Genomic DNA, 72,089 nt, shown 5'->3' on the forward strand with positions numbered 1-72,089 from the left:
GAGGGCCCAACACAGAGGCCGCTGGATGGGCTGTGGTGCAGATGAGTCCTCCCAGGGCTTTGTAGAAAGACCAGGCCTTGACTTTCCCATCCGTGTGCCTTGTCCATGGTGTGATGGTAATGCATTCAGGACTTCCTGAGCACCTGATTGGCTGCCTCCTGGTGACAGTCCCAGCTGAGAGCCAGGCCACCCTGGTGTGCCCCTGGCAGTGCCACACAGGCAGCCAGGCTTGGGGTCCCTCACCGGGCACCCCCAGGAGCCAACAGCACCTACACCGGGCAGAGAGCCCCTGATGCCACCTTGGTTCATGTCAGGCTGGAGCTCCTGTTGAGACAGGCTCTGCCAAAGGACACACTCTGAAATGATCAGACCCCAGCATGTACCAGTGGGCACAGTACAAGTCTGCATAGGGATCCCAGGAAACAGGCCTGGGATTGGGGAAACATCCCCACAAAAACGTTCTGGTTTCCAGTACCAAACCAAACCAGTAAGAGAATGTAAAATTCCTCATTAAATACAAAGTCCTCCCGTTTTAGCAAACGTCACGATGAAACAAGGTCATTTTTAGGTTACGGGGAGTGAAAATCTTTTTCATTGGAATTGTGATGTATTGCCCATTTTGGTGTAAGGCAATGGAAGTACATTTCTGTTGGATGCTGTTCTCCTGGACAGTTGAACCTGTTTGCAAGACAGAGAGAAGGATGATACCACTAGGGCTCCCTGGGCCATGTTCTGCTGCTGTAGCTGTCCCGCCTATGACACGTAAGGGAGAATATACTGAAGCTACTTCTATGGGCTGAGAAGGATGGTGCTGAAGCAAGTGGGCAGGCCACCCTCAGCACCCTGGGATGGCTACCTTTTGGGGCACCAGACACTTAGTAAAAAAAAAAAAAAAAAAGAAAGAAAGAGGATTGACATTTAGGCTGCTTATCTACAAAAGGGGAGGAAGCAAATCATGAGATTATCCTTCTGCATGTTGGTAAGCACCTGTCTTACTGCCAGACCTGCCAGCTAATTATTCCTGAGGGAGGAAAGGGGATGGCAGAAGGCCTGAGCAAGACTGACCTTGGAGTGGGAAAAGGAAATACTTGTTTGGTGGAACTTACGCAACAGTTTACCTGAGAATTCACCGCATACGGGTGCGTAGGGCACCTATTTGTCTTGAAGAGAACTTGCCAGAATTCATTCATAAATTCTATCACCTGGTACAGTGTTTAATTGTTGGATAAATGTTGATAATTGCGAACACTGAGTTATGGTGCTATAGTCTTGGCTGGTCTATTTAAAGCCCTTGAATTCTTATTTGCATGTTATTTGCATAAGCTTACATACTAACTTCAGAAGGCTGTAACTCTATGCACAATTAAATTAGATTAAATTAATGAGTGCAACGCCCTACAATTGTGTGCAAATCTGATATCTGAAAATTAATGCATGTGGCAAACATAAGAGAGAAATCATGAATATATAAACTGCATGGAACTGTTAACATATCCCCCCTTTTGACAGGACAAACCCCTATATGGGTCACCAGGTCCAGGAGATTATTTCTAAATTTCCTACCTTCCTTAGAGATGTTTATCTTTCAAAACACTTAGTGCTCATCTGGTCCAGTCTCACCCTGACCCAGATTGAGCAATGAGAGATGGAAGGCCCACAAAGGAAATGGTTTTGTCCAAGATAACATAACTGCTAGAGGCTGACCCAGGACTCAAATGTCCCCTGGCCAGGCCAGCTCCTCACAGGTGGTACCCGGGCCTCGAGAACTATAGGAGGCTCACGTACTCTAGGACTGGACACGTAAATGTCACAAGTGAAGCCAGCAAACAAGCTTGTCCCCTTCCCTTTTCATATACACCTTCCTAATCTCCTTGCAGACTGGGCTCCCTGCTGCAATTGTGAGATTTCTCTGGGTACCCAGGATGGGCATTCTGGAAAAGCATGTGCCACTGGCCCTGCAGATTTCTCTCCCATGACAGAGACATGGCCCAGGAGAGTGCCAGACCTGGGTCCTCTGAAGCACAGCACGGCAAACACCCCTGCCAGCATTTCGTGGAAGTTCTTCCAGCCTGATTCCCAGGCTGCAGGTTATTTCCATGCTACGACACTTCTTTCTACACAATGTAATGGATATATAGCTCTCTTTTACCTCAATAATAATATTAGTCCTGACAATGGAAGAAGTTTTTGGGTCTCCGGAAATAACAACAACAAAAAGCCAAAGCGCTAACTTTCTTGGAGCATTCACATTTCATTACTCGTCCTGTGTCACCCTACAAGCATGAGTGTGCGCGCGCGCGCGCTCACACACACACACACACACACACACACAATGCATGTACACACATACACACATGAATGCACTGAGACAGACGCACACAAACACACACACACCTGGGCAACCCTACAAGTCAAGTCAGGAATTCTCCTCGAGACACAGTAATCAAACTCTTTCCCATCATTTGTTTGTTTGTATTGAATCAGGAGACCGATCCTGATTTGCATGTTGTTTTCATAAATTTGCATAGTGCATAAGGGGCCCTATCTCTTGAGCATCCCACACTGTCACAGAAGTGTGGCCAGCTTTCCTGTGTTCTAAAGGAACACAAAGGAATGCTTTATTTCCGCAAGTAGTTTTTACAGTGAAGCTTTTAAATGCTACAGAACATAGAAGGATTTTGTTTTAAGTACAGTACCATTGTGAGGAATTTTTGTCAACCCATCCCATTCTGATTGTGGTCACTGAGCAGCCTGGAAGCATGAGAGCAAGGGAACAAGGCAGGTTCAGAATGTCCTGCTCTAGGAGGGATATTTTTAAATAATCCATGTGGGACAATGACTAGAAATTCTCTCAGGATTTCTGTCCTGCTTACCTGGTAGTTTGCACACCAGACCTCCCAGGGTGACGCTATCCCCTTGCTGCGGACCCTAGCCCACCTGGCTTGGCTCTTAGCTCACTCCGTTAGTGAGGTTTGGACAATGGTGTGAGCTGCATATGTGCCTGTTCAGGCTTTGGTTTTGGAATAATGACTACACTGTGTATGTCTGACCACCTGATCTTAATCATTCAAAAGATTGAAGACAAAGGTTATCAGCCCTGTACTTGAATATGGTATTGAGACTCTTGTTGAAAATAAAATCCTATGTGCACAGCCCTCGCCGTCTCCTACATAATGGCCTCGCCTGTGTGCAGTCCCTCCCTCCCCGTCTCCAACCTAATAAGCCATCCATTTACCTTTGCCATGTTCCTTTTGCCCTTTGACAATGAACCATTCACTGAAGTAAAAGGCGAGAGGAAGGGGTGGGGGGGTGGGACCCAATACCTCACTAGTTTTCCAGTCACTGTGCAAGGAATGGTCAACACAGGAATGGAGCAAATAAAAGTTTACCCAAGGAGAGGGAGAAAGAACCGAGGAGAACACAAAGAGAGTGACCATCCTCTGGGCCATTGCTCTGGGAGCTGGTATGGCCTGAGGGTCATAAATCATGGATTTATTTGCAGTGGAGAGGTGGGTAGCAGACTCCCAGCCTGGGACTCGGCCAGAGACGAGGAGCAGGGAGGGTACAGGAGGGCAGCCCTGGACTCCTGATTTGGCCACAGCTGCCTCTGTGGTCCTGCCCAATTTGCTTAGCCTTTCAACATGACTTTCCGAAACTCTAAAATTGGGATAATAATACTCCTTTAACATCATTTCTTTATTAAACAGCATAATAGGATGGAATGATATCATGTATTATTTTTGAGAGAAACTTAGGTTGACCATTGGTGGGGCTGTGTTCTTCACCCTTTGCTTTGCCTCTCACAAATTGACTGGAAAAGGATATTGAACTCTTTGGTTACTCTTTGTTGTTGTTATTGTTGTTTTAAAGTCAGTCCCTGAACATTTCCAGATATTGTACCGCATATTCTGCCTGCCCTATGTAAACTGCAGTATACAAAGTCACCAAGTGCTCCATTCATTCCATGCACCCTCCAGGCCCCCCCCCCCCAGGGGCCCACTGCTAAGGTTTCAACCAGATTCAGGGCTGAGGCCTTTGTGAGTGAGCTGAAGAATGGATCATCAATTTTCAAGTCATAGCCATAAATGCTTCATGTTTGTGAATACGAGCATATCTGGGCAGAGCAATACATCCCCCAGATACCATATTGGAATATGGTAGCATTGGAAGGACATGATGCAGCCACTCCTGCCAAGTCTTGGACCATTCTTCCACAGTACCGGCTCCAGTGGACACTTCTCTGTTCTCAGTCTGTTTGGACTGTTCAACTACTTTGACCACTTTCTTCTCTCAGCTTTTGTCACATTACTGTCTCTGGGTTTACATCAGTGTTTTCCTTAGTTTGTTCCCACTTCCTCTCTGTTTCACATGTTGATACTCTTCAGAACTCAGTCGTACCCAACTCCCTCCCTTGTTTTTTCTCCTGTTCTTGCTTGCTCTTTGTGTCTGTACTCTGAGCCTTAGATGCTCTCATCATTTCCAGGGTTGATTTCCATGGATATGATAATCAGTACCAAATTTATAACTGCATCACCTCCCTCTCAGAGACCATGTTCACATATCCAACAGCCTATTTGATATTCTTCACCTGAATGTATCAGAAACCTCTCAAATGGAAACTTTTTTAACATTTTCAAAATGGAAATCTGCCTTTCTGGTCCCCCAACGACTTTCCACCTCTCCGCATACTCACTCAGCCTTTGGAGACAAAACTGTGGGGTCATTCTTGATTCTCTGCTTCACTGAACTCTCACCATCTAACCTACCAACAAATTCTATAGAATCAACCTGGAAAATGGGTCCCAAATCTGTCCATCTCCTCCAGCACCATCATTCCAGGCCAGACCACCTGGGTCTCTTACATGATCCACTTCAACACCTCCCAAACTGGTCTCTCTACTTCCGCTTTTGTCCCCTCCCTTGCCAACTCAATTTATTCTCCACATAGCAGGGAAGGAAATTATAATGTAAATCAGATCAACGTGTGAAGCACAAATTGGATCAGGCCATTTGTCCACTCAGACTCCTTGGTGGCTTTCTATTTCACCTGGAACAAAATCTCATTTCTTCACTACACACTGTTGGGCCCTGTCCATCTATCCCATGTTGGTTGAGCCAGGCTCTCCTTCGGCTCAGTGATTTTTGGCCATCCTGACCTTCTCTCAGTGCCCCAAAGACACCCAACTCTTGCCTGATTCAGGTGTTCTGAATGCAGTTTTCCCCACATGCTGTAGCACTGTCTCTTTTATATCTCACTTTATTTTTTTAAATGTTGATTTATTTTTGAGAGTGACAAAGAGATAGAGTGTGAGCTGGGAAGGGGCAAAGAAAGAGGGAGACACAGAATCCAGTGCAGGCTCCAGGCTCCTAGCACAGAGCCCAACACTGGGCTTGAACTCAGGAACTGTGAGATCATGATGTGAGCGTAAGTCAGATGCTTAACCTGCTGAGCCACCCAGGCATCCCTGTGCTTCACTTTAAATGCCATATGCCTAACACAGCTTCTCTAACAAACCTATCTAAAGACTGTTTTCCTCACAATGCTTCCATTACTTTCTACCTTAGCTCTTTCTTTGTTCCTTTATTAAACTTGTCCTCATAGTTAATTTATTGTTTTCTATTGCAAAAGTTTCTGATGAAACTTCAGTTTTATCTGAGTCCTTCAGTAAACTGTCAGCCCCATGAAGGCAAGCCTGGATCACATCTAACTTGTTCCCACTGGTTTCTCACTATTGAGCCCAATGGGAATGAATAAATGAAGAATTAAAATCTCAAAAATACTGTCAAGAGTTGAGATCCTTTTCCTTAAATTATAGTTGCAGTTTGAGTGCAAGACACTGGACACACCTGAGACACGTATTTCTGTGGCAGTCTCTAAATGGTTGTCTTGGGTGGCTTCAAGTCTTTCCTCAGCCACAATTCTAAGGGTGAGCATTTGGCACCATGGAAGATGACTAAAGTTGGAATGTTTGCCTAACTCTATAGGAATTGGCTGGTGTGGTTGTGGAGGTTTAAAAAGCCTGGCAATCTGCTAATTGCAGGCTGGAGACCCAGGAAAGCTGGTGGTGTCATTCAGTCAAAGTGTGAAGCCCTGAAAACCAGGATTGCTGTGACTGATGGCAGGAGAAGATGAATGTCCCAGGTCAAGGAGAGAAAGCAGATTGACCTTTTTGTTCTACTCAGGCTCTTTAGTGGATTGAGTAATGCTCACCCACATTGATGAGAGTGATCTTTACTCAGTCTACAGATTCAAATGCTAGTCTCTTCTAGAAACATCCTCGTAGGCACACCCCAAAATAATGTTTTACTAGCTGTCGCAGCACCCCTAGCCCAGTTAAATTGGCACATAAAATAAATCATTGCAACTTGCTTCCCTTACTCCCCACCCAATCTAAAATTAAAAATTAAAAAATACTCTACCATAAGGTTTTGGAAATGACAGAAATGCACACATACGCCAAGGTTAAAATATCTTCTTCCTAGATTATCTGTTCTCCTCGATCTTTGTGTATTTGGCCCTCGGCATGAAATATAAGGAGCTATGTTATTAGGTTCTGGTTATATGTCCTGTTAATGAGCATACTGTGTTGGTTACATTTATATTAGCACTCCACCGTTGACCTCATAATTCTGAAATAAACAACAATGGAATTGCATCTGTTATGCATCAGTACACTTTAAATGTGTATTAACACCAAAAGACTACATTTGCTTATTCAGAAGTTATTCAGGGGCCTTCAGCATTGAAAGGCACACGTTTGGATATTATGTTTCTGAACCTAAATGCACAGATGCTGTTTCCCTCTAGGAAAAGGTGAATGGCACTCACATGGATCTGAGCAGCTTCACCTTTCAAAAGAAATCACTTCTCCCCCTTTCTCGGGTGATTACTATTTTCACTGGCCTCTAGACTATTGTCAACTCTTGGTTCTTAGTCAACATTAACTAGCTTATAGATTAACCATCAGGGAGTAATTATGGTTAGCAGATGAATGAAGAAAATACTGTGACATAAATTAAGAAAAATATCTGCATTTTAGAGGGAAACCACATATACCAAAGACGCAGGGCCAGTGCTACACGACCACTTGTAAACACTCCCATCTGCTGAAAACCCCTCTTTTTCATCCATCCACACAGAGAAGGAAGGAGCTCAAGATCCATCCAGCAGCTGGGGAGTTGTGGCCAGTTGTACATGCACATTCCCTTTCTTTTAAGTTTGGAGCCAAAGAGTTCTTAACTCTCCTTGCTACTGACATTTGATATTCTTTTAATCTGAGAGTAGGGAGAAAGATAAGGATGCACTCACCAGTGCAACACTTGAATTTTTTGTTTTATTTTGTTTTGTTCAAAAACCCAGGACTAGGAGCTTTTACTTCAGTGCTGGGACAGTGAGGGGCCAAGATGCAGGAAATGAATGGGGAGGAAAAGCCACTGAGGAGCTGACATTAAGAGGGAGCGTAATTTACCTTCAGAGCTGTGTGGCTTGACTGTGATGCATTGGGGCTGGGGTGTGAGACACGGAGCAGTGACACGTGGCGTGGTCGGCTGGCGGAGAAGCACTGAGTGATTGTGGTAGTGACGAGCAGAGGCTGCTAGCAAAAACCGGATCAGGCTGGTGCTGCACTCTATCACCTAAACCATCTGCTGGATGGCTTAGAAAGCAGAGGACCATTTGCTAAGTGACAACTGATGTCATTTTATTCTAATGTTCAACAAAAGAAGAACTCTGCCAGGAAGGAGACAATAATAACAGACTATTTTGCCACTTTTCATCAAGCAATTTGTATGATGTTTTGAATCCCTTAAGTATGATTCTTGTGTTATGCTTATACTTTGATAGCATCTGTAGAACAGGAAATGTGTCCCTAAATATTAGATGTCATTTTAAGGAAATTACTATTCCTCAAATCCATTGTAGGCACAGTTTTACCTGGATTTATTTGGCTGCTATTGGGGTTACTTGTGTAACTCCTTCCACCTCTCGTGCTCTGAGCCATTCAGGCACCATGCCTGAAGCATCTGCCAGCCGATGACACGTGGGTGCATCTCATCATGGTGCCGGTGACTTGGACTTGACCTTAGATCTGGGCCACCTGGAACTCTAAGCAGGTGGTCTTCTCATTTCAAAAACTATAGCCAAGTCTTAGAAATTCCACAGGCCCCATACATGCCTTATCTTTGTCTTTGGAAAGTACGTCTTTGCTCTGCCAAAAAAAGATGAGGATTGCTTCAGGAGTGGTTGGATTTTCCTCAGAGTTCCAGTCAATATCATCCCTGATCACACACATACGCGCGCGCGCGCACACACACACACACACACACACGACTCACCAATAATTCATTACGCAGGAAGCTTCAACTTGATCCCCTTCACATTTTACCCTTTTCTCTGTCATGGAGACATCTGCACATGGTTTATAATTCTGGATTTATAAGTGACCTTCAGATAAGCTCTTAGGTTTAACCAGATGTGTAAGCATGCCTTCTTTTTGCTCTACCCCTGTCCCCTTTTCTTCTTAGAACCTTAGGTTTCTGTTTCCAGGCTATTATGCTACTTGTCACTTTTGCTCTTGGTGGTCATCAACTACAGTCAGAGATAGAACACCTACTACCATTTATTGAGGCCCTATTGGTTGCCACAGACTGTGCAGGTGCTTATATGAAATTGTCGTTCTCTTTATTTGCACATCATGACCCGCATAGAAATTAGTGATACATTTAGACCATATTGATATAAATGGAAGAGGAGGAGATCTGAACCTGGAGGCCATGGGCTTACAGCTCCAGCTGTTCTAGGCTGGAATCCTGATGGCTGAGGGGACAATATCTCCAACCACCTTTATCCCTTTTTATAGTATGAAAGCAAGTCATGACTCTGATAGAATATTTCCCATATCTTTCACAATAATACTTGGAGTTAAATATTACGATCTGTTCATTGCTTCACACTTTGACCTATTTAATAAATGGTAAAGCCAGGACTTGAATCTGGTCTGGTTTGATCCCAGGCTATTTTTGTCCTATCACAAATCAACCTGCTTTTATAGCTGCTGATGCTGACTTGATCAGCCTTGGAGATGTAGGTGGTGGTCTAGCTAAAATGCAGGAGGACCTGGGTTCTGAGGGACAGGTTGGCACATGAGTCAGGCATCAAAGAGAGATATCCGCCTGTGCTTTCATGTTTGGATCTGCAAAGATCAGTCCCAAAGAAGTCCTTCAGTCCTGTGAAGAAGTGCGTAGATTAAGACAGGTTAACCATCTAAAGGTGTCACCTATACAAAGGAGCTAGGCAGTAAGAAACGCTCCAGGTGACAGGTCACCACAGAAAGGCAATGAAGACCAGAATCAAATGAAAGTCAAAGCACCAGTGAAAGCTGGGGATTGATGCAATTCCCTGAGCCAGGGATTCTTCATCCTTACGGCATTAGAATCATTTGGATAATTTGTTCAAACATAGATTGCCCTACACACAGAATTTCAGATCCAGTAGATCTAAGGCATGCCTGATAATTTTTATTTCTAACAAGTTCCCTGGAAATGCTGACCCCATTGGCCAGAGGCCATTTTCCTTAGCAAAAAGTAAATGTGGCTGTTTTAAATGGAGGGCTATAGTCTTGTCTGGGGTAGAGAGGGAACAAACAAAAGGACAGATGTCTCACATTCTTTGTCTCAGGCCACTTACACTGCCCTCACAATGTGCTTGGGTTAGGTCAGAAGTCATTAGAGCAACTTTGTCTAACAGCACCTGCTGTCTCCTGTCAACCAGCATCCCAGGCACTTAGACCATCTCCTAGCTCAGGGTGACTGAAAAAACATGTATCGGTAAACACTTGTAGCCACTGGTGTGTTTAACTTTTGATGTTTTTGCCAATAATCCAGTGTTCTTCTAGTTCCATAGTTTTTTAACCCAAAGCTTAGAAATACAATATTAATTGCCCCCCAAAAGTAACAGACCTCATCTCCATTTTCCTTCAGCTGACTGAAAAGAGAATATCAAATATTAAATCCTCTTAGTTTAGTTGTGGAATTACTCAAGCAGTGACATCCTTACAATACTGTAGAACCCTGAGTGTGCTAAGGGTACCTCTCTTTTAGCCCCAGTTTCTTTCCTTCCTGTATCCTGAGCACAGCTTTCACAATTAATAGGGCATGGATTGGTGGCCCGTAAGCTATTTCAATCCCCATCTGGCTTCATTCCCTGTTGGAGAGCTTGTCAAGGCAATCCGTCTCTAAATTTGAGTAAGCCTCTCTTCACTTACACTCCTTCAAGAGGGGGAATCGAATTTCTTCCAGAGCGGGTTTATTGGTTGTTTACAAGGATGCAGGCAAGGCACAAGCAATTGCACCTTTATCCCTGAACTTTAAAGAAGCCACAGATTTCAAAAGAAAATAAATCTTTTAATCCTTCTACAACTACTCTCCCTTTTACTAAGTAGCTGGCATTTAAAAGAAACTGTTATTGAACATGCCTTCTGAGCCCTTTTGTAAGTGTTAACAAGAACTTCTCCTAAGAGACAAGGGCTCCTGTCTTTCCAGAAGATAGGTCCCATTGTGAGTATTTAAGGAAAAGTCATATTTAGTCAAAATAGGCAATTATTTTTATTTCACCAGAAGCAAGCTCAAAATAATACCAAAATGCATTTATAAGCCAATAGTCAGTTTCAGGCTTTGAGTCCTCCTTTTGGGATGCATATATGAGGGAAGGTGGTCCAGAGAGCATCCTGAAGGGTTGCTCTGGCAGCACCTGCCAGTGCACACTAAAGCAGGTAATGAAGCTTAAAGAATGCCAACACCTACCTTTGCCATAGCCACGGAGTTGGTATCAAGCGAAAAGCTGTATCATTAACAAAAGCGACCAAAAAATAAAAACTTCGGAGGAACCCAAAAAGAAATATATGGAACCTACATTAAGAAAAAAATAACACTTTACTGAGAAACATAAATGAAGTTTTCACACAAGGATAAGTATATAAAATTTCTTTTTTTTTTTTTAATGTTTGCTTATTTTTGAGAGACAGAGCACAAGTGGGGAAGGGGCAGAGAGAGAGGGAGACACAGAATCCGAAGCAGGCTCCAGGCTCTGAGCAGTCAGCACACAGCCTGATGCAGGGCTCGAACTCACAAACCATGAGATCATGACCTGAGCTAAAGTCAGCTACTTAACCGACTGAGCCACCCGGGTGCCCCAATGTACAATATTTTCAAGTGGAAAGACTAAATAGAGTAAAATTACCAATTCTTTCCTGTTTAATATTGTGATTTATCATGAGAAATGAATATATGGTTTTCCTCCAGTTCCTGGCACAGACCTCCTAAAACCCTTTGAATTTCCTAACTGATCAGAGCAATGAAAGTATGTTTTGTTATTCACAAGAAGCCTTTTTCAGCCACTCCTGAGTTGATACTAGGGGTAACTGGAAAAGCCACTAAGTTTGGGGGCTGGATGCCAGGTGATTAGATGGTTGGAACTTGCAGTCCTTCCCCTCAGCCTCTAGGGCAAGGAAAGTGACTCAATCCCCAACGGCCAATGATTTAATCAACCATGACTATGTAATGATGCCTCCATAAAGACCCAAAAGATGGGATGTGGAGAGCTTTTGGGTTGGTGAACATGTGGTATTGGAAGGATGGCGCATCTTTAGAAGTTATGGAAGTTCTACCCCTTCTCCCACATACTTTCCTTATGTATCTCTCCTTTCTGGCTGTTCATGAATTGCATAAAAATACTGCTTTTATAATAAAGCAGCAATCTGTGTTGCTGATTTTCCTGAGTTCTGTGAATCCCTTTAGCAAATTAGTGGATCTGAGCAGGGAGTCATGGGAACTGTTGATGGATAGCCAGTCAGAAGCACAGGTGACAGTCTGGACTAGTGATTGGCATCTGAATTGGAAAAGGGGTCAGTCTTTGGGACTCAGCCCTCAAGCTATGGGATCTGACATGATCTCCAGCTACAAAGTGTCAGAATTGAGTTAAATTGTAGATCATCCACCTGGTGTCACAGAATTGCTTGGTGTGGAGGGAAAATGACCCATACGTTGGATGACCAGAATACAGAACTATTGAGAATAGAGGAGGAATGCACAGAATTGTTTTTCCAAAACAAATATATACAACTAATAAAATTCTAGTAAAGAATTTGATGAGAGGGGCGCCTGGGTGGCTTAGTCAGTTAAGCGTCCGACTTTCGCTTAGGTCATGATCTCGTGGTTCATGGGTTCGAGCCCCGCGTAGGGCTCAATGCTGACAGACAGCTCAGAGCCTGGAGCCTATTTCAGAGTCTGTATCTCCCTCTCTCTCTGACCCTCCCCTGCTCACTCTGTGTCTCTCTCTCTCTCTCCTAGAAATAAAAATATTAAAAAAAAAAAAAAAGAATTTGATAAGATTGGTGGATGTATTAGCCCTCTCCAGAGAGAATCAGTAGTATAAATACAGAAACACACACACACAAACACACACACACACACATGCACACACACTCATAAAGGAGATTTATTACAGGAATTGGCTCATGTGATTATGGAGGCCAAGAAGTCCCATGATTGGCCTTCTGCAAGCTGGAAAACCAAGGAAATTGGAGGTATAATTTAGACTGAATCTGAAGGCCTGAGAACCAACAGAGCTGATGGTATAAGACCTAGTCCAAGTCTGAAGGCTCAAGAACCAGCAGCACCAATATCCAAGGGCAGAAAAAGACGGAAGTCCCAGTTTATGCAAAAGGAGCGAATTTGCCCTCCTTCCACCTCTTTGTTCTACTTGGGCCCTCACACATCGGTAAGAGTGAGCTTCTTTATCAGTCTGCCAATTCTCCTAGTGTCTTCTAGAAACACCCTCATAGACACGCTCAGAAATCATGTTTTACCAGTTTTCTGGGCATCCCTTAGCCCAGTCACTTGACACATAAAGTTAACCATTACAGGGGGGGTTATGGGAGAAAGATACTTGATAAAGCTATACAAAAAAAGTAGCTGTGAAAATTTGAAAGTGAGAATTCTGTCTTATCCAGTCCCAAACTGTTAATGAAGTCACAAGAATCAGAATCCCAGGGTGGATGCAAGAAACAGCCTACAGAAAATGGAACTGTTTAGACAACCCCAAAACTGAGGCCAATTTTTCAACAAATGGGTTTCTAAGAATGGACTATTAAAAAAAAATTCAAGTTCTGTCCTACTATCTCATCAGCCACCAGAATTTCACTTATACCATTAAAAAGAAAATATAAGTGAGTATTTAACTGATAAAGGAGAGATTTTGAATACCAAAAAAGTATAAAATCAACTAGAATGGTAACTTTGACTATATGTAAATCTTAAAATTTTGGAAGTCAAAAAGCACTCATTACTGTCCCATGTTGCCTAAAATTCCATTCTTTGTTTTAGAGTAAGGCATTGAGAACCCAGGAGTCTTCTGTCAAAATCCAAAACCCTCAAGAGTCAGAGGTGAAATGCAGAGAAGCGTAGACCACATGGCATCAGTGGTTAATATAGTGAAGCACTTCTATTCTCCCTTGTAATAGCAACTTCCCTGAGACCCCTCCAGTGCCTTCTCTTCACCACTTTGGCCACTGACCCTTCCACAAGATTGATCCTGACCATCCCAAGGGCTGGCAACTAGAGGAGCCATGTCTGCCCTGAAAGGACCATGAGGATGCAGAACCTCTACCCGTGTCCCTTCTGATCCGTGAGTGTCTATGACAAGTCATCTGTCACATGTTTAAAATATTCTCCCCTGCTAAAAGCCATGACAAATGGTTCATTATTAAGGTTTGGTTGATGTAGTAACTGCCATTTTGGACAGAAAATAGAGCTCTGGAAGTATAGGTGAAAAGTCAGATATGCCTTGATGCATGCAGGGTGAAATAGCACATCTCAGAGAAGGCTTCTAAGAGTGACTGAGGCATCCAGTGGGCAAGCAGGTAGTTCCTGATCTGTAGAGGAAGCTTGCACAAAAAAGAAAAAGAGGGAAAAAATGGAATACTGAGGAGTCTTCAGACTACCCCGCTCCATATTTACACTTTTACCAATGGCTCACCAGGTAACTGGGCCACCTTCAAGACTGTCTACTCTGGCATTTCGTTCTGGGTGAAATAAAGTTGTACGAAGCCAGGAGGTACAGTCTGCCTGCAGGATATTAGTGGAAGAGAGAAGACGCCAGAGTCTGGAGTCTTTGTTGGTCAGCACAGCCCCTCTGGTTTGTGTAGGGGAGGGAGTTTGACAGGTAGCAGGTGCATGAATACCAGGAATGCCAAATATATGACCCGCTTTGCACAGGTAGACCTGCACCAGGAAAACTGTCCCACCCAAAATGGGAAAAGCACACTGCCACTGAGAAACATGGAGAAGGAAATCCAATGCCATTTTGCCTTTATAAATCTTGATGGCTATGGTTTGGCATTTCTTTTTTGTGGGGGAAGGAGAAGAGCATTTCTTCAGTACAGAACAATAGAGTTTGAAAGTTTTTTTTAAGCGAGTTTTTTTTTTCTTTTTTACTTTCTTTGATGTTAAAAGAAAAAGATTCTAATAATGACATTTTATACCAAGAGTCATTAGACCAAAGTATCTGCCTGAAGCAAAATTTTATGGCCAAGTTATGAACCTGCAAACAGAACCTTAACTATTGTGATAGGAGCTGACTGTAGTTATAAAAGCGAATTTGTTGAATAAAATATGTTTATAATTCACTGGGCTCAGAATCAGGTAGGTGGGAAGAAACCTCCTGTGAGTTGTTACAATTTTGCAAAATAGTCAAAAGAGCAGTTCGCTGGTTAGGCAGGTAGAGGAGTGCATGCCCTGTTGTCATGATTACGGTGTGCGATTTCATTTATTCATGGGGTGCCAGGGATGTGTAGCCCTTTGAGCTGCTAAAACACAGTGGACAAAAGCCAGAAAATGAATTGAAATCCTGGCCTTAAAGAGACTGCAATTGAAATGTGTAAGCAAGTTCAGTTTGCCTGATGACAAAAAGCGCAGAAAGAGCATTCATGCAAGAGGCTTTTGCAGATCCTGGTGGGTTTCAGCACTGATTCTGAAAGAGGGTAGGAAGGGCAGGATATAGATTCATTTGGAAGTTATTGTGGGCAGCCAAAGCAAAGGGAAAGAAAACAAGGCCTAGCCAAAAAGTAAGAATCTCACTGGGACATAAAGACTAGAACCAAACAAAAGAAGGGACAATGCTTAATACTGCAGAGGATAGAATTCAGAAGTTCTTTTTCTATAGTAAAAAAAAGAATAGCATGGCTGGTGTGTAAAGGAAGAAAAGCTACTCTAGCTTTTCCCACAGACAGATGACTTATGTAATCACCATCAATACATAAGATGAGGATCAAACACAGGTTGAAAGGACAGAGAAAAGAGAATCACAGCTTAGGAAAGGTAGCGCCTTCACACTAGCCCAGGTATTTCTGGTTGCAATAAGTTTAATAGCAAAGCAGCTTTAAAGAGAGAGAATTAGAGGCTGAATTGTGTTCCCTCTCCAAATCCATATATTGAAGCGGTAATGCCCAGTTCCTCAGAATGTGACTGTATCTGGAGATGGTGCGTCTAAAGAAGTGAACAGGTTAAAATGAGGCCGCTAGATGGGTCTTACTGCATTCTGACTGGTGTCCTTCTAAGAAGAGGAGATTGGGACACACAGGGACTCCAGAGATGTGCACATACAGTGGAAAGACTATGCAGAGAAAGTGAGAAGGTGGCCGTCTGCAAGTCAAGGAGAGAAGCCTCACCAGAAACCACACCTGCTGACCCCTTGACTTTAGACTTCCAGTCTCCAGAACCGCAACAAAATTAATTTCTGTTTCAGCTGCCTAGGCGGTGGTGTGTATTACGGCAGCCCTAGCAAACTAATATAAACAGAGTGTGGGAGAGAGGGCAGGAGAAAAAGAATAAAAGACCATTTTAAATATCAAGAAGAAGAAAAGGAAGCAGCAGCAGTATTCATTGAAAACCTGATTAATAGTAGGTCCTGAATATGACATAGAAATGCATCTCATTTCTTAGAAATGACTTTAGAAATTTTACAGACTTACTCATTTTACAGAAAAGAGAATGTAAGGCCAGTGAGAACAAAATTACTGTGCATTGTCACAGTCAGTTGTTTCTCCCCTAATGTTGGAGTTCAGGTCTCCTGGTCTTGATCTTGGGCCCTCTCACTCCACTGTGCCCCTCAGGGCCTTGATGCCGGCAGGCTTGAAAGTCTCCCTCCATGCTGGGACTCCTCCACCCATCCTCCTGCTATGACCAAGATAGTCTTCCCCAAACCTAAATGTCTTGTAATTCTCTCACGTACAACCTCAGTAGCCATTCTTTATCCTCGGGTTCAAGTTTAAACTTCTCCACAGGTCGTTAACTCCCTGAAGGTCATTATTTCAGGTCCTCAAGCAGAGCTATGTTCTCTCTCACATCTAGGCCTCCTCATGCTGCCCTCCTACTGTCTAGAGCTTTCCCCACCTGCCCTTGCCCCCTGCTCTTTGGATAGTAAACCCTTCTTCATTTTTCAGGTCTATAGATCTTCTTTAGAGATCACTTCTTCCAAAAGCCTGGATTCTGGATTAGCTGTTGTTGTTTTCCTAAATTCTCCCCATATTTCTCCCATTTTAGTGCTCATCATATTATATTGTAATTGAGACTCCAATGGGCAATAAACTGGATAAGAGCAAACACCAGGATGGTCTCATGCCTAATAAATATAAGGTGAGGGAATTATGTTTCAGAGACGTTTCATTGCTATTAGGTATGTTTTAGGGAGGTATCATTTGCACTGCTTTGGATTTCAGCAGACATTTGTCAATCTGACTAGCCCATTGTCCCACGTAGATACTTAATAAATACTAGCTAAATAAGTGAAAAACCAGGTTATTACAATATGTGCTGTCAGAAAGCAAGAGGGAGGTTGCATATTCTCGCTGCCTACGCTTTATCAGTAATTTCTTCATCTGACCCATTTTACTCATCTTCGCCCAAAGAAATTGTGAGACCACGGAGCACAGGATAGAAGTGTACCTGGAGGTCATATAGGAAATGGCACTGCTTACAAGAGGATTAAAAACCTCGAAGAAGAGGTAGAAGAATTTGGGGAGGCCTCTGAACTGGGTATTTCTAGGACGAGTCCAGCTCTGGCCCTCCCAGAGTAAGCCAACAACATCCCCAGGAAGCTCAGGCAAGAGGGGCAGAGATAGGCTTTTTATCGAACAGTCTTCACAACCAGCCAAAGCTCTGCACACTGAGAGATTGGATGACCTCCCCAAGGTCATGAGGCCAGCCAGGTGGGACGGTGGGGGTAGGATTGGAACGCAGGAAATGTGGTTCCAAGGTCCAGGCTAATAGGCAGTATACTTGATGGTAAGATGGATTTCCTGAATTCCTCCACTGATGAGCCACGGTGGTTCAGGGTCCTAGACCCCGACTTCGTCCCTGGAGGGGTTGAGTTGTTGCTCTGCTTCTTGCACATTTGATGTGTTGGAGAGACCCAGCAGGCCCTTTCAGAAGGAAAGATTTTTGTCTCTGAAGGTCCAGATTCCTACCAGTGGAATGTCACCAGACAGAAGAGACAGGTGGCAAATTTAAGTAATTAGTGAAAATCAGGACTCACAGTCTTGAGAATAATGAATGTTGTCTTCTAATCTCTTTCCTCTGGGGGAACCTTTGCATATTGCTTAAAAGAAATGTCATCTACGCCTCACTGTTTCCAGAACCTTGCTGTGAATAGCAGCACTTCCAGAGCCCTGCGGAAGCATCGTTTAAAGGGTCTTTACCTCAATTACCAGCCAAGCCCATACATTTCCCTGCAGATTTAAATACCACCCAGGCCCCTGTAATGGTGGAACCGTCAGGAATGGTCAGATAGTTGGTTACAAGGTGTCAGGGAGCCTCCTGTGCCCATTGTCAGATGGTACCTAAAGAGCAGTGACTGGGGCCCCGCAGAAGAGTACAGCCCAGGTGTTTTGAGGAATTACAAAGAAGCTTCACAGGAATGATATTGTATGGCATACAGGGAAGGATGAGAAGAATATTCACAGGTGAAGAGGGGCAGAGACATAGAGAAAACAACAAGAACAAAGGGAAAAGAGTTGAAAATGCAGGAAACAAACAAGGAAGGGACCATTGTGTTGGGCTTTATAAAATAGAAAAGGAAAAAATATTGCAAAAGGAGACTAGAGCTACTTTGTGGTGAACCTTTGAGATGAGCCAAAGAAATAGGTTTGATCTGGAAGATACTAGAGCATCACTGAAAGTTTTTGAGGCAAGGGTTGCCTGGCTGGCTCAGTCAGTTAAGCATCCGACTTCAAATTAGGTTATGATCTCACGGTTCATGAGTTGAAGCCCCACATTGGGCTCTGTGCTAACAGCTTGGAGCCTGGAGCCTGCTTTGGATTCTGTATCTCCCTCTCTCTATGCCCCTCCCCTGCTCGCTCTCGCTCTCTCTCTCTCTCTCTCTCCCCCCCTCAAAAAAACATTAAAAATTTTTTTAAAAGAAGGTATTTGAGGAGAGACATGCAGTGAGTATCTTAGAACTGGAAGGAATCTTTCTTAAGGGAAAGAGAAGACAGAGGATTTAGCCAAGGGATATCCAGAAATAGAAGCCAGGTCTCTTGACCCACAGTCCAGGGCTCTGTACACTGATTAACCTTTCTTGGCCAGTCCATTAATTATGTCTGATTGCATGGCACCTAAATGGTATTAGCCATAGTGACTTTCTTTTTGTTGTTTTTTGTTTCTCATAGTCATAAATGAGGTGTGCTCACATAGTTAAGAAGAAACTAGAAAACTACCATGTCTTTGTTGCTTAGCATGTCCCAGTCCCAGAGTTAAATGCCTTCTATATACTTTCACATTTGATCACTCCCCATATCCCTATCATCCACATAATAATTGCTCAGGTGCTCTGCCAAAGATCTCAAAATCACAGAGATGAAAGTTTGAAAGTACCCTAAATGTTTGTTGATGGATGAATAGGCAAAGAAAATGTGTATATATATATATATATATATATAAAAATGTACATACACTGGAATACTAGCCTTTAAAAGGGTATTCTACCATTAGCAACAACATAGATGAAATGGGAGCACATTATGCTAAGTGAAATAAGTCAGACACAGACAGACAAATACTACATGATCTCAAATGTGGAATCCAAAAAAGTCCAACTCATAGAGGTAGAGGGTAAAATGGAAGTTGCCAGGCTAGGGGATGGGGACTACGGAAAGAAATTGGTCAAAAAGTAGAAAGTTTCAGTTACGCAGTTTAAGTAGGTCCTGGGCACCTAATGCACAGCATGGTGACTATAGTTAAGTAATACTGTATTGTTAACATGAAATTTGCTAGGAGAGTAGATCTCAACTAATTGCACCACACAAAAAAAAAAAGGTAACTGTGTGATGATGGATAATTAGTTTGATTATAGCAATCATTTTACAATCTTTATGCATGGAACATATTGTATCCCTTAAGTAGTATATATACAATTTTTATTTGTTGATTATACCTCAATAAAGGTGGGAAAGGTAGTAGATACTGATGAGGGGGAAAAAAAAAAGGTAGTGAGACTAGGATTCCACCATTGTTTTCCTTTCTCCAAAAAGCAAGGTCCCTCCACTGTGATCATCTACCATCAGGGTGATGCCTAAAGTCCCTTGAAGATCCCTGAAATCAAAATAGATGGACATAACTCCACTTTGCTATGACTGAATGCCACTTGTCCCCATCCTGACGTTGTCCTGACTGCCGTGGCCATGACAGAGTATTGATCCACACCTGTCTGGTTCACTTCATTATGACGTCTCTGCAGGCATCAAGCTGATGGTAGGTATCACCCTGATGGTAGGTGATCCTTATTCTGATGAGCACAAAGCAGCAAGCTCTTATGCTATGGCCACATATGATCCACCGCCCCCCCCTTCTGGGCAGAGAGAAATCATATGCATATCATCACCTGATAGAAATCAACCCCCCACATGCTGGGCCAAATAAGATTTGAGAGAGGTGGGCAGCAGACACACAGAGAATGAGATTCCCTTTCACCATTCTGCTCAAGGTCATAGATCCTAACATGAGACTGAGAGAGGAGGTAGAAAATTGAGTCCTGGGGTGCTTTTCATAGTGCCAGCATATCACCACATGGAGTTAATTCTAGCATTTAAGAATATCTTTTTTCATAAAATATAACCCTTCAATTCAAACCAACTTCAACCCATGCTGAACAGAAGAAAGCAGTGGGCTGTTCAATGCTGGAAGAAAAAGAGATATGTTTTATACATTGCCAACACAGTACCTTCCTGAAGAGTTTTCAAGGGTAATTTGCACTACAGGACACATTTTCTTTGCTTTCTGCCTTTAAAACCTAACCTCCAGTAAGATGTAAGTCCTCTCTACATTCAAACTATTATGGAGAACTCCCTTCTGCTTCTTTGATCTCTCCATATAATCTCTCACTTTTTGCTCTTCAAGTCCAAAGCCACGAGGTGTGTGTGGTGGTGAGAAACTCAGGGTTGATGAAAGGATTGGCTGGGGCTCAGAATACATGGCCTTTTTAAATGGAACACCATCTAGCACCATTCTTGAATCATTCTCCCATCATTTTTTGAGTACTTACTTATGAGCCAAATTCTTTACTAGAAACAGGGTACAAGAGTTATAACCTAACAAGCGACCTGGTAAGTTTTGTTATAGAAGAAAGCACAGAGTATGTGGTTTTCTCTGTAGTGTATAATGTGTGCCATGGGCTACATTAGCATTTCGTTCCCACCCTGCAGTTAAATCACTTTAATCTTCAGTACACGAAAGCATTAGTAATATTATTCCAATGTTGCTTCAGTAGCAAAAAGAAACAAAAACTCTTGGATTCTTTACATGCTCCCTTGTTATGGGCTGAATGTTTGTGCTCCCCTCCGAATTTATACATGGAAGTCCTAATCTCCAGTCCTGCTGCCCCTGTTTTGCCATCTTGTTTTTTTGTTTGTTTGTTTGTTTTTTTTGTTAACTTTTCACCTCTAAAAAAATAAAAATAGGAGATTCGGTACTCTCCAGGTCAAAAAGCATTGACAGCTTGTCTTCGTTTACTAAAATCCTTTTATGAATTGCTCTGTCCAGCTCTCTATAACATATTCTCAACCTCCCTTACTTGCCTTCTTGCTGAGGGCTCCCTTGGCGTCACACTGGACACTTGGAGCTCTCTGAGCATCACCGTGCTCCGGTTTTCCTACCTCCATACCCAAGCTCTCTCTATCCTCCCACATATATTCACCATAATCCTATATTCACTATCAAGGCTCATCTCAATAGCCATGAACCTGTCTCTGATCTCACCAATCATATGTCACTTTTCCATCCTTTGATTTTGATTTGAACATCCCTTTTGGAATTTCTCTAACTTCACTTTCCATTTAGTTATGCTTGCAGTGTCTTAGACCTCTGCTAGACTGTGGGTTCTTTAAAAAATGAGGGTGCTGCTTGGTAAATATGGCCTCTTCAGAAAAACATCACACTGACAGAAGGTACTCTGCAATCAGTAGGCAGTAAAAGAGTTCCAGAATGAGGTTATGCTTTTCTGAATCATTTGAAGCAATTTCCAACCATACCTTTCCTTCTTATTTGGAGCATCAGTCATTCCCTGTATACATAATACTAGGTATCTAATTGTACGCTAGAAAATCTAAATTGGAAGAGATGAAGTTGAAATTTATAATATTCCACTTAGGGGTACCGGGGTGGCTCAGTCAATTAAGTGTTCGACTTTGGCTCAGGTCGTGATCTCGCAGTTCATGGGCCCGAGTTCCATGTCAGACAGCTCAGGGCTTGGAGCCTGCTTCGGATTCTGTGTCTGCCTCTCTTTCTGCCCCTCCCCTGCTTGCACTGTGTCTCTCTTTGTCTCTCAAAAATAAATAAATGTTTAAAAACTTTTTAAAATTCCCTTTAAACATATAGAGTCCTGTATTCTGCTAAAACACTGAAAAATCTATGACCCTGGACATGCCCTCACAGTGACCATCGGAAAAAAGCAGACTTACAGCTGTCTCTTCGCAGGTGGCATGCCCGCTCTAGTCCTCCCCAGTCACTGTGTCACCCACCAGTTTCTGTGGCTGCTTGGATTTGCAAGCCTTGGTCTAACTCATGTGTGGCTTTTGCCATTTTGAAAGAATCTAGCATTGGATGTTGCACAGAACAAAAATGCTAAGCTTAAAGCCTTGCAAGTCATTTTTTAAAAATGCACTCCTCTGAATACTAACACTGAGAATCCTGAATGATTTCTTGATGTACTTCTTCTTTCTGAAAAGATGTCTCCAAGTACCTTTAGAAATTGTAAATCGACAGCACACAAAGGCAGCATGAAAGTCACTTCAATGAATATAAAAATAAAACAAAATTGTAACATGTGAAAATGTCAAACCCTCATTAAAATACTGGAAATGTCATTTAATAAAAGAAGCTTAGAGATTCACATTGTTAAACTGAGATATTGAGGAACCTTATGCACATATTTTTAACGCATAATCAAGAGAAAGAACTGAACTGGGAACTGTAAGGAAAATAATTTTGCCATATGTACCCCAAAATGTAGTAAATAAACAATGAGCAGAGATATGTTTTTACTCTTTGAATACAACATCAGGTCCCCAGAGCTGTGTGACAAGTCAACAATGTGTATTGCACTGAGAAAAAGAACTCACTTTATTAAGCATCAACAACAAAATCCTCTACAAATGTCTTCTCTAATAGAAATCACCTTCACTGCTAATTTGAAATTTGGAGGAATAGGCTTTTATTAAACTACTTACAAATAGCTTTTTATACGTCAGAATATATAATCATAAACCAAGCTGAGATTATTGCATTACCCTCAAATAGACTCAGTCAGAGAATCGCAGTGGAGGTTTTTTAATGCCCTTCCTTCCAATTTTACCCATAATACCTTGCAATGCAACTTAATTTTGATATTGAGTCTTTCATAAAAGTTCTATCTTTACTAACTCAGATAACACTGTTACAAAATTTAAATGAAAAACGAAACATGGCAAGGAGAAAAAATTAACAGAGATAGATAGTCAAGGGACTCCAGATACATCTTTGAGTGAAAATAGAAAATATATGGAAAGTCAATAATGAAGTGAAACAGAAAAGCAGGCTCCTATGTTTAAGCTGCATAGCAAGTGAATTTCCACCAGCTGTGGCCTACTGGTTTGAATAAACAGAACAGAGATCATGAAAGAAGTGTGCCATAGCATGAGGGAGTAGCAGGAAAGTATTCAGAACAAAAATGGGCATCATAATTGGATTTCACAATGATCTTTGAGTGCATTTTGAACCAGACAGTGTGTATTAATGGCCGAGAGCATAGCTTTGGAGCTGGATTTCCTGGTGAGAGAGGGCAAGGTACTCTCTGTCCCTTTGCTTCCTTATCTGCCTTCTTACCTTATTGGAAATAACGGTGCCTCCGTCATGGAGTTCTTGTGTGGTTAAAGGATCTAATGCATGCAGCATACTTAGGATGGCTCTTGTTAATCTAGCATCCTTCATGTTGGCACCAAGGTAGATTGAGACATTGAAAAATCTAAATAGGTATTAAGCTTCAGAACAAGTGTGCTCAGTCTGTTGACTTATTCCCTCTGAAAAGGGACGTACAGGGGCACCTAGGTGGCCCAGTCTGTTAAGCATCCAACTTTGGCTTAGGTCATGATCTCGTGGCTTGTGAGTTCGAGCCCTATGTCAGGCTCTGTGCTCACAGTCCGGAACCTGGAGCCTGCTTCGGATCCTGTGTGTGTGTGTGCGCGCGCGCGCCTCTTTCCTGCTCATGTTCTCTCTCTCTTTCAAAAGTAAACAAATATTTAAAAAAACAACAACCCAAGGAACCACTTTAAGTCATAAGTCATTGGCTCTAGAACTACTGGACCAGAACAAAATCAAAATATCAAGATGTTTTCCAAACACAAAGTGGAACAGTTTCTTTAGGTAGGTTCAGTCCCTGGAAGAGAGATCACAAAAATGAGACAAATAACTATGCACACAAAGTCAAACGATGAATTTGTTATTAAAGACAAACTGTGAGTCTAGTTTTATTGTTCATCTTTTCCACATTTGGAGGTGTTGTGCTCAGCTTCCATGATGTGGTTTTTCCATTCAGCCCTTGCCATAGCCATGCTTATTTGGGAATGTATTTACCCTTTGCTCACAGTGGATTTGGTGGCAGTGGGTCACAGGTGGTGCTGCAGAGTATCTGTGTTCCAAGGAAATGGTTCTGACTTGAAGGCCAAAGCAGTTCTCAGAAACCATTTAAAGACCTTATATGGAGATGAGGCCAGACTTGTCAAGCAGACATCAGTGGTCTCTGGTAACAAGAAACAAAGGAAGCAGCCAAATCTAACACCTACCTGGAGAGCACAGATCTCGACCTGCTATGAGTATAAGTGAGGGGAACAGACAAGAACTAAAGGGAAACAAAACAAGTATCCAAAGTTCTAGGAATCTCTCAAGAACCAGGCAGTCCAGAACAGAACCGGCACATATGAAGACGTCCATAGATGAATGAACCAATTAATGACTGAGTAAATGAATGAAAGAAGGGATCGTAGAAAAGCAAGCAGTAGGACGGATAGAGATGTGGGTGGGGAGAGGGGTCCTTGGTAACACATGAAAGTGGCAAGGAGCCTCCTTTAAGATCAGAGGGGTGATCAAGGATGACTCGCCAGGGAAATGCCAGTGTTTGTACACAGTGCATCATGCTTGCTTCAGTAAGGAGTAATGAGGGGAAAAAACAAAATTGTCACCGATAACCTACATTTCCTAAACCTAAAGGGCTTCTTTCCTTTGCCAAGTGCCCTTTCCTTCACAGGTCTCTAAGCAGCCCTTTGCAACGCCACCTCCCGTGGTTCCAGCTAGGTCTCGTGGGAACTGCACGACACTACTACACTGTTTGTTATTCTCCAGGGGCAAAATTCTCTGGGGTCTACCTTATTTCTTTCCATTCTTGGCCTTGTCTAGGACAAAGGAGGGGAGAAGGAAAAGGAGGAAAAACAATAGTATTTTTTTTTTTTTTTACAGATTTAAGTAGAGCTTTATTGAGAGAACGAAACCAAGACTGTATAAAAGAGAGAATGCTGTTCCTTCATATCTCAGTCTTTGTCAGTATTCCTTACCCAGGATTTCCTAAGAATGAGGGTAGGGGATTGATGGTGCTGCAGGATCTCTCCTTAGGACTGAGCCCCTCATTTCCCCAGCTGCTTCAGCTGCTGATAATTTTGATAGAAATTGCCTTTGGCCACAGGGCCGCACCCCCTACAATTGTCTGCCTCAGAGTCTGTTCCCAGAGAGCACCATCTAAGACATGGCATACAATGTTTAGGGACACAAGTCATAGAAATTCCAATAGGAGATAAAATAGACCTGCCATCTATGCTGCTTCGACCAGCCATTGAACAGATAGTGATGATGTCTGGGGATGGTTAGCCTTAAGGAAGGCTTCTAAGGAGCAGAATTACATTTGGAAAAATATTGAGCTTCCTTCCCCATGAGAAAGATAACAAAAGAAAGGAAGCTATCACAACAAGAGCACAACTGCTACCTAGAAATAGTTTATGATTTCTCACATTGCTATGTAATTGGGATGTTCTCTCATTAAATATACAATAACATATAATCCCTTATTGAATCCAAACAATTTCAGTAATGTTGTAACCCTCAAAAACTCAGCTTGAGTAGTTTATGTAAAGCAGCAGATAGATGGATTTAACGACTGGCTTGGGGTTTGCTAAAACTGTGTGGTGGTATTCGGATGATTGTGTCCAGGAATAATTGTTTCATTCATATTGAATACCAGGAAGGCCTTAGGAATTAAATAATTTATACTGAATTAAGTTAAATAATCTAGCCAACAAACCTAATGAATCATGAACTGCATTCTGATTGGTGGAAGGGAGACATTAGCCCCCAGAGAGCAGCTGTTTTCTCCACATAACCATCCAGGCATGCTACAGATAAATTTGCAAGTTGGCCAATATAGTTGCAAAAGATGAACTGACTGTACAAGATAGATACTGAATTCCCCAGAGTCTGAGCTGACCAGTGCTGACTTGGTGGTGAATACTAAAAAATTATTACAGAAACAATTTAAAGTTAACCCTCAAATTTATGAAATCAGTTCAAGTTATGCAGCTGGAGAAATTAACCGTGCTGTTCATTGTAAGATGGCTAATTACTTTTAGGGAGAAGTGTGCCTTTAAAGAAGTCTACTTAAAGCAGAAATGTTAGATCGGCTTCTGTCAAAATATTGAGCACCCATAATGGTAAAAGGAACAGTCCAGAATGACAGTAGGACAATTTCTATGAAATATATATAAGATTACCTTTTGTTTGCTGTAGCCATTTTGAAGAGTAAACACAGAATACTATTTATCTCTGAGGATCTTGAATAACAACCCATAAAAGCTAAAGAATGAATGAAGAAGATAACTAGATGTTTGACATGTGTTCAATAAATACAATTAATTTAGGAATTTACATGAGCTCTGTCTGCATGACGCCTAGGTGGGAATGTCATTATAAGTTGGACCTTACAGAGTGTATCCTCCTGAAGCTTTTGATTTCTCCAGGGAGGCTGCTTTCTTTAAGGAAAATGGCCACAGTATCAAAAGTCCTGCTGGATCTGTAGCTAAGAGGCCTAGGAGGATGGTTTCCTTGGCAGCCATCACTAGAACCCATACAGAAGAGCTGTCTCTTCGGTTGCATTCTTTGTTTTTTCTAGATAGTTGAAGTCATGATTAAAACAGCCAAACGTAAGATTTGCTAATTACCACATTTATTAAAGGAACCCCATAACTTGAACAAAATTTTAAGACATCAGAAGACCTGTCTGTCTTTCGCTCTAAGTGACTAGAAGTCACTAGATTTTCTAACACTGGTTAGAACATAACTTTGTAAGTTTTTTAGTTTTATGGTTTTTCCCAACCATTCTCACAGACTATATATACTTCAGGTGTATAGGTCATCTCTTTTTACCTGTTGGTTGTTTTTCTTTCCTTTATTTAATAGAAGGCTTTATTTACTACTCTACCACATATCCATAGAAAGGGTCTAATCAGCTTTCTAGATGTCTGGCCCAAACCTCTTGCTGTTTCATCTTTAAAAGTGTCTACATCTGGGGGGGTGCCTGGATGGCTCAGTCATTTAACTGTCTGACTCCAGCTCAGGTCATGATCTCGCTGTTAGTGGGTTCAAGCCCCATGTCGGGCTCTGTGCTGACAGCTCCAAACCTGGAGCCTGCTTCAGATTCCGTGTCTCTCTCTCTCTCTGCGTCTTCCCCGCTCACACTCTGTGTCTCTCTCTCAAAAATAAATAAAACATAAAAAAGAAAAATTTTTTAAAAAGTGTCTATGTCTGGGTTTTCAGCACGCATTCTTCTCATCTCATAGAATGGATGCATGTACCAGAAGCTGGGTATGACAGATAGATTTCCACAGGGAAATAATACTGAGGGTGTTTCTGAAAATCACACTTAAGAAATCAGAAAAGGGGGGCATATGGGTGACTCACTGGGTTAAGCGTCCAACTCTTGGTTTTGGCTCTGGTCATGTTGTCATGTTTTGTGAGTTCTAGGCCCACGGCAGACTCCAAACATCTGTGTGGAGCCTGCTTGGAATTCTTTCTCTCTGTCCCTCCTCCGCTCGTGATTTCTCTCTCAAAATAAATAAACTTAAAAAAAAAGAAATCAGAAAACCATTTAACATTATTTACTTCGAAATGCTTTTTAATAAGTATTATAACATTACAAACTAAGATAATGCGTAGTACAGAACCAGAAACTGTTGTAACAGTGTTAGGAGGGCAGAGAGAGAGAAAACAAAACAACCAACCAAACAAAAACTTGATCTGACAGGAATGCAACAAGAAAAAAATATTTAGTAATAGTTGCTTTTTACAGCTCTCTCCTTGGTTTCTCATCCACACATTCTGGCATCTTTTTAAACGATGTTAGAAGGGGTGATGACCTTGTTCTTTGATACTAGTAATGGTTGTACAGTGCTTATGACAATCAGAAAGCAATGTTTATGTTCAGGTGGACCCCCCACCACTCACTAAGTATTTGACTTTGGGCAAGTTTTCTCAAGGCCTTTCATTCACCTGTCTTCATGATACCAACACGATGTGAGTTGCCTTATTTACTTATTGCTTTGCTTTATAATCTCTCTTGACTAAAATCCTTGATGGCAGAAATTGTGTCTTTTCTGTCTCCAACTCTCTTCCAAACACCTAGAATGCACATAGTAGTCATTAAAATATTTCATGAAGGAAGGAAGAAGTTAATAAACTTCCTTAAGCCTCAGCATCTTCATCTATGAAAGGGGAGTAATACCACCTCCTACCTTAGAAGGATGAGCTAGCATACATAAATGAGATAACATACAGAGCAAAGGACAGTACATGACTATTATTAAGCAAACGGACAACATTTTCTTTCCTATCTTTCTCCCCATTGCGAACCAGGCTAGCCTCAGGGTATGTTTATAGTGGTGATCCTCAACCATCATAATCCTTCTTATAATAAATATTTTATAATGTCCTTTGTACTGTCCTAAAGTGAAAGTCACAAATACACAAAACTACGTGTCAATATAATTTAAAAAATCTTGTTATATAAGGAAAAAATTTTAAAGTAATGTGTGAAAACTCCTCTGTTTTAACATTTAAATGTTTAGATTTGACTGTACTGAAAGACTAAAAAGCCCACAAATTTCCAATATGCTCCCTGAAGTCAGTAGCATGACCAAGGATAACTGCCAATCTGTCCTTTCCTGATGAAAAGTCATTGAAATAAAAACTAAACAAGGTGGAAGAAAGGACATGAGAAGCGGAAAATGATATCAGAAAAAAAATAAGATCCCCTAGGAAGGTGTCCCTGTCTACAGCCGGGCAAGTTATACTGAAGCCCAGGGAACAGCAGGAGAGCCCCTTAGTTTTCACATGCTGCCTGGGAAGTCTACACAATTATCTCTTGTCAAACCTAACACTACAAAATGCACTTGTGTACTCAACAGCACACAAAATGTTAGAGATACAAGGAAACCTACAGATCACTGGGTTCAACCTCTTTGTTTTAGCAGTGAGGAAACAGAGTCCAATGAGCATTAGTGAGAAGCCTTTCTTCCTGTTCACCAGATCACATCTCAGTATAATGAATGATGAATCCACTTGAATCAGGGATTCAGTATGTGTTGCGTCAAGCTGCTGTAACAGAATGCCATGGATTGCGTGGCATATAAACAATGTCTGGAGGCTTGAAGTCTGATATTATGATGTCAGATTACCATGACGAGGTTCTGTGAAGAACCCTCTTCTAAGTGTATCCTCCAATGGCAGAACAGGTGTCTTCTGTAGGGGCATTAATACTGTTCATGAGGGTTCCTGCCTAGGACCAGTGGTTAACAGCTGGAACCTAAAGAATATTGAAGGTTTGATCACCTCTTTGTTCATGTCTTACAGCAAACTGGAAACTTCTCTGACCACACACTTCTGTTAGTCTTCATGGAAGATGCTAAAGAAAACTACCTTCTCTTTAGTCTCGAGTAAACCGATTGAGTGTTTTCCCTGTGATTTGTGGCAGGTGGATCTCATTTATCCAAGTTTGGTGTCAATTTTTAAAATATCTTAGATAGGACCTCTCAGTTACTGTATGCTGATGAATGTGCTGAATTTTCCCCTAAAACATCGGGTCAGTTAATTTGCCCTGCCTGCATCTGGGGCTTCCCCAGTATTGTAGTACCAGCGTCCGTGTTAGATCAGACAGAATGGAGATTGAATTACAGCTTCTCCATTTATTACTTGGATGACTATGGGAGAATATTTATCTCTGTAAGCCTCAGTTTTTTTTCATCTTAAATGGGAGTTGTGATTTCTATTTATATGGTTATGAGAAAGATTTAAGTGAATTATTCATACTTAATAAATGTTTGCGAACATTTAAGGCTCTTCAAGCCTTTATCAATGAATATTTTTTAAGGCTTTATTGTCGGTTATGTAGATATCTGAGGTTGGGAGCAAAGGGGTATGTTTGTGTAATGTGGTCATTTAGTGGTATTCCCCCTTCCTAACAGCTCTTGGTTTCCCTTTTGTAGGATTGCTTCCTTGATATTTCCACTTAGAATCTAGAATCTAAAGAGCCTAGATCCTGCCTCTCCCTGGCCCAGGCAGCTAGAGCCTGGGATGGTGACTTTTAACATGACCAAGCAGATATTCTCCTGGAAAAGATGAATTTTGAGCATGGGAGAAAGAAATGATTGAACTTATCTATTTCTTGTGGTAACACAATTCATCCTGCTGCAACTAAAATTATGGGCTTCTCATTTATATCCTAGGAAAAGGTTTGAACCCGCATCATCAAAAACAAACAAATAAAAAATGTGTTTCCAGTTGGCTCCATTTCTGGGGCCTGAGAATGACCTGAAAGCAGTCCCCAGCTGTTGTTAGCCAGGTGTCTGCCCTGTTGTTCCCGGTCAATTCTACGTGTCTGCAGCCAAAGCCAGAGGTCTTGTTTCAAGTCTGGGAAGCCTGTCTCCTGATTCCAACCCTCTGAGTTCTGCCATTTGCCACAGACCAGGTTGTAGTAGTGTCAGTCACTGTGGAGCCAAGATGACCTTTAAAGAACCAAAAATATATAGGTAATGGAAGTCAAAGGGCCAGGAACCACACTTGACCATTTTACCTCTGGTCATTTCTCCTCACTGCCTTTGTTTCTTTACAATGACACACAATGGCCTGGAATACATGGAGTAGAATGGGAACCCAGACTAACAAGAAAAGTAGAGTAGGAAGTCCAGAATATTCCCCTCTGGCAGCGAGTGTGTGGCTTGTTCGCTTCAGCTTGTTTATTTTTTTATCATGTGCATGGGTATTTGAGGAATGCCTTCTACAGGAACGAAGTCCAATAAAGCATATAGTTAACAAAAATGACTGTAGTTCAATACACCCACAAATCTATATGGCAGAAATACTCAAGAATCCTCCCATCTCTGAAAAAAATTGTTCTTACAAAGTTCTCCTCAAGAACAAAGTAAGTTTTCTGTACTTTCAGTGTGTTCTCCTTGAGTCTCTAGAGGGACCTCAGGAAGCCAGGCATGGATGTCTTTAAAATGTCATTAATATCTGGTGCTTGGGATGAGTAAGCAGTGGGTCCAAAAATCATTTGAGGGACTGTGTATTCTAAATGTTAATATTACTTGGGAAGATTACTTTGTGTAGGTCATAGAAAAGGGAACAAATCACAGTTTGCCTTTTGGAGAAAGGAGGATTAAAGAAGATATGTCTTGTATATCTGTAATTAATGGGGTTTACAAATGACTCAATCTGCTTCCCACCTGAGTCCAGGGCTTGGGGAGCAAAGTGATGAATGGCCAAAGAGATGATTTTAGCCAAAGGTAACTGTGCAGCACAACACAGAGGCCTATTATTACTTTTTTTGTAATCTGCAAAGAATTTAACATGTTTCTGGCCTTCAGTATGATTTCTTGGTGGATGGAAGAAGGAGGCCCTGAGCAATGAGCATATCCATTACTTTCTTATTAAAACTCTAGGCATCATTCCCTGGTGATGAAGTGCCTCTGCCATGATTAAGACTCTAGAATTATTAAACCACCCTGAGTCTCAAAGATGATTTAGAAATGTGCCTATGGAGAGTTGTCCTAATCAGGTGCTTTACAGAGGAAGAGCCATGCAGCCATATACCCACGTACCCAGCCTTGACCTCTTTGGAACAAGGATCATTGGCTCAGTAAATAAATGCTTTCCCTTTCTTACCAATTTGCTTTTCCTGAACGCTTTCCTTATATTTTTAACTTAGTTCCCACTTTTCATGAATGACAACCCCTCCCCGCCACATTCAGTGTGAAGACATGGTTCTGTAAGGCACTCATTGTGATCACCATTATCAAAAAGCACAATGACAATATTTCTTCTGGAGTCTTCCATTGTAGACATAATGTATGCACTTCCTACTCTCTGACTGCTCCCTTCTTCCCCACCTACCAGGTGCCTTTTCCATCTTCCAGCTCACCCATCACAGTTGTAGAGCTTACACCACAATTTTGCTTGGAACAGTTTTAACATTGACATTCTTATAACTATAAAACTTTTGGGCCTTGATTTCATTTCTTGCATAACTCCCTGACTTAAAGGAAGTTAATAACTCTGTGTGTGTGTTCATTTATTTCATATAAACACCACTGAATCAATCCCAAATTCTCCCCAGGAGTCTAAATCTGTCCCAGAATGTTCAAACAGAGGTAGCGCACAGTCTTTCAGTTTCACCGTCTTGCAGCCATCGCTCCTGGCACCTCCTGACCTGCTCTATTCCCCATTGTTGCCCTCTACACCTGGTGCCTAATTTCCCCCCTGCAGTTTCCCCCCATGGCAACCATGGAGATTTCCTTTGCGTCCATTTTATGTTGATCTTCTGGTTGTCAGATCCCATCTCTGCTTTCTTGGCCACTCCCTCATTTTACTGTAATATCATGTTGAATGACTTCCTAGAAATTTGATACATAAGAGGAAAATTGAGGCCATGCAAAAACGTCTTTATTCTGCTTTCATCCTTGATCAGTGATTCTTCTGTGTAAATAATTCTAGGTTTGAAATCATTTCCCTCCAAATTTTGAAGGTATTTTTAAATTTTCTGTTAGTTCTAGTGTAACGATTAAGAATTGTGATACCAGTCTGATTGTTTCTTCACACCTCCTCCCACTCATCTCCCTTCTGCTAACCGTCTGTTCTCATTTTTGAAGAGTCTATGTTTTTGTTTGTTTGTTTGTTTGTTAATTAATTTCTTAAATTCCACATATGAATGGAATCATATGTTATTTGTCTTTTCTTAATTAACATTTCATTTAGCATTGTACTGTCTCATTCCACCCATGGTGTTGCAAATGGCAAGATCGAATTCTTTTTTATGACTAAGTAATATTCCATATGTTATACGGGATTATATATATAATATGTATAACGGATCTCTTTACTTTGGTATAGCCCTGGTAGTTTAATTTACACACACACACACACACACACACACACACACACGTGCATACCACATCTATTTTATCCATTCATCTATTAGTAGACACCTGAGTTGCTTCCATATCTTGTCTATTGTAAATAATGCAGCAGTAAACAGAAGAGTGAATATATCTTTTCAAATTAGCATTTTCATTTTCTTTGGGTAAATAATAGTGTAATTACTGGATCACATGGTATTTTTAATTTTAATTTTTTGAGAAATGCCCCTACTGTTTTCCACAGTGGCTGCACCAGTTTGCATTCCCACCAACATTACTCTAGCACACCCCTTTTTTCCATATCCTCACTAATGCTTCTTATTTACCATGTCTTTTTTATCCAAGTGTGAACACTTGGATAAAAGATTTCCTGAGTGAGCCAGCAAGCCCCTGCTAGCCCTTACCATAAATTAGATTAATATTGTTTTGAGGGAAATGGCCCAGCAAGATGACACCCAACTTCAGACTCTATATAATAAAGCAAAGAGCAGTCATTATTCTAAATACTTTCAATGCTGAGTAAAATCGAAGGATTTCTTAATCAGGATCACCATTATTTTAAAAATGTCCTATCTCTTTATCACTGGGAAATTAACTTGAACTTAAAATCATATGCCTCGGTACAAAGTTTGTATAAACTTAATGGGTGTGCTTAAATGTCATAATTATATTGTCTAACCTGCCTTAAATATCTAGCTAATGACCTTACCAATCCACTGATAAGGACTTTTCCTGAAGTCCCCAGGGTCTGTCTCTGCTAGGCCTACTCTGGTTTCTCTAATCTAAAGAGGTTCAAATGAAATTGTTTTTTCAACAATATATCTCACACAGTTGAGTCATTCAACAAATGTCACAAGAAAGAATGTCTTGTGAGTCAAGACTGCAGAGGCGGTTGGGTGGTCACCACCAGGTAGGACTTTGCAAGCCAAAGAAAGGATGTTGGTCCTAATCCAAGAGGCGAAGTGTTTTCACGGGAGGTGGTGCCACATTACATATTATACCTTGCAAAGGCCCCTCTGGCTCACAGAGGGGAACGGATGGAAGAGCAAGCAAAGAGGGACTGGGTAGTGAGTTAGTGTTGTGGTTCAGGCAAGAGGTGATAGACGATGATGGGAGATGTGACCAGCATGACTGCACTGATGCAGGAGACGTAGTGCAAGATGCGTATAACACATCTACATTTTGTGTTATAATATTGGATGGGTGATGGCGCCATTGCTGGGGCATTCACGTGGAAATTTTGACTGCCATTTTGATGGAAGTGTGTAGAACTCCAAAAGTTATGTGTGGGCCATAGATAGACATCTGAGAAACTTGATATCATGGCAAGAAAAGGACGGGTTAACCCACCGTGTCTCTAGACCTAATGAATACCTGCATCGGAATCCCTTGGAGCTGTCTGGTTAAAATGCAGAGTTTTAGAGCCATCTCAGAACTACAGAATCAGAGTCGGTGGGAGTAGAGCTCAAGGAATTTTTATTTTTTTAACAAACGCTCCAACTGATTTCATAAGCACTCTGTATTTGAGATCCATTGTCCTAGAGACAGAGACACCCCTGAGGAGCTCTAGCAGTTACTGTCTCAGTGGAAGAGGCTGGACCTCCATGCATTTTATTCTCCTTACTTACTTAAAAAAATGAAAAATACAGCTCAGGTTTCCCTTTAGAGCTGATTTTCTATCTAGATTAATCTCGCAATTCACATAAAATTAACACTCCTGCTCCCCGAGGTCCACATGCAAGAAACTCAGCTCTGACTCACATAACTTGGGCTGATCACCCAGCTTGAGCCCTTGTCCTTTGTTTCATAGGTCCCGTTTCCTCCCTCTCCCAGGCCCTGACCTTTTGACTCATCCCTTTCCCTAGAAAGACAGCCTTTCCAATGAGCAAAATGTCACATTACCTTTGCTGAACAGGACATTTCAAATAAAATATTAGCAATAACAATTACCTCTAAGCCACTAATCCCTCTGAAGCTACTTTAAACCACCAAAGGATTTAAGGCAATTCCCTGAAAATATCTCCGGCTTAATAGATTATGGTGCCGGGCGATGAAATATATTGGCTCACGTAGCCTTAACTTGCATTATGTGGCATTTTTACCTATAAAAGAAAAGTCATGACACAAACTGCTTCAACTATTATTTGATGTAAAAAAACCAGATCCTGCAAATCATCATCATCATCATCATCATCATCATCCTGTAGCGCACATCACATGGCATCAATATTTCCTTAACCAGAGTCTTACTGCAAAGAGAAGCCACCAGAAAACAAAATAACTATTCAGGTACTCATTTCCCCAGGCGGGTTGGCAATTTGCTGTGGCCAGCATATACAAGAGCATTCTAGAAGAACGCTTTCCTCGGCAGTGCGCGAGGGGCGTGGATTAGAGGGTTGATGTTAACTGTGAGCTCTCATCCTTCAGGCTGGCTTCCTTTGCCACAGCTGAATTTCTGGAAACATACCTGTATGTTTCTGCATGTTGGTTCACATACAGAAACATGCTTTCTGGAAAAAAATGTGTGTGAGACCCTACTTTTAAAATACCTTGGAGGTGTTTGTTTGTTTGTTTGTTGTTGTTTAGAGATGAGTAAACCAATGTCGATTAAGTGAAGACATTTCCCCTCTGTTCTCTAGTCTAGACAGTCAGTGCCCAGGTCAGTACTCTTGCCCAGTCCTCCTAGGCGCCTTCTCCACTATGCTGCCCACTGTCCTAGGGAGATGTCCCTGATCCATTAAGTCAGGCACAAAATAGTGATGACTGATGAGCTCAGGCTTTGAAAACAAAGGCCAAAGGCTCTGCAAGTCCATTTCCAATTCTTGCAGAGGTGGTGCTTCCACAAGCTCTTGACGGTGGCTCACCTGATGTTCATTTTCTTTCTTTTTTTTTTTTTTTTAATATTTTTATTTATTTCTAGGAGAGAGAGAGAGACAGACAGCGTGAGCAGGGGAGGGTCAGAGAGAGAGGGAGACACAGACTCCGAAATAGGCTCCAGGCTCTGAGCTGGCAGTCAGCACAGAGCCCGACGCGGGGCTCGAACCCACGAACCGCGAGATCATGACCTAAGCGAAAGTCGGACGCTTAACCGACTAAGCCACCCAGGCGCCCCTGATGTTCATTTTCTTAAGAGCACAGCATAGAAATAAGTATCTCTTGCCCTCCCTTCTCCAAGGAGAAACTGAAGTCAGCCCTTTGTGTCTTCATCACTCCCCCCATGTGGTATGAGACAGGGTAGATGGTTTAGCTACATTATGTCCTTACATGACAGATGGGCAGCATACATCTTTCCTTGTGTAAAAATGTCACTGCAGCTACAGATATAGTTGGAGGCTGAAAATGGAAAGTGATACAGATTAGCTTTAACCTAACAGGACAGGCAGGAACTCGAATAAAATACACAGACCCACCTTCTAGGATCAGTCGGTCTCCAATCCTCACTAGCAATTGACAGACAATAGGGGAAAATCAGAGCATCAAGAATCTGGAGTATTTCCAGGTGGTGGAAATGTAATTCACCATGATTTTTATCTGTCCTGAGGAAATGGGCTTGAATTCGAAAGGGAATGCAACTTTTGTATCTGCCTGCGTGAAATGGATTGGAAAGACTACAAACAGTTAAAAAATTTGGTTCATAATAAACCAAAGGATATTCTTTGTCCCTTACTGATTGTCTAATGAAATTTAAAAATATAAATAGAGGCCCTAGAAATTTCTTTTCTCCACGCATGTAAAAATATAAGCATCACGTATAGGAGGATTAGGAGGAACTTGACGGAGGACCAAGGGGGAGAAGAAGGGCGGAAATGGTGGGGGAAAGGGAGAGAGGCAAACCATGAGAGACTCTTGAATGCTGACAAAAACTGAGGACTGATGGATGTGGGGGGGAGGGGGGGATGGGCATGAAGGAGGGCACTTTGGGGATGAGCACTGAGTGTTATGTAAAAACTAATTTGACAATAAACTATTTGTAAAAAAAAAAATGATAAAAAAAAAATAAAAAGGAGCTAAATATAAAAAAAAAATATATAAGCATCAATGTTTCATATCCTCAGTGATATATTTTGAGTGGTAATAAAAGCGACGTATCAGTTTTATTCTAACACCAATAATTAAGGAAATAGAAAAGAAATATGTCAGAGAACCTAGCATTCTCTGGGAAAGTTTAACACCAGGTTCTGGATGGAGAAAAAAGGTGAGAGGTGTGAGGCCAGCGCCCTTTTTTTTCTACTTTCCTTTCTAAACTGTCTTTTGGCCATTTTCATTGTTATTTATGAACAATAATAATTCACATTGATGATAACATAGTTCGGCACTCACATCCTAAAGACAAAGTTTACTTACTTTATGGAGATAATTTCTAGGGAAACTCCACCTTGGGGTGATATTTAATGCTTTTGCAGAGTTATTTCATTATTTTCACTCACATTTTATTGCTTCTAAAAGTAACTTAAAATGTGAAAAGAAATATTAAATTATTTGCTTTCTTTATTTAAAAATTTTTTATGTTTTTTTTTAATACTTGAGAGGTTAAGAAAGAGAGAGTGCGTGCACGAACAGGGGAGGGGCAGAGAGACAGATTCTGAAGCAGGCTCCAGGCTCTGAGCTGTCAGCACAGAGCCCGATGCAGGGCTCAAACTCGGGAGCAGTCAGATCATGTCCTGAGCTGAAGTCGGTCGCTTCCCAGATTGAGCTGCCCAGGTGCCCCTTAAATTATTTGCTTCTAAAGAGAAAGTTGAAATATGAATATATGTATTATTAAACATTTAAAACAATAATCCACACTTTGAAAATGGGCGAAAGACATAAACAAAGAGGAAGAAGTATATGCGGTAATTAAACAACATGAAAATGTTTGACCTTATGTTTTGAAGCAAAAGGCTACTTGTAGGGTGTAGAACACACCTTACCTGAGCAGTTGCAACACAGCGTGGGTGATGCTGATGTGGGCCGGGGAGCAGCAGTCCCCCCAACCACTGCTGGAGAGGGCTCGTGGGTGGCATTCCACCAAAGAGCCTGACTCCTGACTAGAGTAAGATGGAGAGACTGGAGACATACTTCAGACTTTCAATGAATAGGACTGTGTGATGGATCGACTGAGGCCTGTGAAGAAGGAGAGGTACTTATGGAGTAAGAGTCTGCAGTGACTCTCAGATTTACGATTGGGATCCCAGCAAGGAAGGCAAGAAAGGGGATACAATTCCTCATTTCCAAAGCATGTCGAGTATCCCAGTCAAGAAACCCACACACAACAAAGACAACTTTTAGGGTTCCACAGTAACTTTCCACTTGAAATTTGTATCTGTCTTTTTTACGCACTTCATACGTCTGTTGACAACTGATGTGAACTTTCCCAACCTCCAATACGTTTTATGTTGTGTTCTTCCCCCCCCCTTTTTAAAAATTGTTTTAAGTTTCTTTATTCTGAGAGAGAGACAGACGAAGTGAGCAGGGTGGGGGCAGAGAGAGAGAAAGACAGAATCCCAAGCAGGCTCCACGCTGTTGGCATAGAGCCCTACACAGAGGTCGAACTCAAAAACAGTGACCTGAGCCAAAACCAAGAGTCAGACACTCAACCGACTGAGGCACCCAGGTACCCCATCCCCTTCTAAGTTGTTTTGGCAAGTGGGCTTCAGATGACTGCAGTAAAGGCAGCTCTCCCTCCCTTGTATGAATCCAGCCCCTTCCTAAACACTTGTACATGACTGTGGCAGGTTTACCACATGCGTTTATTCATAGAGCCAAGTAGGAACAGGGATGTGGAAACAGAAAAAAAAAAAAAAAATCCCCTTTGTTTTGCTCCCATCAAATGAAACCAGTGTCTTAACCTTCTAAAAGGCAGTTTCCTCCTCAGTCCAGTAGTTACCTCTACACACCTTGTGAGAGAGAGCAGTGCAGCGGGGAGCCATCCTCTCTGTGCTTCGTTCTCTTCCAGGGTCACAGATGACGTTTGCCAGAGAGGTAGAGGCAGGGGTTTCCAACCATTTGGTGTGTCATATCTGTGCACTGTAAATTGTCGCAGTGGTCTGCCAAATCTTGATCCAGGTTTGCAGATGCCTTTTGTGACAACTCTCCATCTGAGTAGACAATTCAGACAGTTAACTGCCTGATGGAGCGTTTTGCTGAGTGGATTGTGTTGCACGATGCGAACAGTAGGGTCGTACAGTAGACTAAGTGGGAAGGCAAGCAGAAAGGCACGTCAGCACCCAAGTGAAGACCATGTCCTGAAATATGTAAAATCTTGGTTCTGTGCTTGGAGGTATATATATAATCATCAGGCCCCTTGTACAAGCAGTGATATTCTGCTCGGGAAAATTTTCATATTAAAAGTATAAAACTTTGGTACCTTCAGAGGCTTATGTAGTAGTAATGATGAAAGTGCCATCATTATCAGCTCAATCAGTTTTTCTTTCGGTCTTTAATCTCTTCAGCTGTGTTCCCCCAAATTCCAACATTTCCAAGAGTAACCTAAACAAAGAGATTGGGAATCAGTGCAGTAAGTCACCACCTCTGATTGAACTGCCTGATGCATTGAAGCTGCCCTCCCCCTAGGGCCAGTCTGACTCTGAGCCAGGTTTCTCCACAGTCCCCTGGGGAAAGTGGGGAGAGACGCTTCCCTGCTGCATGGGTGCCTGGAGCGCGGATTCCCTAGACGCTGCGTCATTGCCTTCAGGGAACAAGCGTCTTTCTTGAGTAGTACCTTGCCCTGGAGAGGAGAAGCAGGCTCTGGATGAAGCTCCAGTTCTGTCATCTGCTCACGTCCCCACCTTAGGGGGACACTGGGTCACACAGTGTCTTTTTCCTGCTTTGTTTTCTTTCATATTCTTGGGACCCATTGTCAATCTTGTCTGCAGATAAATCCTCCTTTGCACCTTCAGAATGTGTCTCTTCCGCTTTACAATGTATTTTATGTATTTATCTTTTGATATATTTAAGCTTATGTGTGATAAACATTAAATGGGTGTCATTATAACACAGAGGCTCTGGGAATTGCAGTGGTCCCATCAGCTACTTGAATGTCATGACCAGATATTGAAAGGGCAGACGACAGTTAGGTTCTGTCTGGATTTTTTTGTGCAAGTATTTTATTTTATCCAGCTAATACATGCATATATATTTAAAAAATAAAATGCTCCCAAAAGGCTTATGACAAACAGCAATTTTCTACCCTATCCCATCCCACCTTGTGTTGAATTCCTCTAAAGAAAACTCCTTCACTCCCCGTGCTTGTCTCCTCTGCATTTCCAGAAATATGTGTACACTACTTTTATCCATGTTAGTTGTTATCTAGTAGTTTCTTCTCACAGTAGACAAGGGTTAACCCTCATCACTCACCACCTCTCCTCTCTCCCATCCTCCCAAAATAGCTACCTGCCGCTTTGGAATAAATCACTTACCAGTGTTGATGCAATTCTGCCTGAGTATATATTGTTAACTACACAGGCAAGTATATGATGACTGCATTCACCTTCCTGATCAAGTTTTTGTTCTCCTTGAAAATTCGTCTCACTAGTTTCCTAGCACCATCTGGAAACTCCATATTATCATTACTGAATCCTGCTCCTGGACTGCTGCATCTTCCTGGTTCATTTGGAGTTAGTCACTCGTGAGAGCAGTGCTTTTCAGTAGAATTTTGTGTGATGACAGAAATTTCTGTATCTCTCCTGTCCAGTGTAGTAGCCACTAGCCACGGGTAACTATTGAGCCCTTGAAATGAAGCTAGTGTCACAGAAACACTGGAGTTTTCAGGGGGTTTTTGTTTGGTTTTTTTAAAATATTTTAATTTATTTTTGAGAGAGAGAGAGAGCAGGTGAGGGGCAGAGAGAGAGGGATACACAGACTCTAAAGCAGGCTCCAGGCTCAGAGCTGTCAGCACAGAGCCTGACTTGGGGCTTGAACTTGGGAACTGTGAGATCATGCCCTGAGCAGAAGTTAGACACCCAAACGACCGAGCCACTCCGGTGCCCCTGTGATTTTCATTTTTAAAAATTTAATTGGTGTGTTTTAATTCATTTACATATAATTTAATTATTACTACAATCATTGGATTAAAATATTTTATCTTGGTATTTGTTTTATCCCATTGCTTTTTCCTCCTCTATTTCTCCTTTTCTTACTTCTTTTAGGTGTATGGGTTATGTTTTAGTACTGATTTATATAACTGTTTCTGATTTTATTTCCTTAATGGTTGATTTTGAAATTACAATATGTATCTTTAAGTCCTCCAAGTCTCCCTTCAAACAGTTCTTCATGAAAAGTACAGGAGTCTTAACAAGAGCATGGGTTTATTTTTCCCTTTGTGCCCTTTGAGCTAATGCAGTTCTTATACTTCATTCCTTCCCCACACCCCATCCTCAGAAAGCATCTAAATTGTTTTTGCTTTAACTGTCAATAGTCTTTTAAAGCAATTTAAACTTTTATAAAAACAATATAATACCCATATACATACATACATATATACCTTTAAAGGCACTAAAAAATAAAAGCCTTTGTAAATATTCCTAAATAATTCCTTTCTGGTGTGGGGTTCCATCTCTGAGCCCATTCTGTTTTCTAAGTCCTGTGTGTGTGTGGTGGAGGTGTAGATGGTGGACTCCTAGCTGTGGCATTTTTTGTATGGAATGGGAGATAGATTTTGAACATTGACCTCTCCTTATACTAAAGTTGGACCAATCTTTCTATTTTTTTTTTAATTTTTTAATGTTTATTTATTTTTGAGAGAGAGACAGAGCATGAATGGGGGACGGCCAGAGAGAGTAGGAGACAGAATTCGAAGCAGGCTCCAGGCTCTGAGCTGTTAGCACAGAGTCCAATGCAGGGCTTGAACTCATGAACCGAATCTCAAGATCATGACCTGAGCCGAAGTCGGACACTTAACCTACAGAGACACCCACACGCCCTGCCAATCTCTTTTTGACCCCCCAACCACTGATATGCCAGAACCAATTCCTGCCAACCAAAGAGCCAATCATGCACATTTTTTCTCAGTGAATCCCACATTCAGTGATGGCATGGTGATAGCTTGAAATTGGCCATGAAGGTGTACTTCTACCACAAAAACCAATCAATGCTGTAAATTGGGGTTTGCTTTCTCTTTTCTTCCTTCCTTCCTTCCTTCCTTCCTTCCTTCCTTCCTTCCTTCCTTCCTTCCTTCCTTCCATTCTGTCATTCTTTTTCAGGGAGCTGTTTGTAATACATTGAGCACACCACTGCCTATGTCTTATTCTCACCATCTACTGTGCCTGACACTGCCATGATGTAGGGAAGGAGGCTGATTCTTTCTGGTTCATATCCCCGTAAACTCCCTGGACTCTTACTTCCCTTGCCCTGCCATATCTGGCACCTTCTTTGTATGCTGGGGACATCCTTCTTTTTGTCCATGTGGGCTTATACACTTTGTTACTATTTGGCAGCAGCATGTATAACTAATTTGGTCATCTTTGTCTAAAAAGTCCTAGCTTTGTCTTTAAAAGTAGAAACAACAAAGAAATACGCAACTTCGGGAACTCAAGAAGGCTTAGTAATGAATCAGGCCTGATACCCAAAAGTTTTAGTAAGCTCCACATTCATCCAGTTTACCTTTTAATCTTAAGAGGGAAAAAATGAGGATAATGAGCAGCTATTTTGCATCTCTAATGAGGGGAAAATGAAGAAAATTAGTCTTTACTACCAAATGAATCATTTAGATGTCAGTAATTCAATTCAAGTTAACATCTATTGAGTGATTACTATGTGCTACCCAGCATGCTAGGTGCTGGGGAGACAGGAAGGAACAAGGCAGATATAGCCCAGCCATTGCAGAGCTTAAAGTAGAGCAGGAGAGACAAGTAATTTCAAACACCTCTACAAATATCTGCTAGAAGAGAAAAAGTACTGTCCACCCTAGGAGCACATGACAGGTTTAGTGTAATCTCGGGGGTCAAGAAAGGCTTCCCAGAGAAAACGAGGCTCTACCTGAGACTTGAAGGCTGAGGGACAGCATTCCTTTGTGGCTGCAAATAACAGAGACCTCATAGCTTGTTTAAACAAAGATGTAATTTGTTAAAGAACATTAGGTGGCCTTCACAACCTCCAGAAAGATCAGAGAACCAGCTTGGGAGCTATGAAGCCATAAATCATGCCCAAATCAAGCCATCAGACTCTTCTTAAAAGGCTTCTCCTGCCACTGGCACAGGCAGAGCCTCTCTGCTGGAGCCACTGAGGAGTTGCGGTAAAGCTAGCACTGTGCTATTGCCAATGCTGCCTCTAAAAGAGGAATGTCTCTCTTCTCTCCTTGCCAGAATGTCCATCCTGTTTTCCTGTTACCTTTTTATAAACTTAAATCTCAAAAAAGGTGTGTTTTGCCAGGACTGAGTAACATGAGTGTGTCCTAGCCCCAGGCTGAGAAGCCTGAGAAATTGAGTTTGTCCCATCTATTTTGAGTTGTGGGAATCAAAAGATGGGAACCCCTAAAACACAGAATCCTTAAAAGGCACTTAATGGCCCAAAAGTATGAAAAATGCCTTTCCCAGAATGCCATTGTTGCTGGATTTCTAGTGATATTGTTTGGATTTGATGTGTATATAGCTGTTATTTCAATGTGACTACACCTGAGATTTTACATAGAATCACAGCTCTTAAAACTGAGAGTGCTATCTAGAGATCACCTGGCTGAGCCCCCACCTTTTAGAAAGGAAATTGTTATCCCCACTACAACAGCAGAGACAGGTAGGTCCTTGGAGGTCAAACAACCAGTAAGTGACAGAGCCAAGCCCAGAATTCTTATCTTCTGGGTGTTCACTTCCTTCTACCACCCCTTGGATGAGGGACAGCAGATGAATATATAACATGTGTGGGAATGGCTGGAAGTAGCAAAGAACAAGACCAGTAGCTTAAGTTAGGAAGGTCACGATGGAGATGAATCAAGGTGGGCACATGGTAGAGATGTATAGGTTGTAAGATGGACAGGGCTTTGCAATAGATTAGATATAGCAAGCGGTGGAGAAGAAAGAGTTAAGGTTGGTCTCCAGTTTGAGGCTGATTAAACCAAGTGATGATGCTTTTTCCTATAATAGATAAAAGAGTCTAAAGTGGGAGTGGAAGGTAGGCAGAGGAGGTGAGGAATGGGGAATATGATGTGCTCACTTTGTGATATGTCCAATATGAGGGGCCCACGTTATAGCTTCATGGAGTTGTTGAGGCAAGGCAACATAACTTTTAACTTTTGACGTCTTCACGGTGATTGAAGTAGGGACATGGACAAAACCACCCAGGGAGAGAGTGGAGATGGTGATAAGAGGAGGGACTAGGCATAACCCCAAGGACTAGCAGGGCCTGAAGGACTGGCAGAGGAAAACAATGTGTGTAAGGAGTCAAAAAGAGAGTGACCCTAGGGAAGGTAGAAATCAAATAGGGGGCACCTGGGTGGCTTAGTCGGTTGAGCTTCCGACTTTCGCTTAGGTCATGATCTCGCGGTTCGTGGGTTCGAGCCCTGCATCAGGCTCTGTGCTGACTGCCAGCTCAGAGCCTGGAGGCTGTTTCGGAGTCTGTGACTCCCTCTCTCTCTGACCCTCCCCTGCTCACACTGTCTCTCTCTCTCTCTCTCTCTCTCCTAGAAATAAATAAAAAAAAGAAGAAAAGAAAAAAAAAAGAAATCAAATAGGGAAGGACGCAGAAAGAACACAGCTCCACCCCCTTTCCCTGAGATGTTTGTTTAACTCATCTTCAGGATTAGAGGGGGCATTATGCTTCCTCTTAAGAGAGATTGCTTATAAGGTAGGAGCTAGTGTTCTCTTCAGGTCTTGATAGCTTTATTTATAAGTAAAATACTGACATCTGGGGTCAGTAGCCATGTAGTGGTATTTTTGGCTTTGCTTTCAATTTCAGTTAGCTCATTGGTTTTCTCGCCCTATGTTTCCAGACCAGAAAATGAAGGTCCCATGAATAGCATCTGATAGACAAAAGAAAAAAGAGAGATACATAGAATATGTGTGACTCTGGGGGTTGGTGGGGTTGGAATTAAATTTTAAAAATTACTGTACATTTTGAAAGATTGGGAAGCCTAGAAAATCAGGATGAGTGGCTTGATTCCCATTTCTACCCATGGCTTACGTAAATACAGAGAAGTTGCCCAACCCCTATGTAGCTCAGCAGCTCACTTTGCAAGATGAAAATAATATAACCATGTTCTCGGTTTAATGAGTGAACATCTCTCAATGTAAGCTGCTTATAGCCAAATGGAAGAATATAAAAACAAAATTTTGATTGTTTTCCTTGGAGCTGGGGTCTTTATTGCAGACTTGTATAAAATACACAAGTAATAATCTCATGTTGTTAGGTTATGTGAACCAGAGACTGGACATTGAGGGTCAAAATGAGCTGTTTCCCATCTGTCAGACACATTGAAGTTCTATTCTATTAGAACATGGTCTGTAGACTAGGAATATAAAGACCCTGACCTGTTTAAGCAGTTATCACATGGTGCACAGAATGTGATGTAGCTTCCATTCTAACTGGATAATTACATGAAAAGTAACATCTCTCACTGTTCGCATGATGGAAGAGATCTGCTAGAGTTTTCCAAGGCATAATTTCCAAATAACACAAACATTAGAGTTGCATGCTTTACTGCACTTTAGGGGACCGTTTTCTAGACTGAGTATTTACCAAGAAGCGTTGGAAACTGTCTGGTCTTGCAGATCCCAGAAGAGTTTACTGCATTCTTTCTTGACTTCCTCACCCCAGAACACTATTGCATTTCATATTGATTAATATTAGCAATATCTTATTAATACAATTTTGTTTTACATTATGCCTTTATCTGAAGGGTCATACACACTATATCAGCAAGCCTCATAACAGCTGGAATAAAGAGAAACTATATTCTTGATTTATTTGAATAAAGAAAACGAGGCAGTGGGAAGACAAGTTCCTTATATGTGTCCTTTGTATATGGATAAGCATAATTGTGCTGACTTCTTTATAAAGGAGAAGAAATTTTATAGTGAGAGAAAGTGCTAAAATGGGAGTCGGGAGACTCAGCTTCTCCCTCTGGTTTAGACACTAGTCGTCCAACTTCCTGGGGACACCAAGGACCCTCCTGTGAGTGGTGCAGGAAGGTGAAAATGTTGATGCCCCTTCACACCTCAACTCTTGAAATACTTGTACAAAATTTAAGGCAAAGTTGGAGAACTAGGTATGGGAAGAGGGGGAAGGAAAATGTAGACACCATAATTATAAAAATATGGGAGGCAGTTTGTGCAGTTTCTGAGTTCCATTCTCCTCAAAGGCAATTTTGTTGGCCCCGTTTGATATCACAAGGGCTCCTTTAGGTTGCCACACCTCACACCCATGTAGCTCATCTTCATATTCCTTCCAATTCCATAAATCCTGCAAAGGCCTGGTAAACATCATCCACTGCACCGTCTTACACCTCCAGGGGTGTATGCCACACTCTCTGTACACTGCCACCCCAGGAAATGCCTATGTTGCACTGCTTCCCCATCCAGCTCTGCCGAAACAGGTGATTTGACCGCACTGAGTCTTGTTCTCAGAGATTTCAAACTGGTATTAACAGTGAAACTCTTGTTTAAACAAAATCTACAGGAAAGCTCACCTGTGAAACACATAAATGTTGGAGGAGAGAGGCAGTTGTTGAAAGCCTGGCTCCCAGGCTCCCTTCCTGTTGTTGCTCTTATACTGTGGGAGGAGGGTAACAAAATCTCACATAGTCTGGGAAGCATAGTTAGAAGACGCTGAGTTGGGCTGTAGGGTGAATCTAGCACTCACATTTTATAATTCTGCATGACTCTGTTAAGGGACTTCGGGTAAATAAGAGACGAGGCAGGAAATAAATGGAGAGTTACATGGTATCACATACTTTTCCCACCCTTTAGTCAGTTTGTCTTTGGATGGTGATTGCCTGTCACCATTGGATTGATCTCCAGTGGGGGAGGGGAGAGCAGTGGGGAGTCCCTTCTCAAAGCATGGAAAGGAGAGAAACCCTAAGAAAAATCACTCAAACCTGTAGGGTTGACCACAGGATAACCCCCTCCATTACACTGAGGACTGTTGAGCGTCTCCCTCTGAAACCTCAGGGCTTCAGAGCACCTGAAGCTGCTAGAATCTTAAAGAGAGAGAGTGAGAGAGAGAGAGGATAAATGGCAGCATTCTCAGGACTCACTCTGGCAGAAAGTTACATGAGTTTCTCCTGAGAGACCTGGACACTGCAAAAGATGCCTGGGCTTGAGCCTTTTTTGTTTTTTAAGTTTATTTATTTTTGAGAAAAAGAGAATGTGAGCAGGGAAAGAGAAGAAAGAGAGGGAGACCAAGAATCCAAAGCTATCAGCACAGAGCCCAGCATGGAGCTCAAACCCACGAACCGTGAGATCAAGACCTGAACTTCAGAAGACAGACACTCAACCTACTGAGCCACCCAGGTGCCCCTGGGCTCCAGCCTTTTGATTGGTATCCCTCCAAGTATTCTATACATGAAAAAAGTGGGCTGCACCGCATGGTATATAGTCTCCAACACTGCCATCAAGATTTCCTTTCCTCTTGAACCTGAGCTGGCCTATGACTTGCCCGAACCAAGAGATTGTGTTAGTAATACTGTTGTTAATAACCCTGGGAGCGCCTGCTTTGGATGTCTTGAAATGGCTTGAAAAATCTCAAGTTACATTGGTGAAGAGTGAGGGGCCACATGGAGAGAGGTTCTGGAGGACAAGATGCCATCTTGGACAATTGGCCTCAGCTAAGCTCCTAGCAGAGGGCAACTTTTTGAGTGACATCAGCCTACACCAGCAGGAAACCACCACCTGAGCCCAGGCAACCTACAGAATTATAGGAAATGACAAATCATTGTTGCTTTACACTAATATGTGTTGGGGTGCTTTGTTTCACAGCAATCAATCTCTGCGATCAAGGGGCCCAGCTGGCTAGAGGACAGGAGAGAGCCTATGCTAGACCTCCCCTAGTGGGGGACTGTGCAAGGGGAGGGCCCTGTAGAACACACTGTGTGACTTATATTCATGAGAATATCTGTTTCCTAAGAGGAATATGTTCTGTCATCAGGATTGCAATTATATCTGAGCATTATGTTAAAGAAACAGGATAACAGTAATGAGAGCAAACACTTAAATAGCATCTCTTACATTCCAGGCACTGCTCTAAGTGCTTTACATTATTATTATTATTTTTTTTACTTAATCTTCTACAGCACAAAAAGGCTTCACTCTACAAGTATCAGATAGAATCAGTAACTGAATTATATAGAATATTGTATTAATTTCCTGCAGTTTCTATAACAAAGTACCATAGCCATGATGACTTAAACAACACACATGTATTCTGTTACTTGGGGAGGCCCAAATCTGAAATCAGTTTTACTGGGGCAAAGTCAATGTGTCAGCAGGTCCAGACGCCCTCTGAAGGCTCTGGGGAAGAATCGTTGCCTAAGTTCTCCAGCTTCTAATGCTGCATTCCTTGCTTTCCTTGGTTCATGGCTCCTACCTCCATCTGAAAAATGTAATCTCTTGATTCAGTGTCATAGTAGCTTGTTCTGCATCAAATCTCCCTCAGCCTCCCTTTTATAAAAATACTTGTAGTTCTATCTAGGGCCACTCAGATAAGCCAGGATAATATCCCCATCTCAAGAAGCTGAATCACCTCTGCAGTCCCATATAAAGTGACATTCCTGGGTACCAGGGCTTAGGATGTGGACATCACTGGGAGGCATTATTCTGTTTATCTTAAATATTAATTATATTATCACTATAATTCACGTTAATAAATACAAGGAAAAAATAATTGCGTAAATTCTTTTAAAGAGCAGAAAGGTCACCATCCATTCTTGATTTTTTTAAAGTGACTAATAAAATGGGATAAATTATTATGTTTTGTCACTGTCAAACCAAGGGCCAACATCCTCTTGAATGGGAAACCCAAGGGCATTGCCAGTCCCCAGTGTCACCAATGAAGTGTTTTGCACCATCAAAACTATTTATTTTGTTGGAAGGGACTGGTGAACATAGACAAAAGGGTAAATATATAAAAGTTAGAAAAGAAGGGGGAAAACTATCACTATTACAGATACATGATTCTCTACCCAGAAAATCCAAGGGAAGCAACTGAAAAATTATTTTAAGAAATAGGAAATATCAGGAGGTGTAAAACTAATAGAGAGAAATAATAGTCCCTAAATGTACAAATAATATCAATTAGAAGAAACAAAGGAAAACATCCTGTTAGCATAGCAACACACAAGAAATGTATGAGATCTATGTAAAAATACTTACACATTAAGAGGCACAAAAGAAAACTATGTTCTTTTAAAGAATGGTATCACATCATAATGATGTCACTTCTCCCTAAGGTATCATATGAAAACAGTGCAATTTCTGTGAAATTACTAATAGAGTGGTTCTTGCAAGTTAGACACGGTGATGTTAAAGTCCAAATGGAAAAGCAAACAAGCAAAAGTATTCAGGGATTTTTTATATTTATTAGATTTACTGAACAGATTATAAAAATAGAATAATAAAAGGACTTGCCCAGAAATATCATCTGAACAGATTTTGATAAAAGTGGCATTTCAACTGTGTTGTAAAAAGATGGATTGCTCAATAAATGGTGTGGGCACAACTGAGCAGACATCTGGAGAAATAAAATAAAATTGGATCCACACCTCACACATTAAGGATAAATTCCAGATGGAACGAACATTTGGATGTTAAAAAATAAAGCCGTAGAAGTACTAGAAGAAAATATGGAGGGGTTTTTTTTCATGTCTTCATGGGACAGGCTTTTAAAGGTATGGCAAAATTCAGACACCTTCAAGAAGAGATGGTTCAATTGAACCACAGCAATTGAAAAAAAAATTGGCATTACAGCATACAACCAGCGAAATTATTTGACGGCAACTAATGAGGAAAACTCTTCGCAGGTTATACCTAGTTTTCCTAACACGTGAAGAATTACTATAAATAATACATAAAAGATAACAATCAAATAGATAAAAGAGGAAAGGGTATGAATAGTCAAGTCACAGAAGAGAAAACGCATGTGGCTTTTAAACATAAAAACATCCATATAATAGGAGAAAAACTTAAACTACACAGAGTTTATTTTCATTTATCAGTGAGGTCAAGATCAAATAGTTTACTGGCATACAATATTAGTGCAAGTGTGAAAATTAGGCATGCCCATACGTTGCTCATTGGAGTGTAACTTGGTATAAGCTCTACAGAGAACAATCTGGTAGAGAATCTGTCAAAACAATTCATAGACATACTCTTTAGTCCAGCATATCACCTCCATCAGTTTGCCCCACACATACATGTGCAAAATGATGTATAAAAAATGTATTAAAATTACTTATAATAGCAAAAAGATTGGGAATTACCTATCAGTAAGTAAATGATTAAGTAAAATATGGAATACTAATACAATGCAACCCTGTACAACTATAAACAAGAATAAAGAATATTCTTATGTACTGGTTTGAGATATAAAAATGTATTGTTAAGAAAGGAAACAAATCAAGGTACCCAATAGTGTATATGGTAAGCTACCATTTCAGTGTTCAAAGGGCATTTTAAAAGATTAATCCATTTATATATTTGGATATATTTATTGTGTCTCTAGAAGGATACAAGAAACTGTTAATTTTGGTTGTCTCTGGGGAAATGACATGGATGCCTGGGGACAAGAATAGAAGGTAGAATTTATAACTTTTGAATTTTAAAAACATTTCCTGTTCTTAAAATGTGTTTTCAGCATTGATTTTTTTTAATGTTAACTTATTTTTGAGAGAGAGAGAGAGCGTGCAAGCAGGGGAGGGGCAGAGAAAGAGGGAGACACAGAGTCTGAACCTAGCTCCAGGCTCTGAGCGGTCAGCACAGAGACTCACCACTCAGACTCACCAATGGTGTGAGATCATGACCTGAGCCAAAGTCAGATGCTTAACTGACTGAGCCACCCAGGTGCCCCATTAAGCATCAGGCAACTGTGAACATGAATCACAGTTAAATAAGATCCCCAAGTTAAAGTACAATTTACGTCAATATAGAAGTTGAATTAGGAACATTTCTCATAAATTTTCCAGTTTTCTTTTTGTGTAAGTTTATTTATTTTTGAGAGAGACAGAGACAGCATGAGCAGGGGAGAGGCAGAGAGAAAGGGAGATAGAGAATCCCAAGCAGGCTCCCCGCTGTCAGCACAGAGCGCCTTGTGGGGCTGGAATTGACAAAACTGTGAGATCATGACCTGAGCAGAAACCAAGAGTCAGACGCGTAACCAACTGAGCCACCCAGGCACCCCTAATTTTCCACTTTCCAATCATGGCTTCATCTTATCAGGGTTTATCTCTGGGCATGAGAAAATGCATTCTTGTACTTCATCCTAACCCTTCTGGGCTTATTTTCAACTAGTCTACAGAGCAGATTCTTTGCCATCTGCATGGGAGACCTCTGTATGGTTTTCCATTTGCCTCTCATTCCTTCTACTTCCCTCACTCTTCCTTTCTCCATATTGATATTGAAAACTTCAAACTTATTCATAGTTCAAATAGTTTATTTTGGGGCTTTAAACTCCTGCACCTTCCTTCATAGCTCTCAAATATCTCATGTCTAGGTCTGCTCCCTCCTTTCCCTAGAAAAGGGTTTGTGTTGCTTTTACTATGCCTCCCAGAACCTACATTTCCTGCAGCTGCCAGGGCAAGAGGAAGCAGACTCTTTTTAATTACCTGCCTGTCTTCCTATGACTAGCTGAAGACTTGACTAGAGAGAGATCCACTTCCAAGTTTACATAGTTGTTGGATGGATTCTTTCCTCATAGGTTGTTGGACTGAGGACCTCAGTTCCTCTCTGGCTCTTGGCCAGGGACTGCACTCAGTTTCTTGCCACATTAGTCCTCTCCAGCATGGCAGCTTGCTTCATCAAAGCAGGCAAGATGAAGAGGCAGTAAAGGGATTCTGCCTTTCTGAAAGTCAGTCTTTGAAACTTAATCATGAAAGTGATACCGTCAGTTTTGCTTTTGCAGTATTTTATTGGTTAGAAGAAAGTTTTCCCAGGGGGGCAGATTACAGTGTCAATATCAGGAGGTGGGAATCAACTGGGGCCATCTTGGAAGTCAGCCAGTCACAAGTGGCAGTACAGATTTACTCATTACTCACCTTAAGAAGCTTGAGGTACCAAGATGGCAGGTATGAGGAATTGTCAGTGATGTGTCAGGAAACTTGTTTCAGTAAAGAATCCACAGTCATTCCTTTATTTGATGCAATCTCTACTCTTTCTTCATGGAGCCCTATCCCTCATTAACAGGTAGTAATATGGTGAACTCTGCTTCCTTTTCTTCTATTATCTCTCTCCTTTCTCTGATAGAGGCACTAAGAAACAGCAAAATCTCTTTAAAATTAAGGAGTCAAGGACAATAGAGGAACAAAGGACCTGAATAACCTATTTTCTTGATCACCAGCCCTTGGATAATTACATTGACTAAAATGTGATTCCATTTGAGAGCCAAGCAGACCACCTCAGCACTGCTCAAAGAAAAAATACTGTAAGAAAATACATAAATAATAAGTCCTTTATTACATGCCTGGCTACAAATGACACAGACTGTTAAATTAGAAAGGCAGAATGAAAACTTTACATCAATCTTCATTCCAGCCCCAAATAATATGTTATAATCCAGAACTTTCTCTAAGCTTTTATCATTCAAGTAACATACCCATCAGAAAAAGAAAAATGTTTGAAGTCATTTCTGGCCCTTTAATAATTTTAATCAAATGCGGTCTTCAGACAGAGGCAGCAAAAATCAAGAATGTGTTATATTTGTGTTTCAACCCATAGAATTTTTTAAATTTCCTTATACATAACACAATCTTCTCAAGAGTCCTTATTTTTCTCTAATATGAGTTATAGCAAGAGAAATTAGAGTTTTAGTTAATTCCTTTCCCTTACAAAGCACTGAACGTTCTCACAATTTCTTGTTTGGGACGTATAGTATTATCTGTACTTTCTAGTTGAAAATGGAGACCTAGTGAGTGAAGGCCCTGGACCAGAGCCACATGGTGAGGGACAGAGCAAGAATTCCAACTTAGAGTTTAGGAACCAAGGCATGGGCACAGAGGCTGGCTGGCTAGCTTGAACAGCACAGATAAGTGCTGAGCAAAGGCAGTGCTTGCTTCCAAAAGCATGAGGTGTGTGGTGGCGGGGGGGGCGGGGGGGAGGACACAAAACTGGATCTTCACAATTCTTGCCTCTCCCTTTGCAGCTTCTGGTGACTTCCTTCAGAGCTTGAAAGGAGCTCAGACCTTTCCATACTGGCTCCTCCTTTTTCCGCAGGCATGAAGAATGCCTGCCTGCTCACCCTCCCACACCACCACCCCCTATCCTGGCACCCCAACACTTAGCTCCATCACAGCAAGAGTGTGGCTCCACATTTTGTCCCATAGCCTCACCCCCAGAAGATCTATTATTATTCTAAAAAAGACAGTTGCCACTGGCCCATTGCATATCCTCTAGCAATCCACCCACCTCCAGGCAAACCACACAAAAAGGGTATTCGAGAACAGTAGGCACTCTCACCTGCACATTCAGAAGAAATGGGGGGACAGTCTGTTTTCAAACACCCAACCTGCACACCGCAGAGGGTGTGATCTCATCTAAATGGCTCTCAATTTAACGTGTGACAGGATGGAAATTCAGAAGATTCTTTTCATTTCCCAAAGACATACTTATTCTTTTGGGACACATTCACGGTTTGCTTTTCCATAATCATTTCTGACGTATTACTTATCAGACTCCAAGTTCCCTCAAAGAAAGGAATTAAATAGTCAGTCTCCATTAGAAATGCTCTGAACAACCAAACAATTGTAAGAGGCTTACTCTAGACAGTACAAAAGAGACATGTTGTAAAATCAGTTTCACAGTTTAGAAATATTACAAATGCTAATTATTAACATAAATGAATATATGAAGAGGGCAGTGATTACAAATCATTATCTATATAAAATAAAATAAAATAAAGGATGCAGAAACTTGCACAGAGATAGCATCTTTTGATAATAAGAAATGATCAATTCTGTTCACATACAAACCTACACACGCATAGCCCCGAACACTCACAGACCTCAAGTGGATTGAACAAAAACTCTTTGTAGGAGCTCTGCAACATTCTTCTGCACTGGCACCTCTAAATTAAAACTATGGTTTTCTGTGGATACCACCTAGTGGTTCAGAGATGAGGCATCAACCAAAAAAAAGTTGTATCAAAGTTGCATTAAGAAACAGAGAACACTACATCCCCAGTATGTTGTAAAGCCTCTGATCTCTTTATCTACATAACCCTTTATTGTACCAGGAGGAAATAGGTAAAATCTGTAGCCCTTTTTGTATTCTTCTCTTAGTAACTCCTTTTATTAGACAGCAGCATTCCCCCCATCCCTCAACACCCACTGTGTGAAGTAATCTATGGCAAAGCTGACTGTGGCCATTTGTGGGGTCTAGATAAGAAGGGAGTCTATCCAGTGTCATCTTCTCAATGAGGTCAACTTTGCAACACTAGCATACTTCTGATACCCTTATTTTGTTCTTTATTTTGCTTTTTGTTTTCTTTCTTTCCCTTGTACTCATGGTCTTCTCATAAGCTGTGAAGTGTGGCAGAATATGCCACCCCAAAATATGCCATTTTGGCATAAGGATTATTTCAAGCTGAAGACAATTTTGAGAAGAAGCAAATGTAAGAAAAGCTCTCTGTCCCCCCACTATTTGCCTAGGCAGGTCATAAATTTTTTTAATATAATTTATTGTCAAGTTGGCTAACATACAGTGTATACAAAGTGCTTTTGATTTTGGGGGTAGATTCCTGTGACTCGTCGCTTACATACGATACCCAGTGCTCACCCCAACAAGTGCCCTTCTCAATGCTCATCACCCATTTTCCCCTCTCCCCTGTACCCCCAGCAACCTTCAGTTTGTTCTCTGTATTTAAGAGTCTCTTATGGTTTCCCTTCCTCCCTCTCTGTTTGTAACTATTTTTTCCCCTCCCTTCCCCCATGGGCTTTTGTTAAGTTTTTCAAGTTCCACATATGAGTGAAAACATATGATATCTGTCTTTCTCTGCCTGACTTATTTCACTTAGCATAATACCCTCCAGTTCCATCCATGTTGCTACAAATGGTAGGATTTCATTCTTTCTCATAGCAGGGCATAAATTTGTAAAGATGTCCAGGAATGACAGAAGTTAACCACCAGAGACAACTCTACATTCATATCAGCCCAGAGACAGCACCAGAGGAACTTACCTAACAAACTTCACTAACTACCCTTTGTCTTCCATTAGTTGCCCTTATATTTACCTCCTGACAATTTTTTAAAAATATTTTTATTTATTTCTAGGAGAGAGAGAGAGACAGCATGAGCAGGGGAGGGTCAGAGAGAGAGGGAGTCACAGACTCCGAAACAGGCTCCAGGCTCTGAGCTGGCAGTCAGCACAGAGCCCGACGCGGGGCTCGAACCCACGAACCGTGAGATCATGACCTAAGCGAAAGTCGGACGCTTAACCGACTAAGCCACCCAGGCGCCCCTACCTCCTGACAATTTGCTAACCTAAAGCTCAAAGTCATTTTCCTTTGTCTCATCACTTTCCCAAAAACATAATTTTCTTTTGTTAAGATGCAGTACAAGCCTGAGTTCTAACTATCCCTTTGAGCTATTCATCACCAAATACTCCTATTTGTACAGGTGATGCACATGTTTATAACTTCTGTTTATTTTTTCCTCTTCTTAGTATATTGTTAGTCTAATTTACAAAACCCTAACCAATGAACCTAAGATGGATAGAGGAAAAAGAAATTTTAAAATTTTGTCAACTGGATAATGAACTTACTTGTCAGATTTATTATGTATTATTTCTCTTTCCCACTAGAACCTAACACCCACAAGGGCAAGTATCTTGGTTTGTTTTCTTCTCTCATATATCCCAATGTGTAAGACAGTGCCTGGAAAAGCTGTCTCCCAATAAATGCTTGTTGAAGGAAAGATGATTTGCAAATGATTTAGACTTAGCAGTTCTTATCTGTTAGCTTCTGGTTTGAAACTAAGCCTCATAGTCCAGAGTAAAGAAATTGCAGTACTGCTGTTCTTTTATCTTTCTGCTCCTGTCTCTTGAAAAGGATTGTGAGCTCTTTCATAGGTCAAAAACACTCCATCTAGGGGAAAATAGAGAAACACAGGGGGAAAAAAATTAGGAAGGAAATGGCCAGGCTGAGAGAGAGAAATGTTCTGTGGAGTTCCCTCGTCCTCTCTTCTCTGGAGTGAGCTCCTGACCTTCCTCTTCCTGAGTCTGTTTCCCCTAAAGACAAACTCTTTCACTTAGAAAAAGCTGTACGCGGCAGCAGTTGCTGAGTTCACAAATAGTGGTTGTATTTTTTTTTAGGTAGGACCAAAGAAAAATTGATATTGGAGACTTAGACAGACATCTCTCTCCAAATTTTTTAGGTAAATGCTGGGAAGGATAAAGAAGAAATACAAAAACTAAATGTGAAAGTGAATCAGGTAACATTCTCTTATGGGTGTAATAATGGAGGGTAGACCTGAATATGCATTTACTAACTGCTAATTATGTATTATTTATAAAATTTTAAAAACACGATCTTATTCTTTCTTCTTCCTACTAAAATAACAAAGATTAGCAAATGGCTTAAATGATTTCTAACACAAACTATCCCTTCCTTGTTATGTCTAGAACAGTGCCAACCACAAAGTAAGCCTGTAAGAGATTGTCATAGGAATTACGATGCATGCGTTAATAAAGAACAAAAACCTGTAAGAGAATATAGGAAGCTGTAAAAGAATATAGGAAGAGGGACATTTTAAATAAGGACACTGAGGTTCAATAGATAAATACAAGGAGGAAGAAGAAAGAGAAAGGGGAGAAGGAGAAATCACAAAAATGAGAGAGGCAAGTGAAAGACAGTGTGGAAGAGTACCCCTTTCCATCATTCATTCTCCATGTAGAGATAGATAATCCTTGTAAGGTTGACTAAGGCAGACAAATAGGCGTGGGCCCGGTAGATCCTTTCAAAGCTCAAAAGCCAAATTTTATGGGAAGAAAAATCATTTGATGTAGATGGTCTGGGACTTTTTATTAAGTGCTGACAGCTAACAACACTCAGTCCATGATTTATTCAGAGAGCTGGATGCAGCAAAGACAAGCAATGTGCACTTCATGCTACCCAGCACTGACTCTCCATCCACACCAGAGAACCATCCTCAGCCCTTAATATCACCAGTCACCATTCCCTCTCACTGAGCTGCCTCCTTGGGTTTAGAGCCAATGGGGTCTAGTACGGGTTAGTAATCCTGCTCTTTGAATCTTCAGTCCAAGATAAAAGCCATGTACTTTGTGATTGTGCTCAAAGGTGCTCAGCCTTAGTGAAGGCTTTCCAACCACAAAACAACTTCCCTTGTGGAATTAGAAGGCCATCTATGTCCTGTGCGAAAGATGGTAACGTACTCATTCACTATGTAATGATCAATTCTCAGTAGTTTGTTTTTCTTAGTCTTCATGTGAGGAGGACTGTCAGAAAATGTGCAGAAAATTGAAGGTAGCCCTTAGATATCTTAGATTATTTCATCTTTTATTAATTCCAAAACCTACTGGCTTTGTGGTTAATTCTTTTTCTTTTGTTGAAAAACAAAAACAAAAGCCTCCCTTCAGTTGTGTGTACTTTTAACCAAATATCCAATAGCTTATTTTTCTCCTCTGAGAAATGCATCATGGGTGTGAATAAATCTGAGCTCGGATCTGACCTTTATCTTTACAATATAACATGAGCACAATAATAATTTACAGGGCTCAGTCCTAAGTGTGACATTTCAATGAGCCTGGTAAATATCATTACCTGAAGCCAGCAGCCCACCAGGATACAGACTGAAAGGCAGGTGGGTGAGGGCATTTTCCAGAGAGGAATCATTAATATGATGGTGGATATGGTCCTGAAGTCAGCAAAGGTTTCATTTTCAGAGCCATGTCGGGTTAACATTGACAGTAAGGTAAAAAACAAAATCAAAGGGGGAAAAGGGAGCTTTCATTTAGCTGGAGAACAACAGAACTCTAGCCCTTGTGATGCAGGTTGATGGACCGCTGAACATCAGGATGCATGAATAATGGCTCAAGGTCTTCCTTCTTCTCTCTGTGCTTGCAGACAGAAGGTCAAGGAGGCCACACATGCTATGAATGGAGCAGAATCCCCCAGGAGTGAGGATTAGGAAAGAGAGAAATTGGGGAGGAAGAAACAAGGAAATGGACTGATAGTTCTGCCTGTTTTCAAAGCCCAACCAACCTATAAATCCTGGAAGGTGTTTGCATCCAATCTCTCTCTGCTTTGGGAAGGCAAAGTTATCAAATGTCCTTTCTTCCTACCTCTCCAAATTCCCAAGGCTACTTACTTCTGACTTTTCTAGACAACGGATCTCATCATATGACCCCAGGATTTCATGAGCCGCTTGATGGGCAGGTCACTCAGGATGTCTTCTGCCCCTTCTCTGAAAATCAGAGCCTTTAGACTTGTGACAGACAAGTGTGCCCTTCAGCCTGGCTGGTGCCCATCATGTTCTTTTTCATGCGGAAGGAAGTGTGGACACGTTTCAGCTAGTGGAGAATAGTTAACGATGCCATACTATATATGCTTCTTCCTATGTTTGCCTATTTGCATCCAATTGCATGAGGCACGTCGTCACTCCACACATCCCATCTCTTGTCAGTTTATCCTGTCCCCAGTGTAGAATGGCATTTCTCCCTGTATCACATCACAGTGATATACAGAAAGCAGTTTCTCAAAAAAATTAAAAACAAATGCTAAAAACAACCCACAGTATGTTATGCTAGAATTCTGTGCTTTAATAGGGAAATCACTCTCCCAGGGACAAAGGCCATCTTCTGTGTTGCAGAGAAACCCCCTTGGTGCAGAGGCCTCTCCTCTAATCCAGCTCTGCCCCCTACTACAATTTCAAATCTCAGGTTTTGGTAGGCTTCAGCAATATCTTGACAAAGTTCTCCTTGGTATGGGAAGGAGAAGTTGGGTTTCCGTGAAATACGTTCATACCCTCGCCTTGCCCATAACCAACAGATTAAATATACACACATATCACTTGCTAAGAGTTCCAGCTGTTTAGATTTTCACCCAAACATGTGAATAAAAACCGCAGGCAAAACAAGTGCTGTCTCTCATACCTTTTATGGATTAACAAATAGCCCTTACCCTGCTGAAGCCCGTTCTTAATTGGACTGTGCTGTGAGGAGCAATTAAGCCTAAATGGCCACTTGCTGAGAGCTGGAGAAAGAAATGCCACAGCTTGAGGCATCTGCATTCTCCAAATAGAGCACATATGCTTTACTTTGGCGCCCATAAAAAAAAAGTAGATTTACTTATCTCTTCCGTCCTTTAGAAGTGAAAAGGGACCATTGATTCATGCAGTAGGTGGAAATTATTCAAGGAAATCCTTTAGGGTTAAAATAATCCTTGCAACTTTTATGCAAATAGAAGATGGGGGCGGGGGTGAAAGAGCTTTGCTCTTCCATGAAAGAGGGTGGGAACTGGGCAAAAGAGGCCCCTTCCCACCCTCCACTCTATTGGTGGGTTTCCATTACACATGCGGAGGACAGATCAGCACCCACAACATGAAGCTGTACACAATGAGACAATCCCCTGGACACAAACAGATTATCACCTGAATGGCATGTAAGGGAGGAAAAGTTTTATTAAAGAATATTCAGAGACATTCGTTTTTGATGTGCTTGTGTTTTGAAAATGGAGGAGAGCAAGAATGAGGAGGTAGAGGACACTGACCTGCCCCTTTGAGCCCAGAAAGGTAATTTCAAGCAGCATCTGAGATACTCTTCTACTGTGCAGCCGCATGCATGGTCAGCCTCCGTTACTGATATTTGTGTCGTTTTATTTTAGTATGGACAAGGAACTTTTCTCCTGAGCCATGTGGAGATGCGCTGAAAAGGTTTTGTTATTGTTGCTGTTGCTTTTCTTGTGGGAAAGAAGAGAAAAATCCATTGTCTTTGTAAACACTGTATTCATCATTATTGAAAAATAAATTTCCAAGTGATTAAGGGAAAAGAAGAGGGGAAAAAAAAACCCTCCAAACCCCACTACCTGGAAACACCCACCATTAATCATAGTGTGAATATCTTCCCAAACATCTCTGTATGGACATAGGTAGAGAGAAGAAATAGGGGTAAATCTATAAAACCAGAATCATAAGAAAGGAGCTATGTAAGCTATATATTTTTTTAAAGTGTTCAGTTTTATTTAACTTCACTTTAACAACCACAATAAAACGGTGGTAATATAGGATAAATTACTGAGCTTTAGAAAAACCGTTCTCTTGCAATTAATTGTTATATTTTTGTTGTTGGGGGGCTGGCCTGTGCACTGCAGGTGTTGAGAAGGAAACTTTAGATATATTGACAGAAGAGGTTGGGTTTATTGACACAGGCACTTGGAAACACTAGTAATGAGTAGCTCACACTTAACTGACTGAGCCACCCAGGTGTCCCAACAATGGAGTTGAAGCTTCCTGGTGCTAAGGGTCAGTCTTCTCCCAAATGGGGAACTCCTTCAGAGGAGGATCTATGGCAGCTCTATTTTCAGAAGGCTCTGCTGAAGGGTAGGTAATGTTTCTGTTTGTGGCTGTTGACAGTTCAGAGGGTTTCCGTTTAAAGTAATTTTCATATCACTTTGGTGAGCCATTAATCTTCTCCTGGATTTTAGCTGCGTCCTGGCGTCTACCCACTAGACACCGGTGGAAACATCCTCCTTCCCTAGTAGGAAACCAAAAATATCTCCAGACAGGGTCAAATGCCACTGAGAAGGTAGGTGACAATCACCTCTAGGTGAGAACAACTACGCTAAGGTTTAAGAAAAAAATAGAATCAAGAGGAAAAATACTGATGGATTGAAAGCATAATTTTTAACCATACAATTTAATTTTGAATGGTATCTATTTATCCCTTGCCATGAAAGAGTTTTAAGAATTGACAATTTCTTCCACATTTCCTCCTTCCAATTCCTATTATCACTTAGCCCTGATTTTTATGTTTTCCAAGTTTAAAACACATTTAGTTCTTTAACTATAATTCTGAAATTAGTAAACTATTAAATCCAGATTCACTCCATGTCCAGGACCATAGCTTCTCAATTCATTCCTGAGTTCATGAGGTAGATATTCAATAGGACTCCTCCAGAATGGGAAATAAAGCCCCCACATTGTACACAGAGAGAAAGTACCTCCACATTCTAGAGAGAAGTTCTTTTTTTTTTTTTTAATTTTTTTTAATGTTTTTATTTATTTCTAGGAGAGAAAGAGAGAGACAGCATGAGCAGGGGAGGGTCAGAGAGAGAGGGAGTCACAGACTGAAACAGGCTTCAGGCTCTGAGCTGGCAGTCAGCACAGAGTCCAACGCGGGGCCCGAACCCACGAACCGTGAGATCATGACCTAAGCGAAAGTCGGACGCTCAACCAACTAAGCCACCCAGGCGCCCCTCTAGAGAGAAGTTCTAAGGAACCCAAGACATGCCCTCCAGAAGGCTAAAGATACAAAGCAATCCAAATCGTGCTATCACTTCCTGCTCCAGCCTACCTATGCAGAAGGCAAGAACTCAAGGAAGTTCTAGTAGGGGTGGCAAGAGGGCTTGTGCTGTGCTCTTTCTCCTCTGCCCTCCCCCACAAACACACACACACACACACACACACACACATACACACACACACACAATGGCTGAAATGAAGGACAATGTAAGAATCAGTAGCAGAGATTTGTGGCGCTTGAAAAAAATGTGAGACAGGCCACTCATTCCATTTTGGGCCATTGCACACTTGCTCATCTACTCTGTCCCTAACTGGGCCTGACCCAAAAAACTGGGAAAGAAAGTAAGGCAGAGGTGAAACAGCCTGTACTCCAGATATTTCATGGCTAGATGCCTGAGTTTCCTGAGGGTTGGGTGCCCACAAGCCAGCCTGGCTGAGCTGTTTCACTAGAACCCTGGCTAAGGAGACAGCCTGCCGGGCAAGAGAATCTCAGCAGCAGGAATCTGAGGAGTAGTCCACAGCAGACAGGAGCTGAGTTAGAGTCAGAGAAATTTCCAAAGTACCAATTGCTTCTCTGGCAAGAAAGAAGTCCCAGAAGACCCCCAAAGAACTCACACGTGCATCTCTTGAGAATACCGGCTTGTGGACTTCTGTAGGCAGAGTGAATGAGAAGCAATAACAAACTTAAAAAATACCCAAAGCCACTACCTAAGTGCTGTTCATCCCTTTTTACCTATCTCTCCTCTCACCACAGGGCACTAGAGGAGAAAGGGACTCAGAAAAAAGAGGGTGTGAGGGAGACAAGGGAAGGCAGAGAGAAGAAAGAAGGATGTCTGTGTCTGGGAAGATAAAATCTTTGTTGCTCTATCCCCTTAGGTTTAAGGGCTGGAACCCACAAATAAAATTGATCAAAAACAAATTAACAAGAGAAAAAATAGTTTTAATTATGTACGTACGTAGGAACCCACAAAGCAAAATGTGGCTCAAGGAGGTGGCCAGATGATTGAGGCTTCCATCCTATCTTAGGCTAAACACAAGAAAAGGGGTTTTGATGGGCTCCTGGATGGCTCAGTTGGTTAAGCGTCCAATTTCAGCTCAGGTTATAATCTCACAGTTTGTGGGTCTGCGCCCTATGTCAGGCTGTCTGCTGTTAGTCCAGAGCCTGCTTTGGATCCTCTGTCTTCCTCCGTCTGCCTTTCCCCTGCTCATGCTCTCTCTCTCTCTCTCTCAAAAATAAATATGAAAGAAAGAAAGAAAGAAAGAAAGAAAGAAAGAAAGAAAGAAAGAAAGAAAGAAAGAAAGAAAGAAAGAGAAAGAAAGAAAGAAAGAAAGAAAGAAAGAAAGAAAGAAAGAAAGAAAGAAAGAAAGAAAGAAGAAAAGAAAGAGGGATTTGAGTTTCTCTGGTGAGAGGAGGGGGAGTTACAGGAATGTAACCAAGGTGCAAAGTGCAAGAGCACCAGGCTCCAGGGGTCCCAAACAAAGCAGGTTCGGCCACTGATAAAATCCAGATGGAGAAATGAGCAGTGGTGTAACAAGACAGGAATTTGTTTCAGTGAAGCTATCACCAGGAAGACAGCAGACTAACGTCTCAAAGACTGTTTCTCAAATGCTGAAAATTCTTTTCAGGTCATACTGCAGGTGGGTGGTAAAGGTCAGCGTGATCATTGTCTTGGGGTCAATCACATGGGGTCCTGCTGTCATCAGGGCAGTACCTATTGCTTGAGGAAGTAGTTTTGGCTCCCATCACAAGATGGCTTGGACCAGCAGGGTCTTCTGCCTGAGTTAAGAGATAAACTGGAAAGAAGAACATAATCAATTAGAATGTACAGACCCAAGGTCAAAATGGAGGGAGTTGAAGTTCTCTTTCAGAAGGAAATATCTGACTAGTAAGGTCTGTTTTGTTACGCAGATAGGACAGGGATCAGAGTTGTCTCTGGGAGTAGTTCTCCTCCTGGTACAGAGACATCTTTAAAATGGAAATTTTCTTTATATGTTTAACATTTCTTTTACCAAAGGGAAAACCTGTGCTCTGTTTTTAGACAGTTAAGGGAAGTTAAAGAGTTTGTCAGCATCTAAGATTTGTCCATTGTATCTCACTCAAAATAATTCATACACCAAAGAGGCATATTTAAAAGTGGCATATTAGAGTACCCCTACTCTGCCGTAGCTGCTCACCCTTGGAGTGAAAAAGAAAATAAGAGTTAAATTGAATATGAGATGGAAGAAGCTTCATTGGAATTTGAATTCTTAAAGTCAGTGGAAAGGTGATGAGATCAAGCTATGATATTATTATAAGAACAAAAAGGGCAGATTTGCCTCAGAGGGTTTAAAGGACGGAGAATCTGAATAATGATTTTCAGTTTGGCTATTTAAATATCAACCCATTCAATAAACTGATTGCATTTGTGGGTTTTTTGTTTGTTTTTTTAATGTTTTATTTATTTCTGAGAGAGAGAGACAACATGAGCAGGCGAGGGTCAGAGAGAGAGGGAGACACAGAATCCGAAAGAGTCATCAGGCTCTAAACTAGCTGTCAGCACAGAGCCCGATGCAGAGCTCGAACCCACGAACCGTGAGATCATGACCTGAGCCAAAGTCGGGCGCTTAACTGACTGAGCCACGCAGGACCCCCTGATTGCATTTGTTTTGAATCATCTCTTGGTCTGTTGGATTTATTTCTTCCAAGGACACTTATTTCCTGGATTGCTTAAGTACTTGCGTTATTGAGAATATCTGTGGCCTTTAGATTTGAACTTGCAGTTAGTAAGTGATTTATTAACATCTGTTTTATTTAGAACTTTGTAGGCATTCCTTCACTGTCTTTTAGCATTGAGCGTTGCTATGTACAAGTCTGAAGTCAGTCAGATGTTCCCCTTTTTGTGTGACTTAATGTCTTTTCTTCATGTCCATTTGAATCTTTCTTTACCTCATATTCCATGACTCTTTAAGGATATGGCTTGGTGCTGACTGTGTTGTGCCAAACTTTACTGGATCATGCTGTTACCCTTCAGTGTGCTGATTCAAGCTTCAATTGAAGGAAACTGTTTTCTTTTATATTACTGAAATCATTTCCCTTCCATCTGTTCTGTTCTTTTTCTCGGAAATGTCAATTAGTATATATTGGATCTCCTTTGTTTTTCTTCCATATCTAGTACCTTGTCTATAATCTTTTTTTATGCTATTGTTCTTTTCTATTTCATTCTGGACAATGTTGTCAAACCTGCCACTATCTATACTACTGTGTTTTCACTCACATTTGTTTTTTTCTGTATTGTTTTTCTCTAGCACTTGTCTTAGTTCTTTTCTTTATCCTTTTCTATTGCCATTTAATTTTTCTCAGAGCCTTTCTGTTGCTGCTTTGAAATCTTTTTCTCTGACTATAATTTTTGTTATAGGAAATGTCTTCATGGCTCTGAGAACAGTTTCTCTGCATTCTTTCTCTAGTTCTATAGGCAACCCTTCTAGCAGTATGTTTTACATGAACTTTTTAAAAATTTTTTCTTGGAGCACCTGGGAGGCGCAGTTGGTTAAGCACCCAACTCTTGATTTTGGCTCCGGTCATGATCTTGTGCTTCATTGATCAAGCCCCACATATGACTCTGCCCTGATAGCACACAGCCTGCTTGGGATTCTCTCTCTTCCTCTCTTCCTACCCCTCCCCTTCTTGCACATTCACACATGCACACATACACTCTCTCTCTCAAAATAAATAGTTTTTTTAAAAAAATGTTTCTCAGGACACATGGGTAGCTCATTCAGTTAAGTGTCCAGACTCTTGGTTTTGGCTCAGGTCATGATCTCACAGTTTGTGGGTTTAAGCCAACCACTAGGCTCTGTGCTGATAGCTGCAAAGCCTACGTGGGATTCTGTCTCTGTCTGTCTCTGCCCCTCCCCTGCTCCCTCTCTATCTTGCTCTCTTTCAACATAAATAAACATTTAAAAAAAATTTTAAAGATGTTTCTCTATTTCCCATCTATTATTATTATTGTTATTGTAGGGTCTATCCATACAGCTCCATTCTGATTATTACTCATCTTTGAATCTGTGAATGGCTGAGTGCTTCTTTATTAAGACATCACATGTGATTTTGCTGTAAAAAGTATGGTATAAATCATACATACTTATGCTAAATATTTATTTCCTGTGCTTTGGGGCACTTCTCCCCTCAACTTTTTAGGTGGACCGGTTCCTCCACTGTGCATTGCTTTCTTCTTCACCTTACTTTTGGGATCCTCCCTCAACCTAGAGTTTAGAGTATTCATGGAATGTCCTTAAAGAGAATACTGAGGAGTGCCTGAGTGGCTCAGTAGGTTAAGCGTCTGACTTCAGGTCAGGTCATGATCTTGCAATCTATGAGTTTTGTGAGTTCAAGCCCCATGTCAGACTCTGTGCTGACAGCTCAGAGCCTGGAGCCTGCTTCAGATTCTGTATGTCCCTCTCTCTCTGCCCCTCCCCTGCTCATGCTCTGTCTCTCTGTCTCTCTCAAAATTAAACGATAAAACATTTAAAAAAAAAATTCCCCAAAGGCTAAATGAATAGGGATGAAGACCATCAAGTGCAGCCCGTTAATTTACCAATAACCAGAGCAAAAGTAAGAACCCAGACTGATAGCCAGGCAAGTGTTCTTCTACTACTTCAGGTATTACTCCTCCCCACAGAAAAATGTGAATAAATAAAAGGACCAAGGGACCATCCTTTTTTAAATAATAGGAAAACAACTTAGCAGAGAAGCCTCACACAGTTCTTAGTAAGGGAAAGCTTGCTCTGATGTAACTTGCTTCAATCAGGTGTCCTTTAGAGGAGCTGTTTTGTTCCTCATTTTTGCTACATTTAAAATTGAAATTGGTGGGGTGCCTGGGTGACTCAGTCAGTTAAGCATCCGACTTCAGCTCAGATCATGATCTCACGGTTCATGAGTTCAAGCCCCATGCTGAGCTCTGTGCTGACAGTTTAGAGCCTGGAACCTGCTTTAGATTGTGTGTGTGTCTCTCTCTGTTCCTCCCCCACTCATGCCCTCTCTCTCTCTCAAAAATAAACATTAAAAAAGTATAAAATTGAAATTAATGATAAATTTTGGTTAAAGATTAGTGAATTTAAAGAGTAAATTTGTCTTGTCCAAATTCACTAACCCTCTCCTCCCCCCCAAATTCTCTTCATGAATTCTGAATTAAGAACCCTAGTTAACCTTTAAAACCACCAGTTTGAATTTGGAATGCCAGAAATGTATCTTCCTGCCGAAACAAGATGTTTGAGATTTCTCAGGTAGTGGGGCAAGAGTTAACCACTCAGGAAAAAGCAACTGGGCTTGGTTGGACTTTTCAGGAGGCTAGAGGTGGGGTTTCTAGGGCAAGAACTAGGAATGGAAAGATTGCAGCAGCAGCAATGACCCAACAGTGAAGAAAGATCCCAGGCTTCCAGAAGGGTCTGATAAAATTCCTTCTGCTCCTACTTCTTCCTTCCCTTTGTTTCCTCTTCTCTCTCTGTTAAAAAGTATAGAATAGCAAAAATCTGTTAGAATCATTTAAAAGAAGTGGAATAAAACACAGATAATAATTTGATCAGAGGTTTGGACAGCAGAAGAATTTAAAGGTACAAAATACTACCATATGATTAAAATGTCATCAGTGAGGCAATGCTTATGAATTGAGATAGCACAAGACACAACAAGATCACATTGCCAAATAAGACTGACACGCATCAGAGATCTTACCAAGTTGCACGTTTTACTAACAATTTCAAAGATACAAGTAATGAAGAGGTATAGGTACACAGATTCAGGTGGGCGGGGTCCAGAACCCCTAGTCGTACTCCCTGGGTCTTTATCTTCCTGCGTCAGAGGTGCTCTTGCCCAAGATAACAGATGAAGTCACTGAGAAAGATATGCAGCATCCTTGCTTATCCTTGCTGCTTAGTTCTCGAAACATCTGAAGCATCTCCATTTTATACCCAGATATTTACATAATCTGCATGACATTTTCCAGAGAGCTATGCCCCACAAATCGGTAGATTCCAGATTTGTTTACCTAAGAAATTGTAGACAGCAAAGTATATTCTGCTAAAAGCATTCCATTGGTAAGGACTCTCCTGCCAACAAAAATCATTTTTGTTTGTCAAGAGAACTATCATTAGTGTGTTTACAAGATTAGACTAGTTTACTTGCATCTCTCTTCTTTAGGAACCCACACGTCCTCCCCCACCCCCAAGTAAATGGAGAGAATGAATCATAGACCTGCTGCTTCCAGAATATACTATGCTATATGCAGGTACTTTTATGCAATCATAAAAGTCTATATTGACAGAGATACTGCTTCTGATTAATTGATCAATAACAAAAACATAAGCTACTGTATTTGTATCACCTCAACTATGCATAAATATCACAGAACAACTAAAAGATAAAAATACTATCAAAAAACTAAAAAGATTTTAGTTTAATGATTATTTCTGGGTCTACAGATTATGGATGATTATTTTGTTGTTTATATTTTCAGTGTTTTCCACAAGAACTTTGTATTAGTTTCATCGACTATTTTTTTCTCTGCTTTAAATTAAAGCACACAGGAGAATACAAGTAGGGCACTGGACAGAGAACAAAATTTGAAAGTAAACTAATTTGGATTCAGACTCTGGCTTGACTACCCACTGTTATGAGATCTTGGACAAATTCGCCTGTTTCTTTGGCTGTTAAGTGAGAAACGTAATATTCACCTTCAGGGTTGTTGTGAATTGTAAGCAGATACATCAACCACAATACTATGTACCTCCTTAGACACCTTCTGCCTGCTAGCCTCCCATGGATGACCAACCAATCAGTTGCTCTGCGGGAGCTTCTTCCTTGGCTATCTCTAAACATTTGGGCCAACCAGCCACATGCCTGGAGTTGCTTGGTCTTCCTGCCATTTTTAGATCTGATTGAGACAAAACACAAGGCCTAGGATCTTGCATTCTGGCACCTGCTGAAGTGTGCAGAAATTAACTCTCCATTGGACAAATGTTAACCAGTGGGAAAAGAGAAAGGAGGAATATAGGAAAATTCATCACCCCACTTTCTGCTCCAATAAATTGATGTGAGGTTTGGTTTTTCTATAGTCTTTCCAGAAAAGCCTCAATAGTTTTACAAACACACCTGCTAAGTGGCCTGCCCTGTCTTTCTGTGCTCCCTACAAAGCACTCAGTAGTCAGCTCTAGTAACTTTTCATTGCTTGCCATCTTATCTTGCCTTACTTTACTTGGTCTTCACTTTTGCTGCTCTGGGTTTGAACCTTAAAAATAAATTATCAGTACTTTATTCCATCCTCAGACTCTGCTCTGCTTCCTGGGAAACCTGAATCTAAGACAGCACATAATTTAAATAAGGCACCCAGCATATTACATGCCCTCAAAAATACTTCGTGTATGTATAAACATATGTATAAACACATAGGAGTGTGTGTGTGTGTGTGTGTGTGTGTGTGTGTCTGTCTGTCTGTCTGTCTGTCTGTCTGTGTGAGCACTCATGCACTGGATAATACATGAGGTATCTTGTTGTATTTTTTAGGTCTTTAAACTGCCACTGTGCAATAAAATATTTTTTATTCTCATTCCCACCTCCTATCCCATTCCCTCCTGTAAACAAAGTAGAAACCCAACATACTTATTGTAGCCAAAAGTGAGATTGCCTTCATACTATGAATTATTATTAAAAAATAAAAATTACATGCCCAATGTATAAGCGAGTCAGGATAATATCATGACCAAAGGCACAAACTTTAACATCAAACAGTCTTAGATTGGAATCCTGATTCTTTATCATATGGAGACTTTCTTCTCATTTGAAAACTAATGGAATAATTAGCTTCCTGCAGTGTTGAATTAAATAATGACTGTAAAGTTTTTAGCACAAAATCTATACATAAGTTAGATTATTGTTATTGTTTTATTGTTATTATTGTAAAAATGCCATTTATAATATATATATATTCCAAGCCAAGCCATAGTAACCTTTAAAAATGTGTTAATGAAGAGTGGGAGTTAATATGGAAGTAGACAGTAATGCAGTTATGTGTTAATTATGTTCTAATGTTGTGTATAATCCATGGAGGATCCAAAGTCCTGAGGCACATGTCAAAACTGTCATCGATCAGAGGTGTGGCTTGCTGATAGATCAGCAATGCCTGAGCGTGTAGAGAACCAGGGCGGCGAGGCAGAGCACACAAGGCAGCCTGGGGCCTGAAGACATCTACCCAGAACTATGGTTGGTCCTCTGAAAACAGCTGGGGAGGCTGGTAGAGAGAGCAGAATCTATCACCCTTCTCTAAGATCTTAGGGACCCACCCAATTTGGTTGGGGTCCCATTTCTAGTTAACATTTCTCAAGCAGTGCATCTCATCATAGATTTTAGTGGTCTGGGCTGCTCAGATAACTTCATGACTTGTCTGGATTAACTCAGGGGAAGGCTGAATTTGTAGATGAAAGGCAGGTGATGATTCAGGTATGAAAACTGAGAGTTACAGAGCATGATGGATAGACCTATATCAGGAGAGACAAGCCAGAGATCTAAGCAACACACTTGAAGCTTGGCCTCCAAGGACATTGGGCCCTCACTCATGCTAGTGCCAACTTTATACAGGGGCATTTTAAACCCAAATCTTCACTGAATTCTTTTCAAAAATAAATCTCCTAGGAAACTGTGGCTTATACTACCTGCCTCCCTGCTTTTTAAACAAAGATTCTGTGGGATTCTTTATCTTTTCATGGAGAAGCAGTGTACTGTGGAACAAAACTTCAGCCTCTCCCAACAAATACTTCAAAACTCAGTATCATTTGCATCTTTTCACATCAGGATATCATCCATCTCATGGCTTAACATGATGAGATGATGCTGGAGGACATTATTATTTTATGTTTCTATTCTGAGAAAGATGTCTCTCTTCAACTTAACTACTAGCTGACAAAAATAATGTTGAACATCTGCAAGAGATAAAACAACTTGAATCCAATTTCCTTTCACATAGATTAAGAGCCCCATTCTCCTGTCACTTATGTGGCATATAACTCAATTTTTTGCAATATTTAAATGAGAGGCTAGTTTTTCAGGTCTGTCATGTGGATGACATAAATTTTTTATTTTGTCCCTTCCACTGATGTAGTGGATATATGAGACCCTGTCAGAGTGTGGCAGCTCGGAAAAGAAAAGGGGAATCACATACTAAAAGACAGAAAGGCCAATAAAAGGAGAGGCTGTAAGAAAATCTCTTCTTTTAAGAATACAAATAAGTAAATCATACAGTGAGATATGTTCCTTCAGGAAATGCAGCTTTGAATTGGAGCCTGAGTCGCCTACATAGATGAAAGAGAAAATGGCCTATAATTTGTAATCAATTTGACAGTCAAGATACCTAAGCAGAAATGTAATAATTGTGACTAAAACAAAAGATGGTTTGATTGGTTCAAGTAACTTGAATGTCCATGGGTCATTTTGGCTTCAGGTAATGGCTCATTAAGGACTTATCCAAAGTCTATTTCTCTCTTTTTTTTTTTAAGTGTATTTATTTTGAGAGAGAGTGTGTGAACAGAAGAGGGGCAGAGAGGGAGAGGGAGAATCCCAAGCAGGCTCCACACTTCACAGGGCTGAAGCCCACAAACTTGTGAGATCATAACCTAAGTCGAAATCAAGAGTAAAACGCTTAACTGACTGAGTCACCCAGGCACAGCTCATCCCATCCCCCCCACCCCCGCCCCATGACTATTTCTTGATGCTGTTGGCTCCATTTTCTTTTGAGCTGGTTTCATGCTCAAACTTTCTCCAAATGGGAAAAAGCTGGTTACAATAGCTCCAGACTTATATAACTCATTTATTAAGGAGAGTCAACTTATTGGGCTATTTTCTGGGTCATTAGGAAAACATAAAATACTTCAGGTATTTAAAGCAGAAGAAACTAAATTCAGGGGATTGGTCACGTGGGTGATTAAAGAACTGAGAACCAAAAAGGAGGTGATCAAGAAATTAGGAATAGCAGGAAGCCACTACCACTCTTGGGCTTGTAGAATAAAGGGAGAAGGTGATGTTTTTGGACCCCAAAAGCATAGATCAATTGGAAGAATCCAGAACCATGACAAATCTGTCAAACAAAACCTGGGGTCATAGAGGAGCAATAGCCACTAATGGATATATTACTGACAGTAGGAGGGAAAGAGGAAGCTGCCCTGACTTCTTTCACTTGCTCTCCCACCTCTTGTCAGCGCCTCCTGTTGGACAAATTTAGCTGGAAGCCAGCTGGCAAGAAAGTCTGGGATGTGTACTTGCCTATAGTACATAGCAGAGGAAGAGTGAGAGAATAGGTCTGCAATGAAGCAGACAAGTGACTAGCACAGGATTTAAACATAAAATGATTTTATTTCTTTATCATAGTTACCCTTAACCATAATCTGTTGAATCTCCCTTCCCTGACCCCAAAAGGATGGATACTTTAACAACATCTTGGCTAGATTCCCTTAATTT

The 72,089-nt window shown here is 41.2% G+C and overlaps 1 long non-coding RNA gene across 1 annotated transcript; it reads right to left on the bottom strand.

Annotated features, from left to right (window-relative positions):
- Positions 1-36,290: 36,290 nt before the first annotated feature.
- LOC120247590 lies at positions 36,291-39,113 on the bottom strand. Its single transcript, XR_005532361.1, has 3 exons — positions 38,903-39,113; positions 37,937-38,129; positions 36,291-36,359 (listed from the first exon to the last, which is right to left on the bottom strand). It is a non-coding gene; the product is annotated as an uncharacterized LOC120247590 (long non-coding RNA).
- Between the last annotated feature and the right edge of the window lie 32,976 nt (positions 39,114-72,089).

The sequence above is a fragment of the Hyaena hyaena genome, unplaced genomic scaffold, assembly GCF_003009895.1.
Source record: "Hyaena hyaena isolate Hyena2069 unplaced genomic scaffold, ASM300989v1 scaffold_532, whole genome shotgun sequence".
Classification (NCBI taxonomy): Eukaryota; Metazoa; Chordata; class Mammalia; order Carnivora; family Hyaenidae; genus Hyaena; species Hyaena hyaena.